The sequence below is a fragment of the Eubalaena glacialis genome, chromosome 14, assembly GCF_028564815.1.
Source record: "Eubalaena glacialis isolate mEubGla1 chromosome 14, mEubGla1.1.hap2.+ XY, whole genome shotgun sequence".
Taxonomy (NCBI): Eukaryota; Metazoa; Chordata; class Mammalia; order Artiodactyla; family Balaenidae; genus Eubalaena; species Eubalaena glacialis.
The window spans coordinates 82,439,693-82,502,847 of record NC_083729.1 but is presented as its reverse complement, the minus strand read 5'-3'; the positions used below and the strand labels follow the sequence as shown (position 1 = coordinate 82,502,847).

The following is a 63,155-nucleotide window of genomic DNA, read 5'->3' as shown; positions in this document are numbered from 1 at the left end:
AAGGTCACCCTCCTGACAAGTGACAAAACTGGTACAATACCAGCTATGGTGAGAAGTGTCCTTGAAGGGTTGTCCTCAAAGTCCTGGGGAGAAGGGAAATTTCGTTTAACAAACATGTGATTGCCTGTTAGAGGATTAAGATATTGTATCTAAAGTGCCTGGTGCGGACTTCCCTGGTGGCGCAGTGGTTAAGAATCTGCCTGCCAATGCAGGGGACACGGGTTCGATCCCTGGTCTGGGAAGATCCCACATGCCTCTGGAGCAACTAAGCCCGTGCGCCACAACTACTGAGCTTGCGCTCTAGAGCCCGCAAGCCACAACTACTGAGCACACGTGCCACAACTACTGAAGCCCGTGTGACTAGAGCCCATGCTCCGCAACAAGAGAAGCCACCACAGTGAGAAGCCTGTGCACCGCAACGAAGAGTAGCCCCCGCTCGCCACAACTAGAGAAAGCCCATGTGCAGCAACAAATAAAGTGCCTGGTGTACAGGCCTTCCCAAGACAGCTAAGGTTAGTATAAAAAAAATGCAGCAGTTAAAAAAAAAAAAGCAACAGTGATTGTGGTAGATGCTACTGAGACTCAGTTGAAACAAACTCCATACGAAATTCAAACACATTCTAAGGTTTCTTTACGTGTATTAAAACGAAGTTACCCATGGTAGTGTATATATGTCAATCCTAATCTCCCAATTCGTCCCACCTTCCCCTTCCCTCCCTGTGTCCACATGTCCATTCTCTATGTCTGCCTTTCTATTCCTGCCCTGCAAATAGGTTCATCTGTACCATTTTTCTAGATTCCACATATATGTGTTAATATATGATATTTGTTTTTCTCTTTCTGGCTTACTTCACTCTGTATGACAGAGTCTAGGTCCATCCACATCTCTACAAATGACCCAATTTCATTCCTTTTTATGGCTGAGTAATATTCCATTGTATATATGTACCATGCATAAAATAGCTAGCTAGCGGGAACATGCTATAAAGCACAGGAAGCTCAGCTCGGTGCTCTGTGACAACCTAGATGGGTGGGAGGGAGGTCCAAAAGGGAGGGGATATACGTATGCATATAGCTGATTCACTTCATTGTACAGCAGAAACTAACACAACATTGTAAATCAATTATACTCCAATTTAAAAAAAAAAGGGAGAATGTTTCCCAACTGACTCAGAGAGAGATGTGACTACAGGACATGAGTAAGAGAGATGCGTTATGAAATGCCCTTGAGCCACCATGGTTGGCTTTGAAGATGGAGGAAGGGGCCATGAGCCAAGGGATGCAGGTGTCCTCAAGGAGCTGGGAAACTCAAGGAAACAGATTCTTCCCTGGGACCTCCAGAAGGAACTCAGCCCTGCTCACGCCTTGATTTTAGCTCAGGGAGACTCATATTGGACTTCTGACCTCCAGAACTGTAAGATGATAAGTTTGAATTGTTTCAGACACCAGTTTGTGATAACTTGTTACAGCAGCAATAGAAAACTAATACAGGTTCTGAGTCTCTCTGGCAGAGAAATGAGGGATGAAGGAAGCACACAGAATTTCTGGTGCTCCAAAGCACAAGGGCTCATTTCCCTTTCACCTGACCTTCAAGGGAAGGGGGCACTCCTGGGAAATATGGAAGAGTTGTGGTATTCCATGAGCAACAATGGTCTCTGCCAAAATCATGTGACACCAGTTTTTGGCACGTGGTGGACATACATTAATACTGAATAAAAGAATCAGCAACTAAATTAAAAAAAAAAAAAATGAAGTTACCCAAGGCATGTCCTATGCCCCTTCAGTAATAGTGGATTGACAGCTAAATTCCTACTAACATAAGCTGGTATGGTACTGAATTCAGATGTAAATAATTTTGAAAATATTTCCTTTAAATCATTTGGGAAATAATAAGAAGCTGCAGTGCAAGTTTATGTACAGGAATGCTTTTAAACACTATCCAGCAGATGGTGCCAAAGTAATGTCTCTGAAGAGGGCTAATCTCTATTTTTGGCCTCTAATTCTTGCCTTCAAAATTTTTATTCATTTACTTTTACTTACCAAATGCCAATTTAGGGATAAAATTTTTTAAAAAATTTTAAATGTACACAAAGAGTACCACCATCCTGGTAAAAAAAAAAAAAAAAAATTCAGGTAAACTTTTCAGGTCTCCCTGGTGGCGTAGTGGTTAAGAATCCACCTGCCAATGCAGGGGACACGGGTTCGAGCCCTGGTCCAGGAAGATCCCACATGCCGTGGAGCAACTAAGCCTGTGCGCCACAACTACTGAGTCCACGCGCCTAGAGCCTGTGCTCTGCAACAAGAGAAGCCACCACAATGAGAAGCCTGTGCTTGGCAACGAAGAGTGGCCCCAGCTCGCCGCAACTAGAGAAAAGCCCAAGCACAGCAACGAAGACGCAGACAAAAATAAATTTCAAAAAAAACCAAAAACTTTTCCTTTTGGTATATTTCCAGTCTCTCTCAGAATTAGAACTTGAAAGCTCCAAGGGGCCTCTGAGCTCATTATACAGATGAGAAAATAAGGAACCAGGAAAGCTTCCCTGGCCCCAGGTCCCTCAGGCCAGAGTGGGAGCCTGTCTCCTAGATTGCTTTTCTCAACTCTGGGTCCTCAGGGTCAGAGGGAGGGAGGTGCCACAGGCAGGTTGAACTGCACATCAAAACTTGAAATATACTTTCTATGATTTGGTTACCCCTTGCTACGTCATTTTATATTACTGTGTTGTCTTTCACTCTAGCCACCAAATTCTTGTCTCTACATAAAGAGTCATAATTCTGATTCTCTGGTTCTTAATTTGATAAGTGGACATCTCCTTGAGGCATAGTAGACTCCAGAGAGTTAAAGACAGTGTCTATTTTATTTTTAATGCTACTGAACATACTGATAATAAAATATTCTAAATTTTATCTTCCTTTTTTGTTTTTACAATTTCTTTTTTATTTTTATTTTTTTGGCCGTACTGCGTGGCACGCAAGATCTTTGTTCCCTGACCAGGGATCAAACCCGCGCCCCTTACAGTGGAAGCGCGGAGACTTCCACTGCACTGGACTGCCAGGGAAGTCCCCTTTCTTTTTTAAAAAAAGAAAATTAAGTGGGGAATGAACAAGCTGGCCTTTTCACTAAGAAATTGCTTTTTAAATAATGGATTTATTATTATAAAATGTATTTGTGGGTTTCAAGTTCTGATAATGGAGAATTACCTTCTATTGAACCAACCTTACCTGCAGACAGCAACTCTAGATAAAATTTAAATAACAGCTACTTTGAAGACATCGGAGAGAGACAGAAACAGGGAGACACTGGAAGGTACTCAACACTTGGATGAAGGGAATTGTACTGGGTGCATTTCCCATTTTTATGGCTTTTACACTCAGGGCAGGCCACAGTTTGTGCCAAGTGGAGATTAAACCCAGATATAAAACCTGAATTTTACTTGAGCTGGAAGACAGAAATTAGAAGAACCACAACAGCTGGAAAGTGAAAGAATTACTGAAAGAGAGAACCAAAGAAAGTAAGAACCGTATTCTGTGTGTAAACCTCCCAAATCACTGGCTTGCCCTCAGCTATGCATGTATGCTGGTACAGACTCCATACACCCATCTAAGGCTAAAAAAATGAAACTAAGATTTCTGCTAACGTAAGAGACAAAGTTTGGCTAGAGTCCAACCATGTAAACTGCCTGCTTAAAAACATAATGTGGGGTGACATCAGAGAAAATGGGGACTAAGGACCTCTGAAAATTTATCATAAAAACAATGGAAATCCTCATGAAAACTTTCAGAATTAACCTTTTTAGAACTCTGGAAATTGACCTGTCTTGCAGCAACCTAGGGAGCATTTATTCAAGAAAAATTCCTGAATTTCAGTAAGAACATCAAGCTTGGTGGTGTTCTAATTTGTCCTACTACCATACTCTGTTCCCCAGCTCAGCAGTAGCCTTCATAATTAAGGGTCTACATTCCCAATACTGCAGGGGGGCAGAATGGATTAAAGACCTAAGTTAAGACCTGAAACCATAAAACTCCCAGAAGAGAACACAGGCAGAACACTCTTTGGCAAAAATTGTAGCAATATTTTTTTTGGATCAGTCTCTGAAGGCAAAAATAAACAAATGGGGCCTAATTAAACTTAAAAGCTTTTGCACAGCAAAGGAAACCATCAACAAAACGAAAAGACAACCTACTGAATGGGAGAAAATATTTGCGAATGATATGACCAATAAGGGGTTCGTATCCAGAATATATAAACAGCTCATACATCTCAATATCAAAAAAAAGAAAAAAAAAACCTGAGTAAAAAATGGGGAGAAGACCAGAACAGACACTTTTCCAAAGAAGACATGCAGATGGCCAACAGGCACATGAAAAGATGCTCAACATCACTAATCATCAGAGAAATGCAAATCAAAACCACAATGAGATATCATTGTCAGAATGATAACCTGTCAGAATGGCTATCATCAAAAATACCACAAATAAAAAATGCTGGTGAGGATGTGAAGAAAAGGGAACCCTAGTGCACTGTTGCTGGGAATGTAAATTGGTGCAGCCACTATGGAAAATAGTACTGAGGCTCCTCAAAAAACTAAAAATAGAACTGCCATATTATCCAGCTATTCCATTCCTGGATATATATTGGAAGAAAATGAAAACAATAATTCAAAAAGATACATGCACTCCAATGTTCATAGCAGCATTATTTACAATAGCCAAGATACGGAAGCAACCTAAGTGTCCATCAACAGACGAATGGATAAAGAAGATGTGGTACATGTATACAATGGAATACTACTCAGCCATAAAAAATGAAATTCTGCCATTTGCAACAACATGGATGGACCTAGAAGGTATTATGTTTAGTGTAATATCAAGTCAAAGAAAGAGAAATACTCTGTTATCACTCACAGGTGGAATCCAAAAAATAAAACAAATGAAAGAATATAACAAAACAAAAATGGCTCACAGATATAGAGAACAAACAAGTGGTTATCAGTGGGGAGAGGGAAGGAGACAAGGGCAAGATAGAGGTAGGAGATTAAGAGATACAAACTCTTAATTATAAAACAAATAAGCAACAAGGATATAGTGTACACCACAGGGAAATATAGTCATTATTTTATAATAATTTAAAATGGAATATAATCTGTAAAAATAATGAATCACTATGTTGTACACCTGAAACTAATATTGTAAATCAGCTATATTTCAAACTTTTTTTTAAAGGATTTTTTTTTTTTTTTTGGTTGCGCTGGGTCTTAGTTGCAGCAGGCAGGCTCCTTAGTTGTGGCATGTGAACTCTTAGTTGCGGCATGTGTGTGGGATCTAGTTCCCTGACCAGGGATTGAACCTGGGCACCCTGCATTGGGACCGTGGAGTCTTATCCACTGCGCTGCCAGGGAAGTCCCCCATACTTCAATTTTTAAAAAAATCCAAAACCCACGAAATTTAAACAAACAATAAAGTTAACAAAGCTAAAAGTTTGTTCTTTGAAAAGATAAACAAAATCAATGAATGTCTACCTATACTAGTAAAAAAAAAAAAAAAAGAAAAGAGATCGATGGGCTTCCCTGGTGGCACAGTGGTTGGGAGTCCGCCTGCCAATGCAGGGGACACGGGTTCGAGCCCTGGTCCAGGAAGATCCCACATGCCGTGGAGCAACTAGGCCCGTGCGCCACAACTACTGAGCCTGCGCTCTAGAGCCCACAAGCCACAACTACTGAGCCCGTGTGCCTAGAGCCCGTGCTCTGCAACAAGAGAAGCCACCGCAATGAGAAGCCCATGCACCGAAACGAGGAGTAGCCCCCGCTCGCCACAACTAGAGAAAGCCCTCATGCAGCAATGAAGACCCAACGCAGCCAAAAATAAATAAATAAAATAAATAAATTTATTAAAAAAAAAAAAAGAAAAGAGAGAGAGAGAGAGCCCTGATTACCAATATCAGGAATAAAAGAGGGGCTATCACTACATATCCAACAGATTTTTAAAAGATGTAAAGGGAATAATACCAATAATTTATGCCAATAAATTTGAAAACTTAGATAAAATGGGAAAAGTCCTTGAATATTCTAATTTACCATAATTGATATAAGATGAAATTTAAAAATCAAATTTTATAACATACAGACATGCTTCTTTATCTTTTTGAGGTAATTTTAGATTTACAGAAAAGTTGCAGAATTAGTCCAGTTCCCTTACACCTTTCATCCAGCCTCCCCGTTTGTTAACATATAACCACAGAACACTTGTCAAAGCTGTGAATGAAACCTTGATACAATACCATTAACTAAAGCACAGCATTTATGCATATTTCATCAGTTTTTCCACTAATGTCCATATTCCGTTCTAGAACCCACTCCAGGATCCCACACTGCATTTACTATGTCTTCTTAGGCACCTCTTATCCGGGGCAGTTCCTTGTCTTCCAGATCTTTCATTGCCTGATAATACCAGTTAGGTATTTTGTAGTATGTCTCTCAATTTGGGTTTATCTCATTTTTTTCTCATGATTCTATTGATGCTATGCATTTGGGGCAAGAATGTCACAGAAGTGATGCACCTTTCTCTGTGCCTCAGGTCAGAGGGTACATGATATTGATGTTGATATGCCTCATTGATCCACTGTAAATTTAAATTTTTCCCTTTCTAATATTTGTAAATATTCTGGGGGAGATACTTTGAAGCTATGCAAAACTCCTGTTTCTGCTTAAATATTTACCCACTAATTTTAGCATTCATTGGTGGATCTTACCTGCAGCAATTATTACTGTAGTGTTCTAAAGGTGACTTTTCTATTTTTTACATTTTTTCTACTTTTACTGATTGTAATTTTTCTGTAAGGAAGAGTTGTTCTTCCCCCCCTTTTATTTATTTAATCATTTATATATTTATATCCCAATGGACTCATAGATTTGGGTTCCACTGCATGAAACAGAAATCCAACTACCAGTGGCTTAACCAAACAGGGATTTATGTTTCTTAGCAAACAAGACATCTGGAAGTAAGAGGCCCAGGACTGGCATGTCTCAAAGAAATCATTAAGGAAGCAAGCTCCCTCTGCCTTCTCTCTTTCTTTCTTTCTTTTTTTAAAATTTATTTTATTGAGGTATACTTGGTTTACAATGTTGTGTTAATTTCTGCTGTACAGCAAAGTGATTCAGTTTTATATATGTATTCTTTTTCATTATGGTTTATCACAGGATGTTGAATATAGTTCTCTGCGCTATACAGTAGGACCTTGTTGTTTATCCATTCTCTATATAATAGCTGCATCGGCTAATGGCAAACTCGCAATCCATCCCTCCCCCACCCCACCACCCTTGGCAACCACAAGTCTGTTCTCTATGTCTATGACTGTGTTTCTGTTTTGTAAATAAGTTCATTTACGTCACGTTTTAGATTCCACATATAAGTGATACTATATGGTATTTGTCTTTTCCCTTCTGACTTACGTCACTTAGTATGATAATCTCTAGGTCCATCCATGTTGCTGCAAATAGCATTATTTTTTTTTATGGCTGAGTAGTACTCCATTGTATATATGTACCACATCTTCTTTATCCATTCACCTGTCGACGGACATTTAGGTTGTGTCCATGTCTTGGCTATTGTGAATACTGCTGCTATGAACATATGCCTTTTCTCTTTCTAAACTTCCATCTGGTCCTCATGGTCATGGGGTGGCTGCTGCACCTCCAGGCATTGGGCCCATGCTCCAGGCAAGAGGAAGAAGGACACACACCAGTTGAGTCTGTTTCTATTTATCAAGAAAGTGGCTTTCCTGGAAGCCCCACTCACCAGACTTCACTTATATCTCATCAGCCAGAACTGGGTCACGCAGCCCAGGGAGTCTGCATTTAGGGAGTCTGAAGAGGTGGTATAGGGGTATTTTTAACTGGGTATATTACAACCTTAGACAAAAATAGTATTGTATTACTAAGGGGAAAGATTGTCAGTAACCTCTTAGTGCCTCGCCCAGAGAGTGTGTGTGCACAAGCTTGATCGTGTGTGTATGTCACCTCATTTCCTGTTAGAGCCACAATTCTGGAGAAAAAAATATTTTCAACTTATTGCCAATGGTCACTCTATCAGTCAAAAGCCGAGAGATGGCTTGCTCAAGTTAGTATAATTTGCAGATGATTTATTTACAAGATATGAACAGGATGTACCAACGCCAACCAGGGGAGTGCCCTATCCCAGGGCTTCTAATGCAGGTGCTCTTCCTATCTCTGGACCCAGGAGGATGAGAGGGAGAGGGGCTGCTGGAATCCCAGAGAAAGAGAGGGATGGAGAACAGATCGCCTTGAAAAGAGCAGTGATCTTCTATCGAGGGACACAGCCAGCTTGAGTCAAGCTCAGGACCTCACCGTTCTCTATCTGACCTCCCACTGAGCGCCTTCACCTGCCACACGCAGCCAGAGGACAGAGCACCCAAGGGTGTTGATGCAATCCCTACAGGTTGGCATCGAGGCAGAGGGCAGGGTGGGAACGGGTGCAGAGTGCATCCGGAGGGACAAATAGAGTCATCTGGCAAAGCCATCCTGTTTTGAACAATATTACGTATGAAATTCTAGACCCAGGAATTAATTTCAACAATTCCTTGGAGGTTATTGTAACCAGGCCTAATTGTATAGGTGTAATCTCAGTTTGCAGTAAAAATGTATCCCTGAAAAATTACTCCTGAAGCTAATTTTGATATATCTGCCTTAGAAGATATCAAACGTTGGCCGAGGAGAACAATGAGCAAATTCTTGTGTTTAGTTTCTAATGCAGCAGAAAGCCTGCTCCTCGGGATCGGACACACCCAAGTGTAAATCCTGTTTCTCCCGATTACTAACCTGATGTTGATCTTGGGTGATCAAGCATTCTAAGCCTCAGTTTCCCAATCTGCAAAATGGGAATAATAATAGGACCTATTTTGCTGGGTTGTGAGGGAATAAATGAGAACATTCATGAAACGCTTAACAGAGGGCCTGGCATACAGCAGGTGCTAAGGAAATGTTGGTTCCCTTCTTATGTTGTCCCCGTGTGGAGGACCATGAGTCAGTTTAGGCAACGACTCTTTAACTAAGAACCACTATACGCTAGGCACTGTGTTAGGCACTTTATATTCATCATTTTGAAACCCCTTAATAATTCTTCAGATAAATGCTGTTTCCATACATAGTTGAGGAAACTGAGACCTGCAAAGCTTCGGAGGGTTGCAAGGTCACACTGGCAACATGTAGTGGGTAAGATCCGGCCCAGGTGTGTCTGATTTCAAGGGCTGTGTGTCCTTGGCTGCATCCATACTCTGCCCCTCCCACAGGCACTTGGACTTCACTGTGGAACAGCATTCATGGATTTGCAGCATTTCCTCCTTTTGGCAGATGTTAACTGGTGTTTGGTCTTTAATCACGGCACAGTTGAATCTGTTTTCCTACAGATTTTCGTTTTATAAAATTGGAAACGGTTTTGTAGGGAGGAAAGTCTCTTCTAGCTGTCATGACATCATACATAAGCGGACAATCTTCAAAGTTCAACACAGGAGTGCACGATTTTGTTGGCTGGGGCTCGAGATTGAGCACGAAAGCATCCCGTAGCCCCTCACAAAAGGGCCGTGCTCGGAGCTGGCCCCTGATAAATATTTGTGTAAAGAGTAAATTGGACTAAGTCACTGCACTCCCGCTAGACCATCCTCCCGCTGTTCCTACCCCGTTATCCTGGCTCAGGCTCACACGCTGGGCTTTGTTCCTGGGCCCCTTTGCAGGTGCTTAGTGGGGGTCGATTACACCTAGAATCACAGATAGAAGTGAGTGAAGGAGACAAAGAGGGAGAAGCAGCTCAGAATGAGATGACAGACAAGATTCAGCCACAGAGAAGCCCGAGAAACCCGGAAGAGAAAAAGCAACGTGTCAGTCACTGTGAGGGTCCCAGGAAACCGCTCTGGAATAGCTGATTTAGACTGGATGCTGCTTCTGATCGGGTCTTAAACAGATTTCTACAGCATAACTTCCTCCCCCATTTTGTATTCCCACTTTACACAGGGAATGTGAGTGTATCAGAGAGACAGCACTGAGCCCAGGAGATGGCAACTGATTCCACCAAAAGGCTTTAACAATAATTTCTTTAGACATCTAGACCCCCTTCATCCCCTGACATTCCAGAATAGTCTCTTGAAAATGAAATATAGAGGAAACAGAAGAAACAATATCGAGGTAGGCCCATCTTATTAAGTCAAAGGTTAGTTTTCGGAGCCCTGAATAGAGGGCACTTGGCTTATTCTCACGGTCTGTCTGCTCTTCGCAGCCTTGGCAAGTCTGGCTGTGGAGGGTGTGCCTTGATGACCACAGGTCAAGGGCAGTTGAGGACAGAGAGAGAAGGGACAGTACTGCTGGGGCAGTGGGACCTTAGAAGGTTAACTCAGAGCAGATGCCAGAGCACTAGACAGAAGTCAGCCATAGGACAAGAGAAACAAATGGAAATTGGTAATAGGAAAAAAAAATCTGTGTTGAAACTTAGAAATGCTTGAAAAGTAAAAGAAGAAGAAGAAGGAGAAGAAGAAGAAGGGAAGAAGAAGAAAACCAAAAAAAAAAAAAAAAAAACAGGAAAAACTCTGTTCCTGTAAATAAAATTCCTGAAATCCTATGATTGCATTATTTAAGTAAAATGTGGGATAAGGTAGCCTGTGCTGGAACCAGCCCTGCTCTGGAGACCTTTGGGTTTGCAAAACATGGGCAAGTCACTCAGCCATTCCCGGCTTCACTTTCTTCACTGGTGAAATCAGGAGTGCCTTCCAGCTTTATGAATCTATTCAGAGGGCTCAAGAGGAGAACAGGTCTTGTGCACATATGTCTGGTTCCAGCGCACAGCTGGAACATGGCTGAGAAGCCTTGGCTTTGGGGGCTGCCATGTAAACACAAGGTAGGATAAAATACAAAATAAACACAGCCACAGTGACCAGAAGGAACCCTTCCTTGGGGTAGGGGTGGGGAGAGTACAGACAGAGAGGGGGACGCTGGGCTTTGGCACAGACAGCAAAGGCAGAAAACCACTATTTCCACAGGCCGCCCGGGCTCGGGTCACTGCTGCCCAGCGCCCTCCACCTGGACAGGGAAAAGCAATCTTCTGCCCAGGTCTCTCTCAAGCCGTCTCCCCAGGAATGCAGATAAGAGTACCAGACCTGCTCTCCTTCCTCCGGCAGGAAGGTGGAGGGGGCAGCCCAGCAGGATTTCCTGGGTAACTCCTGCTCAGGTGGCCAGGGTGCACCAGGCGCCACGCTTTCCAGGGGACCCCAACTTTCCTTTCCAAAGGAAAACAGTTCCTGCTCTGAGGCTGCAGCCTTCTGAGCTCTATGCCTTGAGCTCTGAGTGGGCTCTGCTAAGTGAAATTCGGAAAAGGAAAAATAGATTTGAGGCTTGGCCAGACTTGGTGTGCACCATGACATCTGCAGTGTTGCCTTCTGAAAACATTCTTCCAGTAAGAACTTAAATAATGTTTTCCAGGAGCTTGGGGCCGAGGCCATCTGGTTCCTCCCACAGCCCCTGGATGCAACGACTCAGACCGCTCATGTCTGCCCTTCCCAGCGGCATTTCCCACCCGACCTCAGCAAAGCATCCAGTGTTCCCATAACCCGGCCTCCAGTCCAAACTGAGTTCCTCCTTCCGTTTGGGGAGTGGAGGACAGCAAATGAGGAGGGCTGTCGATTCTGAGTCACCGTGCGTGTGTGTTCTTGTACCCCGATAGCACTGTTTAAAAAGACACTAGTCTACTCGGGTGGAGAACTTGGTCTAAGTTCATGAAGCCCATCTCCTGGCCATTCTAGTCCTGTCTTCCGAGGGCCGTGGAGGAAGATGTCCTCACGTGAGCCCTGAAGTTGGACACACCTGGGTTTGAAGCTCCACTTTCTGCTGGGTGATGTCCGCCTCAGTGTCTCCAGCCGGGAAAGGGGCGGGTCAGCAGCGGCCCGGCGCGGGGTGGGCTCCCGGGCTCCCGGAATCCCGCACGCACGTGCGCGCCGCCTCGGCCGCCTCCCCCGCGAGGGCGCTGAGGATGCCCGCGCTCGTCCTCGGCGTCGCGCCCGGCCTCCTCGGGGAGCCGCGCGGGTTGGGCGCGCTCCCAGGCGCATTCCTGGCCGGGCAGCCCCTCCTCCTCGGCCTTGGCCAAGGGGCTGGCGCCTCCCCGCCTCGCAGCGATTGTCTCGTGCCGGCGGCTGCGGACGCTCCTGGCCGCTGCGGCTGCAGGTCGGCGCGCGGCGCACCTGGACCCGGGACTGCGCCTCTCGAGCGCGGCGGGCCCGGCTGCGCTCCGGGGCTCCCGCCTCCCTCCCTGCCCGAGCCGCTCGGGGCCGCGCGGAGCCCCGCTCCCCGCAGGGGCGGCTGCGGCATCGGCTTGGGACAGCCTCGGCAGGGAAGGCAGACAAAGTTATTTCCCCTTCCCAAGCAGAAAGGTTCCGATTGGCAAGATGGTGCCCAACTGTCCCCGCGCGCTCTTCCTCCTGCTGCTTTTCCTCGCCTGCCCCGAACCGCGGGCTTCCCAGGTCAGTGTCGCTCCCGCCCCTCCCCTGTCCCGCTTGCAGGGGAGGCCACGCCAAGGCCGGAGGACCTGGGCTCGCCACATTCCACCGGAATGCTCGGCCTGGGGGCTTGGAGCGAGGCTGGAGCTGGGGTTCAGTTTTCAGAGAGAAGCGTGAGATCCCCCCCGTCTGTCATCGGATGCATCGCGGGCCGGGCGTCTGGGAGAACCCGGGCTGGTCTAGCCGAGCAGTTTGTGCGAAAGCCTCGGTCCGCTGGGGGGAGGGAGAGAGAGGGCTCCGCGTGAGAACCGAGCGTTGCAGAAAGATTGCCCTGGGATTTATGAGACATTGGTCTTCCTCAGGTCTCCAGAAGAGCTCCCTGCTCACCCAGTTAGGGGTAGAGGTTGTCCCCTCCCCTCCAACTTCCAACATTTAAATTTCTAACTGAAATATCATTCTTACCACCACCAACTTTTAAATTTATTTATTTATTTTATTTTTGGCTGCGTTGGGTCTTCGTTGCTGCGCACGGGCTTTCTCTAGTTGTGGCGAGCGGGGGCTACTCTTCGTTGCGGTGCGCGGGCTTCTCATTGCGGTGGCTTCTCTTGTTGTGGAGCACGGGCTCTAGGCGCACGGGCTTCAGTAGATGCGGCGGTGGGCTCAGTAGTTGTGGCTCACGGGCTCTAGAGCGCAGGCTCAGTAAGTTGTGGCGCACGGGCTTAGTTGCTCTCGCGGCATGTGGGATCGTCCCGGACTAGGGCTCGAAGCCGTGTCCCCTGCAGGCGGATTCTTAACCACTGCGCCACCAGGGAAGCCCCACCACCAACTTTTAAAGGCTCAGAACTTTCTTAGCAGTTCGCCGCGTTTCCCAGGCAGAGACAGGTGGGAGGTTTCTGAAGCAGCCTCACCTGAGCCTAGGGGATCTTAGATTTGGGACTGCATTTCTTTCCCACACTTGCAGGCAGCTTGCCGTTTAATTTTTCTCTCCCTGACGTTTGTGTCTGTTGGAGTCCCACTGGACTTATGTGCTTGACCAGATTCACTTTTACATTAAGCAGTAAAAACTCATGGTTAAAATTAAGATAAGAATGCAGATAAAAATGCGTCTTCCAAAGGTGAGACTGGAATTGCTCAATTCAGAGCCAGCTATCACCAGACTGGCTCTGGAAACTGGAGACCCCTCCCTCTGTGACGACGTGTCCCGTGGGCTGTGGGGCAGCTACCCCAAGAATACCGTCCATAACAATAATAGTAACGGCAGACGGAAAGAAAGCTCGCTGAGTGATGAGTGCTGGATTCTTTGCTAAGCATCTTCCAGCCTCTTTATCCTCAGAGCAGCGCTGTGAGTCGGGAACTATTGTCATCCCCATTTTGCAGATGAGGGAGCTGAGACCCAGGGAGATTCTGACTTACTCAAGTTCACATGGCCAGGAAGGAGTGGAGTAAATTTAATCTCTCTCCTTGGTCTCCAAGCCTTTTCCCTTCCCCGCAGACTCTCAACCCATGGACTGAATACCTGACAGGCACATCCGTGGCCACCTAGAAGCCCTTGGGGCACAGGAAGGGGTTCCAGGCAGGGAGAACTCAGTTCAGACCAAACACGGCCCGTGTGAGTGCAGAATGCGGTGAGTTGCCACTGCAGGAAGTCACTCAGCCACCAGGCAGCAGAAGCCTGGTCTAGGGCCACAATCAACCCACCCAACAGAACAGTGGGGTGTCCCACCCACTTTGCAGATTACGTAACAGAACCTGAGGCCCAGAGCTCAGAGCCAGAAGCACAGGTATGTGCATCCCTAAGCCGGCTCCCCACCCAGGACAGGAGAGGGGGCAGGGTGGATAGAAAGTGCCAGAGGAAGCTGAGGGGCTCTGCACTGCCATTATCTGATCTCTGAAGGTTACCTGGAAAAGTGGTGACACCTTGGCAGTTCTCAGATGTTTGCAGCTGCTGTTCAAGCAGGGAAGTAAGCTCTCTCAGGCTCTGTTCCTGGGGGAGATCTGGGTCCCATCCCTGCCCTGCCATGTCCAGGCTTTCTCAAATTGCTTCTCCTCTAAACTTTGGTTTCTTTACCTGCGAGAACACCTGCCTCACTGGGCTTTGTGAAGGGGAAAGGGAGCAGAAGGGATTCTCCATAGAAGTTAGTTTAAAAATTCTAGTGAAACTGTCCTTCACCCAAAGTCCTATGTAGTCGGGGGAATCTCACCCCTAATCCTTGTCTGACTTTTCAGCACATCTGTCCTGGGTCACTTTGCAAGATTTCTGTGACCTGCGGTTGGAGAGCCAGTGGTCCTGGGGAAGGAGGGGAGGTTGAGCAATGTGGGGATCCCGTAAGTGGGGGCCCTTTCCCAACACTACTGCCCACTCTGTGGCCTTCCCCCAGGAAGAGAAACAGCCTTGCTGGGGAGACAAGAAAGGGACAACATTTAACACACCCCACGCCTCACCCTCTTCCCCCACGATGGCTCTTGGCCTCCTCGTTGCCTGTGGGGAGGGGGGGCTATGGCATTTCAGAACGTTTCCCTTTCTCCAAAACCTCTCCTTGTGATCACATGTCACAGGGTTCCAAATTCCACCATTAGAGATTCATTCTTTTGGTTGTCTACTACCAGTTGATACATTGCTTTTTACAGTTTAATGGGAAAGAAATGTTTTTGGTGTACATTTCCATGATCTTAACCATAGAACTATGTTCTATATGTGGTACTCACCACCACAGTCAGGAGACAGAACAGTTCCACCACCCCAAAATGACATCATCATGCCCTATGTAGTCACACCCTCTGGCCACCCCAGCCCCTGGCAACGCTGATCCGTTCTTCATCATTATAGTTTTTTCATCTTCACAATGTCATATAAATGGAAGCAAAAAGTACATAGACTTTTGACTCTGACTTCTTTAACTTAGCATAAAGCATTTAAGATTCTTCCATGTTGCTCTGGGGATGCACAGTTCCTTCCTATTGCTGGGTAGTATTCCATTGTGTGGACGTATCACAGCTTTTTTTTAATCAATTCAGCCATTGAACTGAATGACACCCATTGAATCAGTTCCAGTTTTTGGTGATTATGACTAGAGCTGCCGTAAACATTCCCATACAGCTTTTGTGTGAATGTAAACACTCATTTCTCTTGGGTAAATATCTAGGAGTGGGATTGCTGGGTTATATGGTAAGTGTATCTTTAACTTTGTAAGAAGCACCCAAACTGTATTGCATATCAGTTGTATCATTTTGCATTCCCACCAGCAATACATAAAAGACCCAGTTGCCCTGCATCCTCACCAGCACTTAATATTATCGGGTTTGTTTGTTTGTTTCTAAGTCACTCTAATAGATATGGAATGGTATCTCATTGTGCTTTTAATTTCCATTTCTCTAATAACTGATAATATTGACATCTTTTCATGTGCTTATTTGCCATTTGAATAGTTTACTGGGTGAAGTGTCTGTTCAGGCCCTCTGCCCATTTTCCAAATGGGTGGTTTGTTTTCTTATTGTTAAGTTTTGAGTATTCTTTGTACAGTCTAAATAGAAATCCTTTGTCAGATGTGTGAGTTGCCAATATTTTCTCCCTATCTGCAGCTTGTCTTTTAAAAAATTTTTTAAATTTTATATTGGAGTATAGTTGATTTACAATGTTGTGTTAGTTTCAGGTGTACAGCAAAGTGATTTAGTTATACATATTCATATATCTATTCTTTTTCAGATTCTTTTCCCATATAGGTTATTACGGAGTATTGAGAATAGTTCCCTGTGCTATACAGTAGATCCTTGTTGATTATCTATTTTATTATAGTAGTGTGTATATGTTAATCCCAAACTTGTAATTTATTCCTCTCCCCACCCCACCTTTCCCCTTTGCTAACCATAAATTTGTTTTCTAAGCCTGTGAGTCTATTTCTGTTTTGTAAATAAGTTCATTTGTATCATTTTTTTTTTAGATTCCTCAGAAGTGATGTCATATGATATATGTCTTTCTCTGTCTGACTTACTTCACTCCATAGGTCCATCCATGTTGCTGCAAATGGCATTATTTCATTCACTGCAGCTTGTCTAAACAGTGACTTTCCCAGAGCAAAGATTTTAAATTTTGATGAAGTCCGATTGATCGATTTTTTATTTTTATAGATCGTGGTTTTGGTGTCAAGTCTAAGAACTCTTTGACCCCAGATCATGAAAATTTCCTTGTATGTTTTCTTCTAAAATTTTTGTAGTTTTGCATTTTTACATTTTGATCTGTAATTTATTTTGAGTTAATTTTTGTGTAAAGTGTGAGGTTTATGTTGAGATAAACACTTTGCATGTAGATTTCCAGTTGTTCCAACAGCAGTTGTTGAAAAGACTGTTGAATTGCCATTGAATTGTCTTAGCAACTGTGTCAAAAATCGGTGCATTATATGGGTTTATTTCTGCCAGTAACACACTATCTTGATTACCGTAATTTTATTTATTTATTTATTTATTTATTTGGCTGCATTGGGTCTTCGTTGCACACGGGCTTTCTCTAGTTGTGGCGAGCGGGCGTCTACTCTTTGTTGCCGTGCACGGGCTTCTCATTGCGGTGGCCTCTCGTTGCGGAGCACGAGCTCTAGGCGCATGGGCTTCAGTAGTTGTGGTGCACGGGCTCAGTAGTTGTGGTTTGCGGGCTCTAGAGCGCAGATTCAGCAGTTGTGGCACACGGGCTTAGTTGCTCCAGAGGCATGTGGGATCTTCCCAGACCAGGGATCGAACCCGTGTCCCCTGCATTGGCAGGCGGATTCTTAACCACTACACCACCAGGGAAGTCCCATTACTGTAATTTTATATAAGACTTAAAATTGGATAGATTTTAAGACTTTATTATTCTTTTTCAAAATTGTTTCGGTTATTATAGCTTGTATTTCCCTTAAAATTTTAGAATCAGCTTGTCTCTATCCACAGAATTCCAGTGGAATTTTGATTGGAACTGCATTAAACCTATTGATCAATTAGGGGTAATTGGCATCTTTAACAATATTGAGTCTTCCAATCTGTGAAAACAATATGTCTTTCCATTTATTTAGATCTTCCTTGATTTCTCTCATCAGCATTTTTTAGTTACCAACATAAACATGTTTTGTTAGATTTATATCTAAGTATTTCATTTTTGGAGCTATTTTAAGTGGTATTGGGTTTTAAGTTTTTTCATTTCCAATGCTATATTCCTTGTATATGGAAATTCAGTGGGCTTTTCTGTGTTGACATGGTGTCCTGTGACTTTGTGGAACTCACTTATTAGTTATAGGGCATTTTTTTTTTTTGTAGATTCCCTCAGATTTTTTTTTTTTTAAATTAATTTATTTATTTACTTATGGCTGTGTTGGGTCTTCGTTTCTGTGCGAGGGCTTTCTCTAGTTGCGGCGAGTGGGGGCCACTCTTCATCGCGGCGCGCGGGCCTCTCACTATCGCGGCCTCTCTTGTTGCGGAGCACAGGCTCCAGACGCGCAGGCTCAGTAGTTGTGGCTCACGGGCCCAGTTGCTCCGCGGCATGTGGGATCTTCCCAGACCAGGGCTCGAACCCGTGACCCCTGCATTGGCAGGCAGATTCTCAACCATTGCGCCACCAGGGAAGCCCCCCCCCCTCAGATTTTTTTACATAAACAATCATGTTATCTGTGAATAGGGGCAATTTTATTTCTTCCTTTCTAATCCATGCGCCATTTATTTATTTATTTAGCCTTATTACACTTATTAAAACTTGCAGTACTGTTTTGAGTAAGAGAGTGGACATTCTTGCCTTGTTCTAGAACTTGGGAAGAATGCATTCAGTTTTTTAATATTAAGTGGGATGCTAGGCTGTGGGTTTTTGCAGATGCCATTTGTCAGGTTAAGGTTCTCTTCTAGCCATAGTTTGATAGAGTATTCATTACTAATGGATGTTGAATTTTATCACATGCTTTTTCTGCTTCCATGGATACGATCCTGTGGGTTTTCTTCAATCTGTTATTAAAGTGGATGACTTTGACTGAATTTTTAAATTTATTTTTAATTTTTTTAAATTGAAGTACAGTTGATTTACAGTGCTGTGTGATTGATTTTCTGATTTTGAAACCAGCCTTGCATTCCCAGATAAACCCTAATTGAGTATGGCATTGTATACATTGTCTATATTTCTGGATTCTACTTGCTAATATTTTGTGAGAATTCTTGTATCTTGTTCATGAGGGATATTGGTGTATAGCAGGGGTCAGCAAACTATGGTCCATAAGCCACATCCAGTACACTGCTGGTCAAATCTGTCCACACTGATTACTTACATGTCATCCATACCTGCTTTTTGCACTGCAATTGAGGAGGTGAGCAGTTGCAACAGAGACCCTATGGGCTGCAAAGTTGAAAAATTTGACTCTCTGGCCCTCTTTCTACAGACACAGTTTGCTATCCCTCATCTATGGATTTCTTCTACTGTCTTTACCTGGTTTTGTTACCAGGGTAATGCTGGCTTCCTAAAATGAGTTGTGAGCTGTCCCCTTCTCTTCTGTTTTCTGGAAGAAACTGTGTAGAGAGGTGGTGTCAGTTCCTCGTATAATGTTTGGTAGACTTGACCAATGCAACCATGTGGGCTTGGAGATTTCTTTTCTGGAAGGTTTTTAACTCTGAATTCAATTTCTCTGACAGATACAGAACTACTTAGGGTAGCCTTTTTCCTTTGGGTGACTTTTGGTAGCTTGTGGCTTTCAAGAAATTGTTCCACAGTCCTCATTCTCTCTTGAGGCAACTGTTTTTAAATGCCCTGGAAATTACTCCCCATTTCTAAACAATTGATCTCCTGTAACGACAGATGAGTACTTTGTTCCATTGTTCGCTGCAGAGCCAAATAGTCTACTATGATTAATTTCCTTTCTTGTGTAACTCTTTGGTTTTCCTCAAGATTTTTCTCTTTTGCCCGGTTCGTCCTCTACATAAGCACAGTTGTTTCCAATAATCTCTTTCCTAGTCCATATTCTGTCGGGCTGCTTTCCCCCTGGATTCCAGTTCTGCTGACCTTCTCTGGGCTCATGGCCCTGTGGCTACCCAGGGACTTTGGCCTGAGCTGGAGTTTATGTTTTCTAGATCATATGTCTTCCTCTTTCTTGGCTTATTCCCTTATTTTTTTGAACACATTCTCAGGAAAATGATGTTTTAATCCGCGATCCTTAGGCCTTCCCAAATCACTTTCCTATTGTAGATGTTACCATTTTTCTACCCTGAAACCTTAAAGCAGCCAACGGTAGCACCGTTATCCCCATGCTGTACACGGGGAGCCTGATGTGCCTGAGGAAGTGGCAGCTGAATCCTCATATTGGGAGCAAAGCCAGAGGAAGGAGCGAGAGGGGGGAAAATGCCCCCATCCAATGTCCCCCACTGACTGAGTCGGGAGGGAAGGAGGTGGGGAGGGTGTGAGACCTATTCCCTGGTCTGAGAACAAATGAGATGAAGAAGGGTGGAAATATGAAAACCCAAGTATGTTCCTTCCCGGTGTAGTATGGTCAGCTTATCAATGTCGATTCTACTGCCAGTTGCGTTGGATTGGCTGGACTCCAGGTTGAGATGGATTGCTGTTTACTTCAGAACTCAGCACAAAAGGCTACCATGCTTGATTATAGGTATCTGCCGTGCTCACAGCACCAGGAGTATTTGCTATTCTGCAGCAGGGTTTTATACACCAGCGCCTGTATTATAAGAATATATGGGGGTGAGCGGAAGGTACAGGGACATGTGAATCATCCATATTGAAAATGGGGCATTTCATAAAACAAATATTTGGTGACTGCCATGGCCCAGGCCGGGAACAAAACAGACAAGGACCCTGCATTTGGTTTTTCTTTTTTTTTATAAATTTATTTATTTATTTATTTTTTATTTTTGGCTGTGTTGGGTCTTTGTTTCTGTGCGAGGGCTTTCTCCATTTGCGGCGAGCGGGGGCCACTCTTCATCGCGGTGTGCGGGCCTCTCACCGTCGCGGCCTCTCCCATTGCGGAGCACAGGCTCCAGACACGCAGGCTCAGTAGTTGTGGCTCACGGGCTTAGTCGCTCAGCGGCATGTGGGATCTTCCCAGACCAGGGCTCGAACCCGTGTCCCCTGCATTGGCAGGCAGATTCTTAACCCGTGTCCCCTGCATTGGCAGGCAGATTCTTAACCACTGCGCCACCAGGGAAGCCCCTGCATTTGGTTTTGAAAGGGCTGCTCTAGATCTGGAGTTGGCCGATCAGGGTGGCAGTTCGAGCTGGGCTCAGCTGGACTGTTCTGCTCACTGGCTCCAGGCTCGGCTGTTCGGGTCTGGGCTCCTCTTCATCTGTGGACGGCTGCCAGGTTAGCTGGGGCTGGTTGGTCCAGGGTGGCTCTGCTCCATGCAACCTCTCATCCTCCAGCAGGCTAGCCTGGGTTTTTCACATGGTAGAAAGTGGTCAAGGGCCAGGACTAGCAGAATGCCCAAGACTTCTTGAGACGCTGTTCTAAAATGAAGCTGGGATTTTGGCTTCCTCCAAGTGTGGTGAGGCCAACAGATCAGGAGACACTGCCGGAAAAGATCGTGTGTTACTTACAGTTCTCTCGAGGAGGGAGCATGTCATACCAAGTTGGGCGACAGAGAGAACAGCAGGCAGAGGGAGAGGGAGGGAAACTTCTGGAAAGCCTTTACTGGGGGTTTTGAGGGAAGAAATGGGTGAGACAGGTTAAGGGGACTAACTGGGTTAAGACTGGCTAGTTGGAATAATTGTAGCAGGATGGCGGTATAGGGCTGCCCCTAGTTGTCTGATGCCGAACCCCAGGTTTGTTGGCGGGGACTGGGCAGGTGTTAGTGTCTCACAAGCTTCGGAGCCAGATAAGCAGGCGGATGGGCTCTGGTTCCGTTGGTTTGCTACCAAAGGTGTGCTGGGCACGGGCAGGAAGGGTGTTGTGATGTTTGCTGCCTCTAGGAATTTGCTGGCCCTGCCACAGAGGGGCAGTCTGTGCCAAGTCAGCGTGGCCCCAGATGTCAAAACATCACATACAGAAACTAGACAATGTGGTTAATCCAGAGCCAGCCTTGGAACTGGTATATCGCTTCCAGTGCATTCTGTTGGCCAAAGCAAGTCACAAGACCCGCCCATATCCGGAGATGGGAAAACAGACCTCCCTCTGGATGGGAAGACTGGCAGAGCCTCCTTGCAGATGGTGTGGGTGTGGGGAGGAAGAGATTGCCATTCTGCAAACCTTCATCAGTAGTGATCCAGGGCTTTACTCCCCCCAGAGACGGTGTTCAGATGAATGGGTGGGGTCAGGGTGAGGATGGGTGACCGGGAGGCTGTCCTGGCATCTTCCACTTTCTCCAGCAGCCTCCACCTTTCCCTGGCACCTTCAGGAGGGGGACTCTTTCCAAGTCCTGTCAAGGACGGCCCTGATTACAGAGAAGAGTGGAGACCCCTTTGCTCCGTGGGGCAGTTTCTGGCCCCCGGGGGCATTGGGCAGCGAGTGCTGAGGGTGTGGACCGGATGTGAACAGCTGGGGAAGAAGGCAGTGCCCTGGGTTCTCGGGTTGGCCTGGAGTCTTTCAGGCAGGAGCCCATGCCCTCCCAGGCCTGCTCCCCCTGGAGGATCCTGTTTGACCCTGGACTTGATTCCAGGCAGACCAAGCCAGATGCCTGCAGAGCTGCTCACCCCACCATCTGGGCACCGGCCCTCCCTCCACGCGCCCACCTCGACCTGCCTCCCAGCAAGCTGCCCCAGGAGGAGTGTCCATCCCCTGACTGTTGACAGAGGCCCGACGGTGCCCCTGATCTATAGGGGCAATGGTGGGCTGCCATGCTTCTACCAACTTTCCCAAGGCTTGTGCAGCCCTGGGGCCCTGGGGACAACGGAGCAGACTCCCTGAGTGGGTAGAACTTTCTATGTCCTTTCAAACCCTCCGCCTGAGTCTTCCCTGCTTCTCTGGAGTTGCCTGGAACCTAAAATAAGGATGTCACAGACATCTTCATTTAAGAAAACAATAGGCACCTACAATTTGACAGGACCCAAACCTACCCATTTCAGTAAGTAAATCTATATCTCGAGGAAGTAACCATTGATTTTCCCTGTATGCGGGAAAACGTGTGTCCCTCTGGCAGTCTGGGCGCCAGACTCTCCAGAGGGAAGCAGCTTAAATGGGAAGCAAAGCCCAGGGAGCTCATCTTGGGGCTGGGTTTCCAGGTAAGACTGAGACGTGACATCATTCACATCAAAGACTGGAGGGGTGGGGGTGGGATGGCAACTCCAGGGACTCAGGAGACCCTAGGCTGCCCCCTGACCTCACTGCTGTCATCTGGTTGGCTCCTGACTCAGACATTTCTCTTTATGCCAGGGATTAGGTTACCTCTAGACCCTCAACAAAAGTGGTGCACTGCCAGCTCAGGAGACGCCCTTCCCTCTGCTCCCCTAGCCTGGGTTTCCCGTCTCTGCAGGAGGGGTTGGGGGCAGGGTGTGATCGGTAACTGGGTGCACGGCCCAGGGAGCCGAGAGAATCAGATGATTCTTGGCTGATTTGAAGAAAGGGAAAGCTCCACGGGTGTCTGTAGGCAAAAAAAAAAAAAAAAGAAAAGCTTCTTCCAGAGAAGCATCAGACACCATCAGTCATTTACACTGTGGTGTGAAAAACATACAAACTTGTCAGTATCACCTCCCAGCGCCTTCTCTGATTGCATAATTCAAGATTTTACCTTCCCAGAAGGAATCTAACCAGTAAGGTAATGTGCTCATTCTACAACTATGTTCTGAGAGCCTTTCCTGCTGGGTAATTTTCTGGGTCTGGCAAGGCAGCAGGGCCCGAGGCAGTGTAGCCAGTGGAAAAGACCCTGAGCGCCTGATCTGTGTTCTGGCTCCCATGCTTCCCGGCTGAGTGACCTGAGGCAAGTTCCTGCCTCTTGTGAGTCAGCCTCCTCCTCTGAGATGCCTGTCTCATGGGGTTGTAGGAAGGAGAAAATGAGTGACATTCAAAGAACAGGTCCAACATGAGGGCTCAGTACGTGTTAGGGGAGAGAACGATGAGGTGGACACAGACCCTGTAGTCACGTGGCTCACCAAGCAGGCAGAGAAAAACAAGACAAACCTGAAAGTATCCGGAGGCAGACCGTGGAAATGGAGTCTTGTGTTGGAGGGTGGCCAGGAGGCTGCTCTATACTCAGTAGGCAGGTAAGGGCTCTTTGAGAAGGGGGCTTCTAAGGGAAAATGGAAAGACAGGAGCCTGGCTTTCAAGGACCAGGGGCAGAATCTGGGCAGAGGAAACAGCCAGTGCAAAGGCCCTGAGGTAGAAGTAAGCTTGCTGAGGTGTGTGGAGAAACACAGAGGAGGTCTGAATGTTGGGACACAGAAGGTGCCTGATCTGGACACAGTTGGAGGTGGCAGGGCTTGATCACATACGGCTCTGTAAGCAGAATAATGCCCTCCGCCCAAAGATATCTATGTTCTTATCCCAGAAACCTGAGAATCTTACCCTGATTTTAGCCCAGTGAGTCCTGTGTCGGGGTTCTGACCTCTGTCTTTGGGAAGCTTAGATTGCAGGAGGGCCCGGGAGGACGCAGGGAGAGCAGGTGGGACGCAGGTGCAGGGGCAGGACAGGATAGTTTCCGTCGCACCGTTGCCTGCTCACGGAGAAACGCTTGGGATTTTTCGCTAGCGAAGGTAGGAAGATCTGAAAGTGCACCACGTATGTCATTCAGCCTTGACAACCATCCAGGTGAGTTACTTTAAGAGTAAGGACTCCCAAGGCTCCACCTCTCACGCATGGCCACGCCCACTGCACTCACCTCATCAGTCCCCTTCATTCTGCCCACGCTGCCCGCCAGGACCAGGCCCCCCAGCGCCCTCCGCCTCCTTGGCATCAGCCCCAGGAGACCCAGTCAGATCCAGATGTCCACTTTCACAAGTCGCAGAAATCTTGGGTCATGTGTGAATGTGCACACACGTGGGCTGACGTTCCCTGAAGGGTCCGTGCGTGTGTGTTGGGGGGGACGGTGGGGGGACTGAGAGGGTCGGCTAGCAAACTGGGGCCTCTGAGCCCCTCGTCCTGGTTCCCTCGGGCTGAAGAGAGAAGAAGAACGTACTTTCCCAGTGGGTGGACTGGGCACAATGTGACTGGTAAGGTAGCCTCGCCATTGACCAATTGGATGCCCTGAGCCTCAGTTTCTCTAGCTGTGAAATGGGGATAACCATGCCTGCGTAGGGGGGCTGCAAGGAGGACTAAATGAGATAATGATGGCTCCGTTTCTTACATCAGTGCCTGGCAAGAAGTAGGATGCTTAGTGAATATTTGTGGAATAATGAATAAATGAATGAATTATGGAATCATTCTGTTGTACATGTGAAACTAACAGAATGTTGTATGTCAATTATACCACAATAAAAAATGTAATATAAAAAAGAAGAAAAATCAAACAAAAAATGAATAAGTGAGGAGAAGATGCAATATACTAAGTTTCTTTTTCCTCTTCTTTTCCTCTTTATTTTCTCAACTTCCTCTCTCCTTCTCTACTCATATTGGGTCAAGTCCCAAAAGGAAGTAAGCAAAACATGCCCCATTTCTGCAGCCAGGAGGTCCTCAAGTTATGGAGAGAGGTGAGGGGAAGGCCCAGTACCAGGGGGCTCCACAGGGGATTGTGGCTGGTTTTATGTGTGTGTGTGTGTGTGTGTGTGTGTGTGTGTGTGTATGTATCTATGTGTATATGTGTATGTGGTATGTATATGTGTATTGTGTATGCGGTATGTGTGTGTATATGTGTATTGTGTATGTGTGTGTGTATGGTGTATATGTATGTGTGTATATGTGTGTATGTGTGTATATGTGTATGTGGTATGTGTATATGTGTATTGTGTATGTGTGTGTGTGTATGTGTGTGTGTGTGACCGGAGCTCCCCACTGGGCTGGGCGTTAGGGGAGATATTTGCTGGAGGTAAAGTGATGCAGTTAAAGGCACAACCAAGTCTGCAGGTGAATGTGGCCACTGGAAGCTTGGCTGGGCAGCAGGCAGGTGAAAGAATATGGTGGATTTGGGGAGTAAGATGAGGAAGACTGCCCTGGGCTCACACTTACATCTTCCTTCGCTCCTCATTCATCTATTTTGTTGGTTTGCTCAAATGAGCATCTCGTGTGCACTCAGGTCCTGTCCTCAGTGATGAGGATTCCAAGTTGTCTATAACTTGTTCTCTGCTCTCAGGCATGCAAAGGGGCCAGGAGAGAGGTGACCAGAGGTGGCCGTCAAGGGGGTGCTAGAAAAGGAGAGGAGTCGGGAGATGGACGGAGGAGGGCTCCTGGGGGTTCTCCGTGGACCCCTCTCCGAGGTGTCACATCAGGGTCTGGAGGAGGCCTGCTGGGATTTCAATCCTGGATGCGTCACCATGGCCAAGTGACTACTTGGCTTCCTTGCCTGTAAAGTGGGGGTAATAATGGTGCCCATATCCCGGGGCTGCCGTGAGCATCTAACAAGTTCGCTTGTATGCGGTGTGGTGGCAGTGCTGCCTCTTGGCTCCCACTGTTGTCATCGCTCCTGTGGCCATTTCAAAAAGTAGACAAGAATTGGGTTGGGGCAAAAATACAGAATTTTGGGCAGCCGGCCTCGTAAGAACCCAAAATGCCCTGAGTACACAAAGGGAGACTCTGCTGGAGGGTTGTGATAGCTAATTTTATTTGTCCACTTGGCTAGACCAGATATTTAGTGAAACACCAGTCTCGATGTTGCTGTGAAGGTTTTTTTTTTTTCTTTTGGTCGCACGGTGCGGCATGCAGGATCTTAGTTCCCTGACCAGGGATCGAACCTGCGCCCCCTGCAGTGGAAGCATGGAGTCTTAACCACTGGATTGTCAGGGAAGTCTCTGTGAAGGTATTTTTTAAGACTTGATTAGCATTAAATGGTAGACTTTGAGTAAAGCAGGTTGCCGTCCATAATGTGGGTGGGCTTCATCCCAAAGACTGAGGTCCCCAGAGAAGGAGGGCTTTATGCCTCCAGACGGCCTTTGGAGCTACAGTACCAACTCTTCCCTGGGTCTCCAGCCCACACTTCGCATGAGCCAATTCCTTAAAATAAATCTCTCTCCTTCTCTCTCTTGCTACAGGGTGTGTACAGATACAATTGGTTCTTCTTGGTTCTGTTTCTCTGGAGAACCCTAAGACAAGGGCCTTGGGCACCTCCCCAAGCAAAAGTCCCTCACTTCCCCCAGAAGTGTCCTTCCTTTACTCTTCTGTGTGGGTGCTGGGTCAAGGTCACTGGCATGAGAGAAGTTGAGGAGTTATAACCCGTTTCTGATTTGGTCTAAAATTAAAAAAACAAAACAAAATACTTCCGGAGAAAAAAAATCATGTGCAAATTCTACATGACTCAGATGCAGAGGGCCTCGAGCCTTGGCTAGCAGGCACACACTTGGCAAGTGTGCTCCGTCCTTTCATAGATCTAAAGGCATCAAAACATCTGTGTTCCCATTAACAACACGCTGACATGACACATAGCTGTGGCTTAGAAGAAACCAGCGTGAGATGGCCCCTCCGAGGTCCAAGGGGTCATCCGTGGCTGCCTGGAGGGGTCTGCGGCTCTATTGTCCTTGAGATGGCTCTCAGAAATAGTCACTGTGCCAAGACTGTCGCTGTCAGGATGCCCATCGAGCCAGGTCACGTGAGAATGGCGCCTCAAGGACCCCCCATCCTTGTGCCCCCCCATGCCTGGGCCCTTCAGGGCTTTGAGAGCTGGGCTTCATTTGTAAACTGAGCCCAGACGGCAAGGAGGCCTGGATGGGGTGGGAAGGTCCGCCTACCGAGTTCTGGCACGGGGATGGCGTGAGCTGGGGGACACACATCGTCTTTGTCTGTGTCCACCCCTGGGCCAGCAGGTGGGGTCTCGGGAGCTGGTCAGCCTCCCCGGAAGAGGGGTGTTGTAAGCTCTGAGGCGTCTCCATTAGATCCATGTGAGAGGATGGGCTGGAGAGAAGATGGACAAGACTTTCCCTGGAGGTGCGGTGGGTTGGATGGAGGATAGTTCTGTGAGCTCCTTGCTCCCAGGAGCCTGACTCAGCCCCCTCCCACCTGGCTCTCGGCACTGGCCGGTGTGTTCTAGAACCACCTCTGCCACCTCCATCCCAGCTCAGGAAGAGCTGGCTGGGGTGACTGCTGTTGTTACTTCTCTCTCTGCTTCTGGTCTTCTCTGCAAGCACTGCCCTCGGTGTTGAGTTCAGTGAAGCACCCAGCCCTCTGAGGCAGAGTTTGATACCAGAAGCGGTAAATCTTGATCTTTTTCCTACTCAAGGATGGAAGAGTTTCACTGCATGTCTTTTCTTGGTTCCGTTACAAATATGTTACTAACTCTAAGAAATGGAAACTAATTTTCATTATTTATTGTCAATGGCATAAGCCAGGCTTGGAGCCAGGTATTGAAAGGATGCAAACTTAGACCATTTGAGGGTCTCTCTTTGAGAAAAATATTAAAAATGAGAGTCCTGGAAGGGACTTCCATGGGGGCGCAGTGGTTAAGTATCTGCCTGCCAATGCAGGGGACACAGGTTCGAGCCCTGGTCTGGGAAGATCCCACATGCCACGGAGCAACTAAGCCCGTGCGCCACAACTACTGAGCCTGCGCTCTAGAGCCCGCGAGCCACAACTACTGAGCCCGTGTGCCACAACTACTGAAGCCCACACACCTAGAGCCCATGCTCCACAACAAGAGAAGCCACTGCAAGTAGAAGGCCAAGCACCGCAAGGAAGAGTAGCCCCTGCTCGCCACAACTAGAGAGGGGGCCCTGGTTTGGCAGCTTCCTCTGAGATACGCCTTCCTTCCCCCTGATATGGAGCCCTCCTCTTCCCAGCCGTTCCCCCCACCTCCCCCCCCCACCCCCCTGCCTGGATTTGACCTTTGCCCAGTCATAGCCTTTGTGAGCCTTCCTGCCCAAGTGGGCAGTTGCTTTTTACAGTTGGGGTCTGGGACCCTGAGATGGGAAGCCAGCTTTCACTGTGGCAGGGCCAGGCTGAAATTCAGATGGGTGACACCTGAGGGTCCAGCCTGTTTCCTGTCCCCCAGCCTCTGAGACCCTCGCAGCCCCTCAAAGCCCCCTCGGGCCGACCTCGTTGACGAGCTATGTTTATAAAGAAGGAAATGATCCGTTCCCATGTGTGGCTTCTCTTGGGCCAGAGCAGATGGTGGGTGTGGGAGGGGAAGTGGGCAGACAAATGGAGGGGGGCAAGGAGACCCCCTTCTTGGCCAGAAAAGAACACAGAGGAACAGAAGTGAAATTGAGGCTCAGGGTCCAACTTTTGCTCTGCTCGTTGACATGGAAATGATGCCACAACCCAGAGTGGAGAGTAAAGAGCTAATGTAGGACCTGCGTCCCTTGGTCCAGCACCTGCAAGGTGATGCTTGTGTGTGTGTGTGCATGTGTATCTAATCCAAAAGTTAAAACCTCACAAAAAATTAACAGTGGTTGTCTTTGGTCATGGGACTTGTCCTTTGTTCTGATGTGTTTTTCTGCGTTTTGAATGGTTTTGCAGGAAGCATGCTTTATTTTTATGATCAAGCAAAACGATAAAGCTTTCTCAGTTTGAAAAGGGGAAACACTTAGGTTCTCAGTCCCCCTCCTATGATGTGATTTGTCCCCATGATGCCCCCTAATGTCCCCAAGGTGCAGACCTCTCGAGCATTTGACTTGGTGCGAAGCTTTCTAGCCTGTCATCCATCTCTGCAGATAAACTCAGTTATGCCTCTGAGGCATACGCTGAGGTCCACTGCAGGTGATGGATTCTGAGCGTGGCTCCTGTGGACTCCATTTCCAGCACTTTGGGATCAAGGGACTGCCCTGTTAGTAGCGGCTGCTGCACAGACCCATCAAACCTCATGTCGAGAGGCAGTCATTCTTTCCACTGCCCTGGCACCCTGGCTCTGCCCCTGCCATGCTGGCTTGCCAAGAAGACAAGGATCTTCCTTTTTTATTTTCCTTGCAAACTTTGTCTCCCCCCCAACTGAGTTTTATTGAGATATAATTGTATAATATAATATAAATGTGTAATAGCCTTGTATTAGTCCAAGGTATACAACATAGTGATTTGCTCTATGTATATATTGTGAAATGATCACCACAGTAAGTCTAGTTAACATCCATCACCGCACACAGTTGCAATTTTTTTCTCGTGATGAGAACTTTTAAAATCTACTCTCTTAGCAACTCTTACATATGCAATATATTGTTGTTAACTATAGTCGCCATGCTGTACATTACATGCCCAGAACTTATTTATCCTATAACCGAAAGTTTTTTGTTTTTTTAATACATTTATTTTATTTATTTATTTTTGGCTGTGTTGGGTCTTCATTGCTGTGCGTGGGCTTTCTCTAGTTGTGGCGAGCGGGAGCTACTCTTCATTGCGGTGCGCGGGCTTCTCATTGCGGTGGCTTCTCTTTGTTGTGGAGCACGGGCTCTAGGAGCGCGGGCTTCAGTAGTTGTGGCACACGGGCTCAGTAGTTGTGGCTCGCTGGCTCTAGAGTGCAGGCTCAGTAGTTGTGGCACACGGGCTTAGTTGCTCCGTGGCATGTGGGATCTTCCCGGACCAGGGCTCGAACCCGTGTCCCCTGCATTGGCAGGCGGATTCTTTTTTTTTTTTTTTTTATTTCAGCTTACTTTTTTTTTTTAACTTTGGGTTTATTTATTTTATTTATTTATTTATTTATGGCTGTGTTGGTTCTTCGTTTTTGTGCGAGGGCTTTCTCTAGTTGTGGCAAGTGGGGGCCACTCTTCATCGCGGTGCGCGGGCCTCTCATTATCGCGGCCTCTCTTGTTGCGGAGCACAGGCTCCAGACGCGCAGGCTCAGTAATTGTGGCTCACGGGCCTAGTTGCTCTGCGGCATGTGGGATCTTCCCAGACCAGGGCTCGAACCCGTGTCCCTTGCATTGGCAGGCAGATTCTCAACCACTGCGCCACCAGGGAAGCCCCTAACCAAAAGTTTTGACCTTTTGACGCCCTTCACCCACTTCTCTAACCCCCCCACCCCCTGCCTCTGGCAACCACCAATCTGTTCTCTGTATCTATGTGTTGGGTTTTTTTTCAGACTCCATATATAACTGAGATCATACAGTACTCATCTTTCTCTGTCTTATTTCACTTAGCATGATGTCCTCGAGGTCCATCCTGTTGTCATGAATGGCAGGATTTAATTCTTTTTTATGGCTTTTCCTACATTTTCTTTTTGCATTCATCCATCAGTGGACATTTAGGTGGTTTCCATGTCTTAGCTATTGAAAATAACACTGCAATGAGCATGGGGGTGCATATATCTTTTCGAGATATGATTTTGTTTCCTTTGGAATTGCTAGACCATATGGTAGTTCTATTTGTAATTTTTTGAGTAAACTCCAATCTGTTTTCCATAGCGTCTGCACCAATTTACATTCCTACCAACAGTGCACGAGGGTTCCCTTTTCTCCACATCTTCACCAACAGTTGTTATTTCTTGTCTTTTCTATAATAGCCATTCTAACAGGTGTGAGATGATACCTATTGTTGTTTTGATTTGCATTTCTCTGATGATTAGTGATGTTGAGCATTTTTTCATGTACCTGTTGGCCATCTTTGGAATATCTTCTTTCGAAAAATGTCTATTCAGATCCTCTGCCCATTTTTTTTTTTAAATATTTAATGAATTGACATGTTTTATTTATTTATTTATTTATTTTTGGGGGGCTGTGTTGGGTCTTCGTTTCTGTGCGAGGGCTTTCTCTAGTTGTGGCGAGCGGGGGCCACTCTTCATCGCGGTGCGCAGGCCTCTCACTGTCGCGGCCTCTCTTGTTGCGGAGCACAGGCTCCAGACGCGCAGGCTCAGTAGTTGTGGCTCACGGGCCCAGTTGCTCCGCGGCATGTGGGATCTTCCCAGACCAGGGCTCGAACCCGTGTCCCCTGCATTGGCAGGCAGATTCTCAACCACTGCGCCACCAGGGAAGCCCCTCTGCCCATTTTTAAATCAGATTTCTGTTTGTTTGTTTTCTTATTTTTTGTTATCGAGTTGTATGAGTTCTTTGTATATTTTTAGATATTAACCCCTTATCAGATATTTTGCAGATGACTTGCAAATATTTTCTCCCATTCTGTAGGTTGCCTTTTCATTTTGCCGATGGTTTCCTTCGCTATGTAGAAGCTTTTCAGTTTGATTTAGTTTCACTTGTTTATTTTCTCTTTTGTTGCCTTTGCTCTTGGTGTCAAATCCAAAAAATCATTGCCAAGACTGAAGTCAAAGATCTTACTGCCTACGTTTTCTTCTAGGAGTTTTATGGTTTCAGGTCTTATGTTCAAGTCTTCCATCTAATTTGAGTGGATTTCTGTATGATGTTAAGAGAGAGGTCTAGTTTCATTCTTTTGCCTGTTACTCTCCAGTTTTTCCCAGCACCATTCATTGAAGAGACTGTCCTTTTGCCATTGTATATTCTTGGCTCCTTGGTCATAAATTAATGGACCATATATGCATGGGTTTATTTCTGGGCTCACAGGATTTTCTAACACTTTGTTCTGTTAGAATCACTCCAGTGAGGTCAGAGGCAAGGATGGAGATTTCCTGACTTTCCCTCAGCAAGTCCGCCCACCACCCTTCCCCCTCCTTCCCCGCCGGGATGTGGCCTTAGTGTGCTTGATCTGGAAGGTTTTTCCACTGTGATTGGAGAGATGAGCACATCTCACCTGTAACGAGCACCTTGAGGAAAAGCCACTGGTGCCTGCCATCCACGGTGCAGGGGTAAGGAGGGCTCGGGGGCAGCGCCACCGCAAGCAGAAGACAGTTTGCCCGGACCCAGGAGCACTGGGGTTCGACTCACTTGACTGCCCAGAGGCCCCGTTCGCTCCATTCCTGCTGCCCTTCTTTCTGTACTGACTGGAGCCCCACGTCCCCAGCCCCAGGTTCCCGGCAGAGGCCTTGGCATTCATCTCTTGTCCCCTACTTCAAAACTTAGCCCTTCCCTGTCCCCTGGGACAGCCGGCTCCCAGCTCTCACGCCCTGGAGGCAACTGCTGGCCTGGTTCAGTGTGTGAGATTGTCTCCTCCACCCCTCCCCACTTCCCCTTCCCCACTGCCCTTCCTCCCCAACCTGAAGTCTGGACCCCTGTGGGATATTTTGCTTGGGTCACAGAGTTATCAGTCCCTAGTGCAGATTAATCAATAAGACCATTCACCACACAAGGGCATTTGTGAAATGCCCTAGGGCATAAGGCAGCGCTTGGCGGGGGCACTGGGGCGGTAGTCAGCAGGCCCCCAGCCTGGCTCTACCACTCATGAGCCACATGGTTTGGGACAAGTCACCTGACTCTCAGCCTCTGTATCTTGACTGTGAAATAGAGACAATCCCAGGCCTTCTTCACCCAGGGTTGCTGCGAGCCAGTAGTCTTCTTAGAAGTAGGAAGTAGCTTTGTAAACTATGAGGAACTTCAGAAATGTGAATCACACATGAGCCACGAAGCCATCTCTGAAAGCGGCTCTTTTTTATTTTTTTTAAGGGAAGGGGGGGGACTTCCCTGGCGGTCCAGTGGTTAAGACTTCACCTTCCAATGCAGGGGGTGCGGATTCAATTCCTGGTCAGGGAGGTAAGATCCCACATGCCTCGTGGCCAAAAAAACCAAAACATAAAACAGAAGCAATATAGTAACAAATTCAATAAAGACTTGAAAAATGGTCCACATCAAAAAAAAAAAAAAAAGGAATCTTTAAAAAAGAATTAAATAAATAAAGGGAAGGGAGATGGGTGTGGGAAATCAGGACCGGGTGGATGGCTGTGCTGTGCTGGGCAGGTAGGGGACTGCAGGAGCTCACTGCCCAGGTGCCCAGAACCTGCGTGGGAAGGGCCGCAACAAGGGAAGAAGAAGGAAAACAAACAGAACTTCCCTTCCCAGAAATTGCGTTTGGGGCCAGGCGCCATCAGGCCCTGGTTAGAGTGGAGGCCAAGGAGCCCCCATGGATTAACGAGCTCCAGGGGCAACTGGGGATTCAGCTTTGTCAAAAGCATCCATTGAACCAGGCCAGTGAGTCATCTGTTTGGTGAAATCTCCAAGGTGCAGCGGCCTGGCAGCCTCCCTGGGAGAGAGGCTGCAGCTCTGTTTCCACCGCGGTGGCAGTGCTCCATTGGCGAAGCTGGAAGCCACCCAGGCTGCAGAGGCCACATGCCTGCCTGCCGCCTGCTGACTTTTAGACATTTTTTTCTAATTATAAAACTAATAATCATTGTAAAAAAAAATAAGTATAAAAAATAAAATAAAAAGTGATCTGCAAGCCTATCCCTAGAGAAAACCACCATTCTGCTCTCCTTTGTTCCGTACAGGTCATATGAGTCAGGTTGGACCAGGCTATGCTGAGGTAACACACAACGCCCATGTGAGCCACGGCCATGGTCCTATCACTGCCCACTGTATTCAGCTCTCCTTTCCTCCTGTTCATTTCCTGGCTCTTAAAGGCAATTAGGATCAGAAACCTTCAGATTTTTATCACTAAGCATGATGCTGGGTATTGCTTTAAGTTAGTCTTTATCAGAATAAACAAGCCTCCTTTTTCTATTTTTTAAGGTTTTTAAAAATTGTCAGAACTCGGTGTTGACTTCTAGTGAATGCTTCTTTAACTCTACTGAGTTTTTTCTTATTTGCCCTGTTAGATTTTTGAAAGTATAAGAACCACTGGGGGGCTTCCCTGGTGGCGCAGTGGTTGAGAATCTGCCCACCAGTGCAGGGGACACGGGTTCGAGCCCTGGTCCGGGAAGATCCCACATGCCGCGGAGCAACTAAGCCCGTGTGCCACAACTACTGAGCCTGCGCTCTAGAGCCCGCGAGCCACAACTACTGAGCCCGCGTGCCACAACTCTTGAAGCCCACACGCCTAGAGCCCGTGCTCCGCAACAAGAGAAGCCACCGCAGTGAGAATCCCATGCACCGCGACGAAGAGAAGCCCCCGCTTGCCGCAACTAGAGAAAGCCCGCACGCAGCAACGAAGACCCAACACAGCCAAAAATAAAATAATTAATAAATAAATAAATTTATATATAAAAAAAAGAACCATTGGGGATCCCTGTTTTGCCTGTTTTATATGTTTTATCATCCATCTGCTGTGAAAAATACCCAAGGGAGAAAAAAAAAAATCCAAGGGAGAAAGGAAAAAAAAGTTCCCTGAGGCCCAGATTTCAGAGCATTAACTTAAAGTGAAGAATTGGGGGGGGCGGGGGCTGGGGGTTCTTTGGGGTAAGACCGCTAATACAAGGCACATTGCGTTCAGGTAACTGTTCCACCACCCAATCACTTAGAGTCATCGCTTCTGCCCTACGCTCTGAAAATGGGACTTTTGTTTTCGCTGAGGGGTGAACTGGGCCTCCGTTAACGTGCACTTGAGGCCGCCTTTTGGTGACCTAACCCGACAGATGTCTGGACACCTGATGGGGCCACTTTTACCTGGTGCTCGGTGACTCTCCAGGGTGTTTGGGCCCAGGGGCCGGGTGACTTCTGGAAGCCCGCGGAAGGAGGATGGGACTGAAGCAGCCCCCATACTGCTGGTGGTGGTGATTTCTCTCTCTCCCCAGAACTGTCCCAACAAACAGCAACTCCTCTCGGCCATCCGCCAGCTGCAGCAGCTGCTGAAGGGCCAGGAGACACGCTTCGCCGAGGGCGTCCGTCACATGAAGAGCCGGCTGGTGGCGCTGCAGAGCTCTGTGAGCAGAGCGGGCCCGGACACGCCCCCAGGTGGGTCCCCAAGTCCCCACCCCGGGCCCCGGGGTCCTCTCCCCGCCCTGATCTCCCTTGCCTGGCCAGGGTTCACAGTGGATTGAGTCGCGGGCCTTCCCCTGCCTCCGCCTCTGTCTGCGGCTGGAGGGTAGGAGTGTGTGAAGAAGGCATCTGTCAGCCGTCTGCCCCCATCATCTGCGTGGCACCCATTTCCTCTTAGACCTTTTCGTTCCAGGCTCAGCAACCCTCACGTCTGCATAGCGTCTCCAGAGAATTGTCGAAAGGCACCACTTTCAGAGCATCAGCTGCTTCTCCCTTCCCCGTCCCTATCCAGGTGGACCCTAGGTAGTTCCTTTTTTTTTTTTTTTTTAATTTAATAGACTATTTTTTTGAGCAGTTGTCAGTTCATGGCAACACTGAATGGAAAGCACAGAGAGGTCCCACACACGCCCTCCCGAACCCACACGGCCTTCCCACCATCAGCATCCGCACTCGTGTGACCCGCCGGGTACAGCCTATGAACCAACATTGGCTTCCGTTTTCCAGGCATGAAAACTAGTCTTCCCTCCTCCATGAGCCCCCCGTTAGTGCGATGGGGTGGGATGGAGGGGCTGCTGAGGGCAAGTCCCGTTTGTCTGGTGAGGTTACTGGGGGCCCCCCAGACCCCTTCCCCTGGGGGGTAGGACACTGGGTCTTTTCCTGGTTGTCCCAGTGACGGCTTCCATGCTGTCAAGGCCCGGGGGTGGGCGGCTGGATTTCCTCTGGCCTCTCCTCAGGATGACTGATGGGGGTCAGGGGGAAGGTTGTATGTTTGTTCTGAGTCATGAACCTATGGAATATCTGACATCATTTACTCACTTAAGACACATTTCTCAAGGGCCTTCTTTGTGGTGTGAGATGAAGTTTCCTGAGTTGGATTTCCTACCTTTTCAGAGACTGTGGTAGCAAATCCAGAGTCTCCACAGCCCTGAGTCGACTCCTGTTTTCCTTGGCTCCGCGGGTGCAGAACTAGACCTGCCGGCCAAACCCCTCACACTTTCCAAGGCGCCAAGAGGCCCCAGCCTTTGGTGGGGCTCATCGCAGCCGGACTCCGAGAGGCAGGCAGGGCATCCTTTCCTTCTGCTGCAGATGGGGAAACTGAGGCCAAGAGAAGTGAGTTAGCAGTAGTGGGTCCCAGCTCTAGTGATTTTGTTTTCTGCTAGAGGTTCACCCACAGAGATCCTTTCTGTTTTCATGGGATCAGAGCTCCTGCCGTTTCTGGGAGTTTCCAAGAAGAACCTGCAGGAGATAATTTCTACAACTGCTCTGTCCATGTTAGAGGTCCCTGTCCACGAGTATATACAGAAAGGTAGCTATGGTTAAATTACTAATCCTCTTGTCACCAGGTTCAAGGTCTTTCTTCTCTGAACCATACAAGATTTTTCAAAGTGGCCAGTTCTCTTTTTAAAGAGTTGCTGTCATGCATTCTGTCTCTCTTGTGTGTTGGACATGGGGCTGGCAGCTGTCAGGACTGCCTGCAGGGGAGGGGGGCGCCACCCAGGTGACGGGGGAAGCCAGAAGCTTGCTCCAGATCAAACTGCACGTAGTGGGAAAATTATCTTTTCCTTTTTTTTAGAAGGGCATTTGCAGGCAGTCAGGAAGAATAATTTCTAGTCCTGGAAAATTCTTGGCCTTCCTCTTTCTGGCTTGTGTTCTAAGTTTCTCCCTCCTGTTTTCCTAGGGACATCACAATCCATCAGCTTTAGGGCTTATCTCGGCCCCTCATTCCAATCATGTTCCCAAATCGCCAGGATTGCTTCACTGCCAAGCTCATTCTTACATGTTATCCTCCTTTGGGAAGGTGTAGGCAGCTTCCCTGTGGCCCTGTAGACTCACCAACACATGATCATGATGAAATGAACCAGCCAAGGGGCACGTCTTTCCACCCAACAGAAGAAACCTTTGGCTCCCATTTGGGAAGTGCTTGCTATTATTTTTTTTTTTTTAAGATTTTTTGATGTGGACCATTTTTAAAGTCTTTATTGAATTTGTTACAATACTGCTTCTGTTTTATGTTTTGGTTTTTTTGGCCACGAGGCATGTGGGATCTTAGCTCCCCGACCAGGAATCAAACCCGCACGCCCTGCATTGGAAGGCGAAGTCTTAACCACTGGACCGCCAGGGAAGTCCCTGCAAATTGATTTTTAATTAATATGTATCCATTTCATTAAGTCTACTGACATTTATGGAGCTGTGTGGAGATGTTGACTCCATCCAGTCTGGTACCACTTACCTGTGAGTTGCTCCAGCAGGTAGGTTTTCTTTTTTGAGGGTTTTAAAGATTTCTCTTCCCCAAAGAGACCCTACTCCTTTCCCCCAAAGCATTTTGAATCCTTTTCAGCACAATGCAGTAGTAGATTTTTCAGAGAGAAATATAAAGTCGTGTATTTACAGGGACTGAGACAGCTACCTGGGAGCGCCCAAGCATTGCGTTGTGGGCTCATCCTGGCTTCCTGCTCACAAGGTCATTACCACGGGTGCCCACTTGGAGGTTCATAAAGGAAGGTGACACAGCATGGTCAGGTGTTCCCCAGTAACCAAAGGGCACTGAGAGTCCTCAGGGGGTGGGCCGGCTCCTGCCCTTCTCCCAGGACACAGGTGGGATTTGGGGCAGAGCCGCAGGTGGCTGCCCAGTGCCCCCAGAGTGACGTGTGAGCAGATGCTCCCCTCGAGGGGGATGCTGAGCGATTCTCCATCACGCACTACAACCTACACAGCTGAAGCAATAGCTTCATTTTCATCTGTCTAAAACCCTGAAAATAGTTTTACAAATGACACTTGGAACCTACTTTAAAACGTGTTAGAAGTGGCTCTGAATTTCCAGCTCAGCTAAATCCAAACCCAACCTGTCACAACTCGGGACACTCTCCCTTTAGACAAGTGTGGACCACGTGTGGCGCTCTGCTGCAGGTGGAGGAGGAACGGGGAGCGTCCCCCCTCTCTCTCCAGCCCACGGTGGTCCTTCAGGAAATCCGGTTGCTTCTGCCTTCACAGCACAGCCAGGGTTGAAGCCATCTCTCCTGGCTCCCTGCTCCCACCCTGGGCTGAGCCGCCTTCATCCTGCCCCTGGCTTCTACCTCCCTCTCTGTCCTCTCTCACACTGGACATTGCACTCAAGCTGCAGCCAGAGTGATGCTGTTCGCGTACAGGTCGGTCACTTCCTGCCTCTCCTCAGACCCTCCAGCGGCCCCATCTCATGCCAAGAGCCAGTTAGTGGCCTTTTCTTTCCTTTTCTATGCCATGTGACACTGCTCTATGTCGCTCCCTGACGCCTCTCTGGCTTCATCCGCAACTACTGTCCAGCTCATCCACTCCATTGCAGCCACGGTGGTCTCCTGGACATTCCTCAGACCTGCCAGGCACACACCCACCTCAGGGCTTTTGCACCGCCTTGATCCCTCTGTCCTCCCCAGATATCTGCGTGGTCATGCCTTCACCTCACTCAACTTTTTGGCCCAGGGAGACCTCCCCGGCCACCATACCCAAATTGAGCCCTCCTCTGGCATCCCCAGCACTATTCCCTACTTTATTTTCTACATGACACTTGTCACCTCTTGTCACTCCTTGCCATTTGCTTGTGGATCTTGCTTATCACGTGTCTCCCCCTGCTGGAAGGGGGCTTCCCGAGAGCTGGGTTTCATCTGTTTTGTTCACTAAGTGTCAAACTCCTAATATGGTGCCTGGCAGATGGTAAGAACCCAGTAAACAATTTTTCACTCATTCATTCGGTCAAGAATTATTTACTGGGCACTCATTATGTGCCAGACACTGGGCTGGTGCCGGGATACAGCAGGGACAGGAGGCTGGGCGAGGTCCCTGCCCTCTGGAGCTGCATTCTGAGGGAAGAACTGACAACAAACGTGGAAACAAACGCGTCAATAAGATAATGCCAACAGTTACACATGCTAGAAGAAAGCAAAGTGAGCTCGCAGGGGAGGTTTTAGCAGAACATGGTGGTTAGAGAACCCTCTGGGAGGTGGAGGGCATTCGGGTCAAGACTTGGAGAGTGAGAAGCAGCGAGAGATGGGCAGTTCTGGGGAAAGAACATTCCAGGCAGTGAGAAGGGCAAAAGCCAAGGTCTGGAGGTGGGGTTGAGCCCAGCCTGTTCAGGAGAACCAAGGAAACCCCGGGGACGGCTGGGGCTCTGAGAGAGCAGAGCGAGAGGGTGGGCCCTGTGGGGGGGTCCCAGCTCCCACCCTCCCAGGCTGCCAGGCCCTGCCCACGACCCTGGGAGTCTCTGAGCTGCGGTCTCCTCATCTGTCACCAAGCGGGTATGCACCACCTGTGCCCAAGAGTGCTTTGAGGGTTCGGTGACACGTGGTATATAAAATGTGCAGCCCAGGGAATTCCCTGGCAGTTCAGTGGTTAGGACTCTGTGCTTCCACTGCTGAGGGCACGGGTTCGATCCCTGCTTGGGGAACTAAGATCCCGCAAGCCGCGCGGTGCGGCCATAAAATAAGAAAAAATACAATGTGCAGCCCAGTGCACAGCCCGGAGCAGGCACTCAACCTCAGGGCACTGAGGGTGAGAAGCCTTGTAATCCAGAGTGATGTCTAAAGGGCTGTGGGCCTTCTTTTTTTCCTTACAGTTTCCTGCCCTGCTCTGAGCACCCCTCCGGATGGCAGAAAGTTTGGGAGCAAGTACTTAGTGGATCACGAAGTCCATTTTACCTGCAACGCTGGCTTCCGGCTGGTTGGGCCCAGCAGCGTGGTGTGTCTTCCCAACGGCACCTGGACGGGAGAGCAGCCCCGCTGTAGAGGTACGGTCCTTCCTTCCCAGGGGCCTGCCAGATGGGAAGGGTCATTCCGGGGACACTTTTCTGCCTGATTCCTCAACTGCAGAACAGCAGCCAGCGTGTCTGATGACCACAGCCTGGCTTGGGCTGGCCTCTATCTACATAAGCCCTTGCCAGACCCTCCCAACGATTTAGTCTTCTTGTTTTGCATATGGGGAAATTGAGGCACAGAGAGGTGAAGGAACTTGCCCAAGGCCACACAGCTGGGGAACAGGCTGAACTGATTCATACCATACACTCTGACCCCAGAGTTGGGGCAAGAAGTCTTCTGTGGGTTAGGGGAGGGGCAAGAAGAGGTACTGCAGGGAAATGTTCCTCCTTTGGGCTGCTTTGTTCTGGGGCTGTAGTTTATTGGCGAGCCTCTTGGTGATCTGTAGGGTTGAGGAAATTTCTCAGGTGTCCTTTGTGACTGCTTTGGGACTTGGTGGAGACAGGCTCCAGGAGAGACCATTGGGATGAGAGGGAGGCATGAAAAGGCTTCTTTTCTCTGTGCTAAGCTTGAAAACTGTACTTTCTTGGCACGCATAATTTGTTGGCTTTTTAAAACTATATGGTCAAAATATCACGGATATCCTGTTCATTTTCAGAACAGGATTCATGGGACATCTGCTGGGGCAGAATGTCCATGATTTTAGCCCAAGCATTGAAGGGGAAAATGCAAATATTACATAAATAAGTCTGTTGTCAAGAGTAGTATGGAGAGGACTTCAAATGCATAAGTAACTTGAAAATATAAAGGAACATCAGAAAACAGACCATCTCGGGACTTTCCTCGTGGTGCAGTGGTTAAGACTCCACACTCCCAAGGCAGGGGGCCCGAGTTCGTTCCCTGGTCAGGGAACTAGATCCCACATGCATGCTGTACCTAAGAGTTCACATGCCACAACTAAGGAGCCCGCCTGCTGCAACTAAGACCTGGGCCAGCCAAATAAATAAATAAATAAATAAATAATTTTTTAATGTTAAAAAAAAAAAAGAGGCCATCTCTGAAGACGAGTGTAGGTTGACATGAGATGCACAGGGCAACCAGCACCACATTCATGGACCTAGACTTCTGTTTCCCCCTCCTGGGAAGAACAGTGATTCAAAGGTTGATGACAGGTACCAGCTCTCAGACTTATCTGGGAACCAGCCAGGAAATCAAGCCACATGACCTGCAGACACACCGGGGGAAATGCCAGTATCTGGATTTACCCTTGACCCTGAAAGATCTCCATACAGGAAAAGCACCTTATGTGTGCTAAACTATGGTAGCAGAGGTGGGACCACAACAGCATTTCATTGTCATTGCTTTGGGTGTCTGTATTTTTAACTTACAGATTGAGTTACTGACCCCAGTTGGTTTCTTCCTCCGAGCATCCAGGTGCCTCTGATGGCCCCACCAACTTCCATGAGGTGTGGGCACATCTCACCTGTTGTACTCCTGTCATGGACACCCAGATGGTAGTCTCCTCCCCACCACCACAAACAGTGCTGACAAGGTCTTCTGATCCCCTCTCTTTGTCTCTGGGCCCTGTATATGGGGCTGGAGTTGGGGCGCAGTTGGTTGCACGCTCACTTCCTTTGGACCAAGTGCTGCCATGCTGCTCTTCACAAGGGCGGCACCAGCCCATGCTCCCCCGGCGGTGCTGTGGGCAAGCACATTTTACCCAAGTGCAAGTTTTCTTTCTTGCTCAGGTCTTATCCATATTCAGCCCACAGTGGTGATACACATTTACAGTGAGCATCATGTGGTTTAAATGAAAAGATGGGCTCGAAGGAGAAGACAGCTGAAAAATGCATATTTAGGCAGATAAGTAAGAAACACCAGAGGCTCAGGAACAAAGGAATACGTTGTTGCTTGACAAAGTTGGGACCCAAAGCAGCCCAGTGTCATCTTACCAGCCTGACTAGGATGCCTTCCCAGGGGATCCTGGGCGTGTCTGCCAGCTGCCCTCTTGACCTTGCACGTGTTAATTATGTATTAGCACCTCACCTCCCTGCAGCAGGACCCCCCTGATGGAAAACAGAGCCCTACTGCATTGTGGCCTGTGTGCTGTGGTTCCCAAACTTTCAGGTGCTCCAGAGTCACCCAGAAAGCTTGTAAAACAGGCTCTGAGGCCTCAACAGGTCTACCGAGTTGGGTGAGATCTTTATGGATGAGGCTTGGGAAATCTGCATTTTTCATACGATTCTGACGTTAACTGAATTTTGAGAAACACCGCTTTATTGGTTTTTGCCACTGCCAGAAACAAAAAAGGATATCGAACGTTTTGAAGCGCTGATGTATTTGGGCCCTAACCAATCAGAAGGGCTGCCAGGTGTAAGCCAACAGTAGGGCATGACCAGGTGAGATACCTTCCCCTGCACTGACATTTTGGGAAGGTCGAGCCAGCCCTGACAAACATCAGGGCACCCAGTCTCACTGAGCAGTCCCTCTCCTGAGATGTGGAGGTCACCTTCCCTGGAGGACCACTGCCAAGCGTGACCAGCAAGACTACTGGTCTTTCCCATTGTCCAACATGGTACTCCTCATTCTCCACCTTGAACTTCCCAGCTCATTCCAGATTCGCCGTGTGTTCTTGGCCTCCCCTCTCCCCCAGCCTCCTCTCTGCCCACTGGTCCTTCTTCCCTGACCTCTGTGCCCGAGGACGGCTTGCTGTAGCCCACCCTGGACTTCTACGAGGGCCACATTTACTATCTAAAAACCTGACAAGCAGTGGCTCAGGGAACGAGGCAGTGGCCAGTCCACACTGAGATCTTAGAGGGATATTTTTCATCTTACAGTTTAAGTGTAAACTGGGCATGGAGTTCACCCTCGGGTGGTGATGAAACAAAAACACTCATATGTCACGACCAAGGTGCCCAACCAGCTGTTGGACATGACCCCTCTCCAAGTGAGTGGACGGTGCCTGACGGACAGTTCTGTTCTGGGCAGGAATTTATTTGATTAATGGATGCTGTCTCTAGCAGGAGCCTCAAAGGGGGGCCACCCAAGCCTGTCAAGAAGGAGAAGTAGTGCTTCTACCTGCTATTTGGTGACCAGTTGGGACAGAATTGAGGGCATGGGCAGGACACGGGCTGGAGTTCAACAATCCAGGGCTCCCCTTCCCCTGCCTCGGAGTGGCCCCAGAATCCTATCAGCAGCTACCGCTCATCCACGTCAGGAGTCTTGTAGTCACTGTGGGTGTGACCACAGGGAGGAAATCATCTTCTTACTTACAGGGAATTTATCTCAAGACCCAAAAGGTCAGTGTCACTGAAAAATTTGGCAGTGCTTTAATAATTGCCCCTCACCGCATATCCAGTCAACTGCTTGGAAAGAAGGTGATGAACACAAGTTGGCATGGAAGGAAATGACACATAATTATACCATTAAAAAACGCAGTGGGCAGAGGTAGGCTCCAGAACTCCAGGATGGAAAACAACCATTGAGCTTCCTGGATTAGTTCCCTTTTTCCCTTCTTACTCAGAAGAGCATGTTTTTAAGATTTGAAGCTTCCTAAACTGAGGAAATCATAGCCACAGACCTTGTCCCTTTGACAACATGGGTAACCAAAAAACAACACGAGAGAAATAAATACACTTGTCCCTTACTGCCATGCTGGGAAAAAAGAATTGCTTTCATTCGTCATCCCCACCCTCCCTTTTTTTAAACCTTCATTCATTCATTCATTCAACCAGTTTTCACTGGGTACCAGCTATGCACAAAGCATCGTGTTAGAGATTCAATGCTGAATCTAACGGACACTGCCCAGCCTCGCAGGGCTCACACTCCAAGGTGTAGGCAAGACAGGTCACCAAACACAGAGGTCAACAAATCGACATTTGTGGTGGGTGCTTCGAAGGGATCTAACAAGGGACTGGGAGTAAATCCCATGGGGTGAGGGACAGCTGAGGGTCGCTCTAAGGCGGTGACAAAAACTGAAAGGATGAGCGGGATCCAGCCGTGTGATGATGGTCACTAACGGGCGGCACGAGGAGGACGCCGTTCCAGGAAGAGGGAGTGACACATGCAAAGGCCCTGACAAAGGGAGAATTTGGCATGTTTGAGGAAACGAAAATATAAAATATAGAACCTTGTTGCTGGAGCAGCGTGTGAGCTGAGAGTGAGTGAGTCCAGGTGGAGAGACTCATAGGCCAGCTCTTGTAGCCATAGGGGCCGTGCTGTCGGTGGGGTTTTAGATCTAGCACAATAAGCGGGTTTAAGAAGAGGGCTGTGCTGATTGGATGGGCACATTGCTGTTGTGTAGAGATGCACTGGAGGTGACGAGAAGAGATGGACGCTGGGAAACCACTTAGGTGGCTGTTAGCAGGTCCAGGGGAGAGATGCAGCAGGGGAGATTGAAAGTAAACTTGGAGACAGAACTGATGGAACTTATCCCACGTGGGATGTGAGCAGGAAGAGAAGGCGGGGCTCCCAGGCTCCCAGACAGGGTCCATGAGACCATGAAGACCCAGTGACAGATGTAGGTTTGTTTTGGGTTGTTGTTTTTATTTCACTATAGTTGATTTATAACACTGTGTTAGTTTCAGATGTATGGCTTCAGATTCTTTTCCATTACAGGTTATTGCAAGATACTGAATATAGTTCCCTGTGTTACACAGTAAATCCTTGTTGTTTATCTATTTTATATATACTAATGTGTATCTGCTAATCTCCAACTCCTCATTTATCCTTTTCCTTCCCGTATCCCCTTTCGTAATCATAATTTTGTTTTCTATGTCTGTGAGTCTGTTTCTGTTTTGTGAGTTGATTTGTATTATTTTTTCAGATTCCACATGTAAGTGATATCATGTAACATTTGTCTTTCTCTGTCTGACTTCACTTTGTATGATCATCTCTAGGTCCATCCATGTGGCTGCAACTGGCATTATTTTAGTCTTTTTTCTCTTGGTGGGAATGTAAATTGGTAGGTTTGTTGTTGTTTTTTTTTAATTAATTTATTTATTTATTTATGGCTGTGTTGGGTCTTCGTTTCTGTGCGAGGGCTTTCTCTAGTTGTGGCAAGCGGGGGCCACTCTTCATCGCGGTGTGCGGGCCTCTCACTATCGCAGCCTCTCTTGTTGCGGAGCACAGGCTCCAGATGCGCAGGCTCAGTAACTGTGGCTCACGGGCCTAGTTGCTCCGCGGCATGTGGGATCTTCCCAGACCAGGGCTCGAACCCGTGTCCCCTGCATTGGCAGGCAGATTCTCAACCACTGCGCCACCAGGGAAGCCTGGTAGGTTTGTTTTAAACAACCTGTGTGTGGGTCGTTGATCAGAATTCCATTTTGGTCACGTTAGCATGTCTGTGGAACATCCCAGTAGAGATCCATATATTCAATCCGCGGAGACCATCGGGCACAGTACCGTGCCCTGGTTACCAGGCCCAGCGAGGCTCCAAGCACTTTCTGCCCACGGCATCTCGGTGTTGGAGTCGCCAAGGAAAACACAAAGCAGCCGGGCCCTGGCTGGAGCAATGCTGTCCTCACGCAGAGTAGACAGAGCAAGACCAGCTCCAGCTGTGGGCATCCGTCCCCCAGGGCGGGTGGGTCTCTCTCATCAGCAGTTGCACAGGGCAGCTCACCTGCGTGCAGTGGAAGGACCCTCCTCCCCGCCCCTCCACTTCCCCAAGGAAGCTGAAACACTGGAGCTGAGGGCGTGCCTGAGGGCCATCGACATACAACTGCAGCAGAACACAAGAGCACTCGTGGAGCAGGAAGCAGGGAAAGATGTGGCCACACGAGGTGGTAAACCCAGCACAGGTCGTGGGGATGCTTTATCTCATGTTGAGGGAGTGTGCCAGGCCCAGTGGGGGTCCAAAGACTTCCTTTCCCAATAGAGTTAGGTGGACAGTTGGATGTAAAGTCTGGCGTCAAGGGCAAAGGAGGGTCAGAGAGACGCAGTTGGGAAATATTAGCATAATGATGGTGTTTAAATCCATGGACAGTGATATGAGCACCCAGAGGAGAGGGCAGAGAGAGAAAAGAAGTAGCTCAGGGGACTCCCCTGGTGGCACAGTGGTTAAGAGTCCGCCTGCCAATGCAGGGGACACGGGTTCGAGCCCCGGTCTGGGAAGATCCCACATGCCGCGGAGCAACTAAGCCCGTGCGCCACAACTACTGAGCCTGCGCTCTAGAGCCCTCAAGCCACAACTACTGAGCCCACCTGCCACAACTACTGAAGCCCACGCACCTAGAGCCCATGCTCTACAAGAAGAGAAGTCACCACAATGAGAAGCCCGCGCACCGCAACGAAGAGTAGCCCCCGCTCACCACAACTAGAGAAAGCCCGTGCGCAGCAACAAAGACCCAACACAGCCAAAAATAAATAACTAAATAAACTCATATCAGATCCTGCCTCTAAAAAAAAAAAGAAGAAGAAGTAGCTCAGGACCCAGACAAAGGAGGGCAAAGGAGACAGGAAGAGCCTGCAGAGGCAAACCACAGGGAGACTGCGGAAAAGCAGGGTCGTGCACTGGATTTGGTGTCTGGAAGGTTATCTTGGAGTCAGAATAGAGCACAGCTTTAGTTCCCTTGCCTTCACATCATGAGACCTTTCCTCAGAGACCTTTAAACAGCAATTGAAAGACCTTTGATATAGTAGCCACTTGATAATTAGTTACTGTGAAACTGACTGGCTGGCTGATTTACCGAATGCTTGAGTGAGTGAATGAATGAATGGGGGATTATATTTAGAAACTATGAATTTCCTTCCAGACTTTTATCTAAGCAGATATATATAAATTTTACATATTCAACATCTTCTGTGTGTAGATATTAACACAAGTTAATCTCCATTAACTCTTCTTTCTAAACATAACTTTTAATGATTATGAAGCACTTCCTCATAAGGGCTATTCTATACTTAACTATTCCTCTGTTGCTTCTATAATCATAACCAATGCCGAGACAAGCAAGCTTTTTTTCTTTTCCATTATGGTTTATTACAGGATATTGAATGTAGTTCCCTGTGCTCTACAGTAGGACCGTGTTGTTTATCCCTGCTACATGTAATAGTTTCCATCTGCTAATTCCAACCTCTCATTCCATTCCCCCCCCCCACCCCCGCCACAGTGTGGTATTTGTCTTTCTCTGTCTGATTTACTTCCCTTAGTGTGATAATCTCTGGGTCCATCCATGTAGCTGCAAATGGCATTATTTCATTCTTTTTCATGGTTGAGTAATATTCCATTGTGTGTGTGTGTGTGTGTGTGTGTGTGTGTGTGTGTGTGTATATATATATGTATGTATATATGTACCACATCTTCTTTATCCATTCATCAAGACAAGCAATCTTAAAGCATTTTTCATTATGAAAAAATTCAAACATTCAAAAGTAGAAAGAATAGTTTAATGGTTCTCAGCTATTCATAGCCCAGTAATTATCAACACAGCAATCCCTTAATATCTTGAAATATCTAGTCAGGGTAAATGTTTCTCCAATTGTCTCTCATATTTTTAACACTTTGTTTGAACCAGGGTCCAAATAAGTTCCATACATTGCAGTTGGTTGATGTGTCTCCTACACCTTTTTAATCCATAGTCGTCTTGAAGAAGACGACTCCTCCTCCTCCCCGTCTCCCATTCCTTTGCAGTTTATTTGTTGAAGAAAATGGGTTGTTTCCCACAGCCTTGGTCTTGCTCACTGCATCCCTGTGGGGTCATTTAACATGACCTGCATTTCTTTTGTCTGTGTGTCCAGTTTTACTGAGATATAATGACATACAGCACTGTGTAAGTTTAAGGTGTACAGACAGCATAACTACTTGACTTCCATAGATTGTGAAATGATTACCACAAGAAGTTTAGTTAACATCCATCATCTCCTACGGATACAAAAAAAAATGTTTTTTTTTTTTCCCTTGTGATGAGAACTCTTAGGGTTTACTCCCTTTCAAATATACTACACAGCAGAGTTAACCACAGTCATCACGTTGTACATTATATGCCTAGTACTTATCTTATGACTGGAAGTTTGTAAGTTTTGGGTCTCTGTATTTCTTATAAACTGGTAGCTAACTCCAGAGGCTTGATCAGATGCTGGTGAGATTTTTGTACTGTTTGGGCAAAGGGGCGGTACATACTTCTGCTGGGAAGTCCCTGCTGTCCGTCATCTCTCTTCTTGTGATGCTGAGCCTTGGTAAGCATCACCGTCCTCTTGCTGACCTCTCTCCAGTAGTTCCTTGAAGAGGGACTCAGGGGGGCAATTCCCCGAGTTCTTACACTTTCAAAAAGTGTACAGCTTTACCACCCAACGACTGTTGGATTGGACATAAAATACCTGTCTCACATTTTCTTGAGTATCTTAAATGTGTTCTTCCACATCTCCTGTTTTAACTGATACTGTTGTTGCTGTCATAAGTACCTTGGTCTTTGTGCCTGGATGCCCAAAGGATTTTTTAATTTTTCTTGAAAATCCAATAATTGTATCGGGATCCGGTTCAGTACTCGCCTTTCTGGGTCAATTTTCTCAGGTGTGGGGTTTATCTTTGCATCAAGAAGTTTCAGTGGCTGGAGCAATCTGGCCCCGAGGATCTGTGGAAACTTCTCAGGACCAAGCTCCAGTGTGGAGGAGACTTGAATAGAAGGAGAATCCAAATTGAGCCCAACAAGGAAAATCGGCGCAAATGAAAGGGATGGTCCAGGTAAAAGTAAGAGAGAGGATGGGGCAGAGCAGAGAAGGCATGAGCCACCTTGAGAAACAACTAAAGGGGGAGATTAAGAGTCAGGAAGTCAGAAAAGCTATGCGGGAAAACTTATTTCCCCTCAATATGAGTAACAGAAAAGGACTCTTGCCAAATTCCATACAAATTATTCTAAAAATACAGAGAATAAACTCTCTACAGTCAATGAAGAAATCCCAGAAAGACATGACCATAAAAAAAGATGAAAACTGTAACCTAGTATTTCCAAACAAGTGGAAAGAAATTTTAAAAAGATAAAAACTATGAAAGGACAATATAAATAAAAATCAGAAAACCTTAGAAATGAGGTGATTGGAGAAATGGAAAATTTGAAGCAAGATGATAAAACAACAGGAAACAGAAATAAAAGAGGAAAAATCAGCTCATGCATGTAAAACACTTAGCTTAGTTCCACGGAAACAGTAAGTGCTCAGTAAAAAGATTAAAATGGAATTATCATCCATGCTTTTGGCTTTCCAGCCTCTCCATAGTCTCTGCCAGTACCCTCTTTTTTTTTAAATTGAAGTAGGGTTGATTTACAATATTGTATTAGTTTCAGGTATGCAGCAGAGTGATTCGGATATATATATATGTATATATATATATGTGTATATATACATATATATATATATATACTTTTTCAGATTCTTTTCCATTAGAGGTTATTACAAGATATTGAGTATAGTTCCCCTGTGCTATACAGTAGGACCTTGTTGTTTATCTATTTTATACATAGTAGTGTGTGTCTGTTAATCCCAAACTCCTAATTTATCTCTCCCCCATCCCTTTCCCCTTTGGTAACCATAATTTTGTTTTCTATGTCTGTGAATCTGTTTCTGTTTTGTAAATGAGTTGATGTGTATTATTTTTTTTAGATACCACATATAAGTGATATCCTATAATGTTTGTCTTTCTCTGTCTGACTTACTTCACTTAGTATGATAATCTCTAGGTCCATCCGCCTTGCTGCAAATGGCAATATTTCATTCTTCTTTATGGTTGAGTAATACTCCATTGTTTATATACCACATCTTTTTTTTTTTTTTTAATAAATTTATTTATTTTTGGCTGTGTTGGGTCTTCGTTTCTGTGCGAGGGCTTTCTCCAGTTGCGGCGAGCGGGGGCCACTCTTCATCGCGGTGCGCGGGCCTCTCACTGTCGCGGCCTCTCGTTGCGGGGCACAGGCTCCAGACGCGCAGGCTCAGTAATTGTGGCTCACGGGCCTAGTTGCTCCGCGGCATGTGGGATCTTCCCAGACCAGGGCTCGAACCCGTGTCCCCTGCATTGGCAGGCAGATTCTCAACCACTGCGCCACCAGGGAAGCCCATTGTAGGCTTTTTAATGATGGCCATTATGACCGGTGTGAGGTGGGACCTCATGGTAGTTTTGATTTGCATTTCTCTAATTATTAGTGATGTTGAGCATCTTTTCATGTGCCTGTTGGCCATCTGTATGCTTTCCTTGGAGAAATGTCTATTTAGGTCTGCCAGTGCCCTCTTTATATCTCTGAAGTTGCCATGCATTTAGCTAAATGCCACAGCTTGGACAGATAAGAATGTGATGACAACTGTACCTCAATCAGGTCACAGATGGGGCACCAGAACTGGACATCAGACCATGGAATGCCTGACATTGTATCAAGATAAGAAATAAAGAGTCGAATAGAGCCTGTCTAGAAATGAAAATCCTGGGGAACAAGATCCAGACGGGAGCGGGGCACCTCTGCATTTCTCTATCAAGCCAATGATTCCATCCCACCCTACGCACACCCACACCCACACCAGCCAGGTGCAGCCAGGTGCGGCTAGACTCAGTACCTTCCACTGGAAGCCCAGCAGGGGACAGACAATGGCGCTGGTCGCCGCCCCGGGGCCAAACCGAAAGATTCTCCAGTTCACGGTCTTTGGCTCTCTGCCCATAACTTCCCAGCCTAGTGATCTGCGCACTTTCAGACTTTGCTGGGGAGCAATGATGGTGCTGGACAATGGGCAGAAACAAATTCCAAGCTCTGGGGCATTTGTGTCGTTCCAGACACATTCCTGGAAACTGGTCATCTGAAAACAGAACATAGAGGGGGGCATCGCTGAGGTTCCCCTCCCCAGGCTGAGGTTACTGAGGAATTGGAATGGCTCCTTCTCCAGGGATAAGCAGCATTTGGATGGTCTGGGTCCTTTCACGATTGATAGAATCCATGTAATCGTCTACATAACATCCCAATTACAAGGAGGCTGAAGAGAAGCCAAAGTCCCTGCCAACCCACCCACAGGAAGGCTGTTGTTCTCATCAGGAGCAAAGCACCTTTTCCTCCCTCTTGATAGACACAGCAGGAAAGGATGCTCTTATGCCAAGAAGAAGGTGCTTCCAGTTTTCTTTCCCAAGACGCTGTGGTCAAGTCAGTGAACTGACAAACCTTTCCTCTCTGGTGGGAACGGCCTGTGCTCTGTGCATTAAAACTGGGCTTAAGGAACTCACAACAAGCAGATGTGGGCTGAGGGTTTTAAAAAATCATTTTTTCTCATTAGAAAATTTATTTTGGAAAAACAGAAGAGTATAAAAAATTGTCAATAAGCAAAAATTACCTGTAATCTACCACACAGAGAAAAATCTATTAAAACCTATTAAACCTATTAAATTTTTATTTTATTTTATTATTATCATATTTTTTGGCCACGCCACTCGGCTTGCAGGATCCTAATTCCCCGACCAGGGATTGAACCTGGGGCCCCGGCAGTGAAAGCGCCGAGTCCTAACTACTGGACCGCCAGGGAAGTCCCTAAACCTATTACAATTTTAAACACGTTTAATATATCTCTCTGTATATTTTCCACAGGACCGTTGTGTATATAAGCAAAGAACATTTCCCTTTTCCGACAGTAAGGAAATGTCAAGGTCAAGATTAACTCCTCCCTGGTCGCACAGGAAATAATGAGCACAGGAGGGTGTCTGGGTGGGAATTTGGAAAGAGTTCATTTTCCCCATCTCTGGACATTCTGATGGGCCACCCCTCTCTCTTATAACCCTCTGAATTGAGTTCTTGTTCAGAAGGTGTTCTACCTGGGTGCTGGTTGATAGGGGCAGAGTTGGGGGGCTGTAAGGCTCGATGCAAAGGCAATGTGGGCACAGGCCACAGGTAGTTGCCTCTGCCCCGCTACAGCGTCTACACTGCAAATTAGAAAATGGTGCCCCTGGGTGGAACACAGCTGGGTGATGGGCCAGCTCCCACAGGTAGAGCTCCAGGTGGGCGCAGCGTGTGCCAGGGTCCGTGGCCTGCTGAATGGAAGGTAGGCTACATCTCAGCCCCACTGGCCCCCTCCCAGCTCTTGCTCTTGCTGGGAGGGGCCATGGCATGGGCAGAGTGGGGAGGTCACAAACTGGAGTCATCCTGCCATGGAAAGAAAGTGACCCCATCTTTGTTTTCTGTTTGTTCATTTTAGAATTAGAACTCACATACCTGTATTTGAAACTTATTTATTTTCCTAGATATCAGCGAATGCTCCAGCCAGCCTTGTCAGAATGGTGGCACATGTGTGGAAGGTGTCAACCAGTACAAATGCATTTGTCCTCCGGGAAGGACGGGGAGCCGCTGTCAGCATCAGGCCCAGACTGGTACGTAGCGGCTGTGGGGCTGGGGGAGGACGGTCTGCTGCGGAGAGAGCAGTAAGACCCTGGTCATGGGTCACCAAAGGCAGACCAGGCGGGATGTCCTCTCTGTTTTACATCCAAGGATCCCTCTGGTTCCCTGAAGTGGTTATTTGGGATGGAGTTTAGTTCTTTTGTGGAACCAGAGTTTTGATCCTTCTTATGGAAGAAAATGCAAGTGGAAGGACTGACCCCACCCTGAAAACCCTCCAGATTGGGAACTTGGCCTGAGAAGCTTCCTTGCTGCCACCTTCACATGGTTGACTTTTCCTCTGCACGTCAGCAAAACAGCTTCTCCTGCAGACGCTCTCATCACATCCTGCAAAATTCGTAGTTACTGACACAGGCCAAAGTATTTTCAGAGCTGGATGAACTAGACGTTCGACTGGTGATGAGGTTATGACCCACACTCGAGTCTCAACATTTGTCCAGCCTGAAGGTCTAGCTGTCACACTGTGGCTGTTTTTGCGGGTGCCAAGAAAATGCAATGATAAGGAATCTATGGCGGATGGGTGGCGGTTCTACACTATGCTGCAGCCAACATTTCTTATATAAGAAAATCAAAACCAGGACTTCCCTGGCGGTCCAGCGGTTGAGACTCCATGCTTCTACTTCAGGGGGTGCAGGTTCGATCCCTGGTCAGGGAACTAAGAGCCTGCATGCCGTGAAGTAAAAAAAAAAAAAGTCAAAACCTAAAGATGTCTTATTCCTTTGCCAGAAAAGCCTGGAGTGTCCTGTCTGACTGTCTTGATTTCTGAGTGGAATCTTGGGGGGGAGGTAGGAATTGGTGTCCAGAGAGTACAAGCTTTGTCAATACTTGATATCCTTGCATTGGACCCAGCTCAAGGTCAGGTTTAAATGTTGTCCCCAGAGACCTGCTGCTTAATGTGTCTTGATTCCGTTCAGCTGAGTCACCCTGCTGGGCACTTTCTCAGGAAGAGCCCAGAGGCCCCCTGACAGCGCCTGTCCCTGGGGCTGCCCTATGTGGAAACAGGGCCTTCTTGGCAGCCTCACGGCTTCTCCCCCCTATTTATTTATTTACTTTTTATTTATTTATGGCTGTGTTGGGTCTTCGTTTCTGTGCGAGGGCTTTCTCTAGTTGTGGCAAGCGGGGGCCACTCTTAATCGAGGTGCGCGGGCCTCTCACTATCGCGGCCTCTCTTGTTGGGAGCACAGACTCCAGACGCGCAGGCTCAGTAGTTGTGGCTCACGGGCCCAGTTGCTCCGCGGCATGTGGGATCTTCCCAGACCAGGGCTCGAACCCGCGTCCCCTGCATTGGCAGGCAGATTCTCAACCACTGCGCCACCAGGGAAGCCCCTCCCCCCCTATTTAGAACCAGGAAGGAAAAAGAAATGGCTCCCTTTCAGCCCAGCTGGGCTGGTCCTGGACACTGAGTGTTCTAAGCCCCAACCGCCAGGGCTTCTGCTGTCGGGACCTTCAGGCAATGGATCCTCAGGTCCAGGGGACGGTTTATATAGAAATTATCCCCATGACAGGAACCTCTGCGAGGCAGTGGAAGGAGGGAGTGAGCAGCAGCATCTGAAGCCAGTTCACGTCCTCAGAGGATCCAGGAACCACGGCTTCTGGCTCACCTGGTCCCCTTGCCTGCAGCCTTCCTTCCCACCAGCTCTGTCTGTGTCTTTCCAGCTCCCGGTGGGGAGCCTCTCTGACTCCTTTTTTTTTTTTTAATCTGACTTTTTTTTTTTTTTAATTTTATTTATTTATTTATTTATGGCTGTGTTGGGTCTTCGTTTCTGTGCGAGGGCTTTCTCTAGTTGCGGCGAGCGGGGGCCACTCTTCATCGCGGTGCGCGGGCCTCTCACTAATCGCGGCCTCTCTTGTTGCGGAGCACCGGCTCCAGACGCGCCAGGCTCAGTAGTTGTGGCTCACGGGCCCAGTTGCTCCGCGGCATGTGGGATCTTCCCAGACCATGGCTCGAACCCGTGTCCCCTGCATTGGCAGGCAGACTCTCAACCACTGCGCCACCAGGGAAGCCCTACCACCGATTCCTTTGCAGTCTCTTCTGACCATATGAGAGCTCTCAATCCTTTGAAAACTTTCAAAAATGAACACTTTTTTTCTGATAAGAAAATTGATTTATGTTCTTAGTTACAACAAACAAAAAGCTTAGACACTTTAGAAAAGTATTTTAAAAATACAAAAAAGAACCCTGAAAAAGAAGTAGTGTTTTAAGCTCCATAGTTTTTTTTTTAATTAATTTTTACTGGAGTATAGTTGATTTACAATGTTGTGTTAGCTTCTGCTGTACAGCAAACTGAATCAGTTATACATATACATATATCCACTCTTTTTTAGATTCTTTTCCCATATAGGCCATTACAGAGTATTGAGTAGAGTTCCCTGTGCTATACAGTAGGTCCTTATTAGTTATCTGTTTTATATATAGTAGTGTGTATATGTTAATCCCACTCTCCCAATTTATCCCTCCCTCCTTCCCCCTTGGTAACCAGAAGTTTGTTTTCTACATCTGTCACTCTATTTCTGTTTTGTAAATAAGTTCATTTGCACCCTTTTTTTAGATTCCACACATAAGCGATACCATATGATATTTGTCTCTCGGTGTCTGACTTACTTCACTCAGTATGACAATCTCGAGGTCCATCCATGTGGCTGCAAATGGCGTTATTTCGATAAGCTGCATAGTTTTCAACTACAGTGATCACTGCTAGAATTTTGGTGTTTTAAGCCTTTGTAAGTGAAACGCGGATTTAACGTCACTGTGGTCCTCAGGGTGCAGTTGTGTGGCCTGCTTTTCGTGCGTCGTTCTATTTGGGTGCATCCCCTGTCCTTCGCCCCTTCCGGTGGGCCCTGGACCGACGGCTGGGTTTCGGTTAATTCCGTGCCTTTCCTTTCCCTACTCAAGAGTAAGCTCTGAGAAGGGGCCACGCCCCGATCTCGGGGCTCCGCCAAGGTCAGGCCCAGGTGCGCCGGGCCCGGCCCTAAGGGTGTCTTCTCCCCGCAGTCGCCCTGGAGGGCAGCGAGGCGGGGGACCCCGCCTTCAGCCGCGCGCCGCGATGCGCGCAGGTGGAGCGGACGCAGCACTGCAGCTGCGAGGCCGGATTCCACCTGAGCGGCGCCGCCGGCGACAGCGTCTGCCAGGGTAGGCGCGGGATCGGCCGGGGGAGGGAGGCGGAGGGGGGGACGCTGCGGTTGCGGGGAGAGGAGCTCCAACCTGCAGCCCTCCCGGGCGCACCCCGCCCCCGCCCAGGGGCCGAGTGCGCGCGGGCGGGCGGCTTCCTGGGCGTGGTCTCAGAAAGGCCCGCCCACCTTGCGGCTTAGGTAAGTGTGGCGCAGATGGTTGCTAGGACACAGCTAGTGCGGAGACATCAGGGGCGGTCCTAAGAAAGCAAGACTGTAGAGAAAGCAGCCAGGGGTCCCCAGTCTCCTCTCGGCCACGCACACTCGTCTAGGAGAGCCTTCAGGCCCCTTATCCGCTCCCTCTTGGCTGGGATCGCAGGGCAGGTGGCAGGGAGGAGCTAGAGTTGCTGTGACCGTAGACAGCCCCCTCGCTCCCCGCACTCCGCCCCCCGGAGCTGTGCAGGGGCCTGGGCTCATTCTCTGGTCCCCTCTCGTCTTAGCTTTACTGACTGGCCCACTTTTGCAAACCTCTCCCGATTATCGAAGTTCCTTCTGAAAACATCTCAAACCATTGGTTCAAACCTAAGAATTGGCCGTTTGGTGCCAACAGCCTCATTTTACAGAAGCAGAAACCCTCTTACACCACTCCTAAAGATGAGGAGGGTTAAGGTGGGGCTGGGAACCAGGGTGGGAGTCTGGGTCTGCAGCCCCACGCCTTCCTCCCTGGGCTGCTGGGCCTGACTTGACAGCCTCTGCAGGGTCTCCCCAGGTAGTCATCGGCCTTAGAGGAGCTGGCCTAAGGTCGAGCACATCAGCTCCCCGGCTCCTCCCTGCAGCCCTCGGGGTCCTTGGCTTGGGAGAAAGGGGAGCACTCTTGAATGCTCTGCCGGGGATAGGGCTTGGTGGCCACACCCGACCCAGCCAGTTAGCCACAGCTGCCAGAGATGGTGACACAGCAGCCATCCTGGGTCACGGTTAGTGGCCGCCCGCCTGGTGGCTCCTGGAGTCATACTGGGCATTTCTGTCCCCAGATGTGAATGAATGCGAGCTCTACGGACAGGAGGGGCGCTCCCGGCTCTGCATGCACGCCTGCGTGAACACCCCCGGCTCCTACCGCTGTGCCTGCCCCAGTGGATACCGGACCCTGGCCGATGGCAAGAGCTGTGAGGGTGAGTGAGGCCGTGGCAGAGGCAGGTGGCCCCAGACTATGGCTCTGAACTACTGGAGGAAGAGGAGAGGGCAGAGGGCTCCTCCATGGGCTGACATGGAACCCGAGAGAACAGGCAGCTCCCCAGTGACGTCCTAGTGGGGCTCCACTGCGGGGCTCAGAGGAGTGGGTCACCTGGAACTAGAGGGAGAAAGCATCCAGACAGCAATCACCCATCATCCATCCATCCATCCATCCTTCCATCCCACAAGTATTCATGAAGGCCCACGTAGGATTATGTGGAGGTTGGGAAGAAACCCAGCCTCCAGCCCCGGAGGAGGGAGGGAGCAGAGAACACATAAAGGGCATGATATGAGCCACGGAGGGCAGACTCCTGGGCCCTCTGGCTGAGGAGGAGGCAGGTCTGAGAGAAGTGCTGTGACCAGTAACACTCGTCCGTGCCCTCCAGCACCTCTGTAACCTGTCATGGCCGGGGGAGGAGGATGGGATCCAGGGAGGGGAGTTCCCCAGCACTTCCACCAGATCTGGATTTCAAATGGTTAAGGACGACCGGGCTTCCAGTTTTAAGAATCAGCATTGGGTATTTGGAAAGTTCACTGCGTGTGGAGCACCTCATTCCAGTGCCTGTGGGGCCATTCATGTAGTTCCATCAGTGATGGAGAGGGTGTCGGGGGATCTTCACCCTCACTGGGTGTCTGGTATTTCAGATGTCGATGAGTGTGTGAGCCCGCAGCACGTGTGCCCCCGGGGTACCGTGTGCATCAACACGGGTGGAGGCTTCCAGTGCGTCAGCCCCGAGTGCCCTGAGGGCAGCGGCAACGTGAGCTATGTGAAGACCTCTCCGTTGTGAGTATAGCCAGGGCCACCCATGGCTGAGCACGTACATCCCTCACCCAGGCCTCCTGGGGGGCTGGACTGCATTCTTCCTAGACGTTCTTGGGAGAAGGTACAGTTATGTCTGATGAAAGGCATGGAGCTGGGAGTCTGGCTTCTCAGAGCTCCCATCTCCCTTTAGAGGTTACATTGAATGCACTGCTGCCCTGCGCACTTAAGAATGATGTTCTGAGAGCTTCCCTGCTGACAGGGAGGCCAAGAGGGCCATGGTGAGGCGGCCAGGAGGCAGGTATCTGTTACACAGGTTCAGGAGAGGATCATTTCCTGTGTTCACATGGTAACTGTACACTTTGCATTATATTACTCTGCTTTTCCATTGCTACTAGGAAGTTCAATTTCTAGTAACCTCAGCACCTAACAGACTTTTTTTTTTTTTTTCAAGAGGTGGGAGACAGGCTTTTAAGGAGAATAACTGCAGCTATCACAAAGTACACATGTTTTCTTCTGAGAAAGAGATCACAGGAGCCTTAGATTGTCTTTAGAATGCATTGACCTCACTCGTTTAGCTGCCTGAATTGCTTTTAAGGCTAAAGCAGATTAGAAGCAGCAAGAAAGTCGGTGGCGCTGAAGGGTGGCAGTTATTCACTGAGAGTGAAGATCTTCCTCTGGTGTCACGTAGTGAAGGGACAGAGAGACCTGTATGTCAGAGCCTTTGGGGACATCCCTGATTAACATCTGGAAGTGCTATTTGACCTCCTTAATGGTGACGATCTGAGTCACCAAAATCACTAAATTGCATCTGTCTCTTGTGTTGGACAAGGTAGAAAACTATCAAAGCACTTCCACACGACCCCTGGCTCCACATGCCTGAGGAAGACAGGATATCCTGCTTTAAGAGTGAACAATGGGGGAACTCCCTGGTGGTCCAGTGGTTAGGACTTGGCGCTTTCACTACTGTGACCCGGGTTTGATCCCTGGTCAGGGAGCTAAGATCCTGAAAGCCGTGGGGCGCGCCCCCCGCAAAAAAAACAACAGACACTGGGTGTTTAGAAAGCCCACCACATGTGGAGAACCACATTCCAGGATGTTGCCAGCTAACTGCTGGGGTCTCAGCACGTGTAGGATGGGCACCTGGTTTGAATGCCAGCACCATTGTTATTTAATCTTCCCCGGCTTTATTTTTCTGTAAAAACGGAAGTAACAGCATATATAAACATGCATGCACACCCAGACATACATATACAGGTGAGTCATGGCCAGGCCTGACTCCAGCCACACTCACTGGCCTGTGGCTCTGGAGCGCCCGTGGCGAGGGACCCGTGGCTGGGAGGGTCACTCTGGTGGCCTCTGCAGGCGGGCGGGTGGGCAGACAAGCCCGGTCAGAGCAGCCCCTCCTGACTTCCCCCAAGGCTGACGGCTCCCTACATTTTGCCTCTCTGTTCCAGCCAGTGTGAACGGAACCCCTGCCCCATGGACAGCAGGCCCTGCCGCCACATGCCCAAGACCATCTCCTTCCATTACCTCTCTCTGCCCTCCAACCTGAAGACGCCCATCACGCTCTTCCGCATGGCCACGGCCTCGGCCCCGGGCCGGCCTGGACCCAACAGCCTGCGATTTGGGATCGTGGGTGGGAACAGCCGCGGCCACTTTGTGATGCAGCGCTCGGACCGCCAGACAGGGGAGCTGATCCTGGTCCAGACCCTGGAGGGACCTCAGACACTGGAGGTGGATGTTGACATGTCCGAATACCTGGACCGCTCCTTCCAGGCCAACCACGTGTCCAAGGTCACCATCTTTGTGTCCCCTTATGACTTCTGACGGTGCCATGGGGTCACGGTGTGCAGCAATCTGGGCTCATTTCTCTTCCTCAAAGACTCAGCTGCAGGCGTTGACTGCAACAGGCATCTCTTCCCACCCTGCCCATCTGCCTGTGCCCTACGTTCCTAGGGCAGCGCTGCACTCTGTCCCAGGAAGTGGCACCAAAGCGCAGCCCCAAAACCCAAACTACTGCCATCACATGTTTTTCTGCTTTAAGGCCCTCCCCTTAGATTATGCACTTTCACAAATTTTTTTTTTTTTTTTTTTTTTTTTTTTTCAGAGGAATGGGCAGCTTTTCAAAATGCTGTGTTGAGTGGCATTGTGAGCTTGAACTAGCTAGGGAGGGAAGAGCTTATGGCATGTGTCTAAGATGATTGTCCAGCCTCCTGTATGGTTATAGTCAAGCCTTGTTATGAAGTAGTTATGGTCATGCTGAGGGTCAAATCATGCCCCTGTGCACGCGGCATGGGATGGGGGAGCAGGATTCCCTTCCACGACCCAGCACGTTCTTGTCTGCATTCCCCTCTGTGACACGCCTGCCAGCCTTCTCATCAGAGAGCCATGGCAGGGCCTGGACCCCAGTGCAGATTCATCCAGATCAAGGAACCAATGTTCATGTGTAGATTTTGCCTGAATTAATTCCCTTTTGAGAAATCATATCTCAAAACGTAACCTGGTATTATAACTGAAGAAATAAAGTCTGTGGCTCCTCCCTGCCCACCTGGCCTGTCCCTGACCGTGAGCTAGCCCAGTTCCTCCTAGGAGGGGGGGGCAACTGGTCCTCTTCCTGTCTAGGCTGGACCCACTGGGATAAATGAATAAGAAAACACAGAGGTGACGCTGGGATTGCTCCATCAATAGAAATTTGGTTTGGCCACATGGGAGATTGATAAGGCAACATCTGGCCATGGAGAGTTTGAGAAAATGCTTGTGAACTGCCATTGATTCCAGGGCCTTCTACTTCTGATGGAGGAGCCCAGGGGTGACGCCCTCCAGGTGACTGAGGATAAAAATGCCTGCTGGAGCTGGGAGTGGGGTGGGGGAGACCGTTTAAGTGACAATTTAGAAGCTAGCTGAGCTGTCAGGAAATGCACGTTCATCTAGGCGCGATTTCATCACCGACATCCTATTGAAAAATTCTTTGTATTGGCCTTGGTGTGAGGTGGAGCCAGAGGAAGCGTGCTGACAGTTTAGTGATCAAGCCCTACATCAAGGTGGTTCCTAGGACACCTCTCTTTGTGTTATTATGTCAGACAAAGAGTGAGACATGGTCAAGAGTTGCTTCTGACATTTTCCTCCTCCTCTGGGCTCAGCTGTAATCTCTCCAACAACAGAACAGGGGCCTGGCACATCTGCTTCTCTGGGTTGTTACAGGATGTTATTAAAACTATCATCCATGGCCTCGTGTTTCCAAATGGTGCTGTGATGGGTCAGAAGCCCACACACCACCCTGTCGCCTGTGCAGAACACCAGGTGGGCAGGCCCAAGGCATGGCCATGCCCCTGAAAGTATGTCGCAGGTGTGTGGCCTTCCTTCTTGCCGGGGGTAGGGTGGGTAGTGCCGAAGGACAAGTCTCTTACCTCCCAGCAGGTAAGGAGTGAGATTTGGGGGCACTACAGAGCAGGTGCCCCTCCCCCCAAACTTGTGTAGGATGATGACTTGGATGCCACACAGGCCAAGCGAAACCAATGATTTGCATCACCGAGATCTGCCATCATCAAACCTGCTTCCCGTTTATGAAATGCCACGCTGAGCCCCAGCCCTTACAGTACCCACCTATGAATGCCTGCCTGAATCCACCCTCTTGTGGATTATGCCTGGCCCTTCCTCCCTTGGGGATAGCTTGTTCTCTAGCCTCTCTCAACTTTCCCCTATGGAAACCAACCTCTCCTCTGTCCTTTCATAGCTCCAATCTGTGCTAGGTCAGAAGAGCTAGCAGTTAACAGGTATTAATTTGCAGCCCTTTCCAAGTAATACAGTTTCATGTTATTTGGCAAGGAGCTTCTAAAACTTTTCATAAGGTACCACTGCAAACATATACCAAAGTACAGACAATAGAATGAACCCCATTTCCAAATCACCAGCTTCAACAATCAACTCACGGCCAATCTTGCTTCATCTCTGCTCTCACCCCACCCCACGATGATTTTGAAGCAGATCCTGGACCTCACATCATTTCATCTGTAAATATTTCAGCATTATCTCTAAACCATAAGAACTTTTAAAAAAGCATAAACTCAATATCAATCACACCTAAAAAATCAGCAATAATTCCTTAATACCTTCAAATATTTAGTCATTGTTCAAGTTTCTGAGTGGCTTGTGATTTTTTTGTTTGAATTAGGTCCATGCTCTGTAATTTGTTGATTCACTTCTTAAATCTCTAATCTGTAGCAGTGGTTCTCACAGTTTAGCATATATTGAGATAACCTGGAGGCTTGTTGGAAGAAGCCTCCTTTGTCCTTGTTAGAAGGTCCTTTGTCCTATAGAATTTCTCACAGTCTGGGTTTTCCTGAGTCTGTCTCTGTAGTGTCTTTTTTTTTTTTTAATATCTTTATTGGAGTATAATTGCTTTACATTGTCTGTAGTGTCTTTTAACATGGTCCTCTGTCCTATTTATTTCTTATATATCAGTAGTTATATCTAGAAATTCAATCAGACTCCAGTTAGGTTTATTTTCACGAGACTACTTTATTGGTGGTGATAGGTACTTCCAGGGGGAGCCATATCATCTCTAGTTGCCTCTCTTTTCTGATGTTAGCAACTATTGATGATTATTCCATAGATCCGCTACTTCTTTAGGGGTTGCAAATAATATTCTAGTGCTACTGTTTCTTCGTTTATTAGCTGGCATACCTTATAAGGAGAAACTTCCTTTCAACAGTTATTTGGTTACCCTGAGGTTTGGTTTGTACAGGAAAGACTGGATACATTTTTGACTTTTTCCCCTTTGTCAGTTTCCAAGGTGGTTCCCTGGCATCTTTCCAAGCTGTCCAGGGAGAGTTGTTTTCTTATTGGATACATTATGAACTCATGGTTTAAACATATTTGATATGTATGTTTCAATCCATTGCAGTTATTATCTTTCCTGTCACTCAAATTGTCCTCTTTGGCTCTTGTGAACTGCTTCAAGTTGGCTGATTCTTTTTGACATGACCCTAGTGGTCTTTAAGAGTTTTGTAGTGATCTTGTATGACAAGATGTTTCAAGCTCATGTTGTATATTTTATGCTCCAGCCCTGAAGTTATCGATTTTTTACCCAGGCATCCCTGGTTCCTTTCAGTGGGGAATGGTCATTAGAGATCAAAATTTGAGTGTAAGGAGGGCTCATTGGTAGTGGTTTGGTCATTGTTTCTTGGTTTTAGTGGAAAGAGCTAGGAAATAAGTACTATTCATTTTGTTTTGTTTTAAGAAGAAACACTACATGAGTTTATACTGATACTTCCAATTCAGCTCAGGAGTACAGGGTTTTTCATGTAACCTCATTGGTCTTACATCTACTCTTCTTTCTCTCATTCTGAAGACCTCCTTCTCAAAATCACCAAAATAATTATACATTGTTTTAAATCCTCAGAATAACAATGCAATGGTAACAAAATTAGCATCAAAAAATTACTGAAAACAGTTAAGATTTTTCTTTCTCAGTTCTTTTTGTCCTTAGGGTTTATGCTATTAGGGATGTACAATCAAATAACTTGGAATAGTTCCTCTCTCTGTGGTTATGCCCCAAGCTTGAATCAGGGTTATGGTTATTCGCTTTGTTTTGCTTAAATTTTTAGAGATTGCTTTTTTTATTTTAATTTTTAAAAGTAATTGTGTAAACTGTTTACATGGTTCCAAAGTCAAATTCACAAAATGAGCTGTAATCAGAGAAGTCTATATACTAACCCAGTCCCCTCCACCCTATGTCCTCCTTCTACCATAATCAAGTTTTTTCCATTTTACTCTTCCACTTAAAAACATATAAACACATG

The 63,155-nt window shown here is 47.8% G+C and overlaps 1 protein-coding gene across 1 annotated transcript; it reads left to right on the top strand.

Annotated features, from left to right (window-relative positions):
- The first annotated feature begins 12,024 nt into the window (after positions 1-12,024).
- On the top strand, positions 12,025-59,356 carry FBLN7 (fibulin 7). Its single transcript, XM_061211311.1, is given in 9 exon segments — positions 12,025-12,384; positions 12,386-12,511; positions 34,999-35,158; positions 39,768-39,938; positions 52,103-52,228; positions 55,246-55,383; positions 56,393-56,530; positions 57,237-57,375; positions 58,809-59,356. Coding segments are annotated over 9 exon segments (1,731 nt in total). The 3' UTR covers positions 59,182-59,356.
- Positions 59,357-63,155: the final 3,799 nt, after the last annotated feature.